General features: G+C 45.8%; 2 protein-coding genes across 3 annotated transcripts; both read left to right on the plus strand.

Moving 5' to 3' along the window:
• Positions 1-24,487: 24,487 nt before the first annotated feature.
• On the plus strand, positions 24,488-27,893 carry NKX2-6 (NK2 homeobox 6). The gene is made up of 2 exons (XM_069484894.1): positions 24,488-24,773; positions 27,274-27,893. Exons 1-2 carry the CDS (start codon positions 24,488-24,490, stop codon positions 27,891-27,893), a joined length of 906 nt encoding a protein of 301 aa, XP_069340995.1.
• A 12,559-nt stretch (positions 27,894-40,452) lies between these two features.
• NKX3-1 (NK3 homeobox 1) lies at positions 40,453-42,943 on the plus strand. 2 transcript variants are annotated; one of them, XM_069485131.1, is made up of 3 exons: positions 40,453-40,485; positions 40,699-40,726; positions 41,782-42,943. In XM_069485131.1, the coding sequence occupies exons 1-3, from the start codon at positions 40,453-40,455 to the stop codon at positions 42,198-42,200; spliced, it is 480 nt and encodes a 159-aa protein (XP_069341232.1). In that variant the 3' UTR covers positions 42,201-42,943. The 2 variants fall into 2 exon arrangements, with proteins under 2 accessions (XP_069341232.1, XP_069341231.1); XM_069485130.1 differs by having other exon boundaries at positions 40,453-40,726.
• The last annotated feature ends 28,830 nt before the right edge of the window (positions 42,944-71,773 follow it).

A 71,773-nucleotide genomic window follows, 5' to 3' on the forward strand; every position in this document is an offset into this window, starting at 1 on the left:
AACTTTTGAGGCTGGAGGTTCTACCCTAAGATCACTGCCAAAATTTAAAGGGCAAAGTCGAAATTGCTTGGTCAGTGACTTCTGGTCACTAGGATGTTTTCCTTTCATGGACAAGCCCTGGAGAGTCTGCATTTTGTCTTACTAATGAGGTGCTATTTCTATAGAGCTGACTCGGAGGCAGGTTGGAGAACTACTAACTTCTTTGAGGCCTGAGGATTCACTACCAGGGAAGGGAGGATGAGGCAGGTGGTGAGTGGGTGGGCAGTGGGACACCTCCCCGGGGGCTCCATGAGGGAGGACCTCTGGAAGGGAGGCACCATAGACTCCTTTTGCCTTCTGTGACATCTTCTCCAGGGCTGACCGCACCTGCTGTTAATATGAGTTTAGAATCCAAGAATAGCTCATTGGAAGTTTAACAGTGAAGTCAAAGTTAACTCATTTACTACTTGGTAAGCTAAAAACACAAAGCCTCTTCTTTAAAATCTGGGGGACATCCAGTCTATCCCTGCCCTATCTTCTGGGCTAACTAGTGTGCCCTGGCTAGGAAAATGTCTGGGTTATCATTTGCAGTGAGGACATAACCAGAGCACATCCTGCCCCAGGTACAACTGCAAATTGGCTGAAGCAGCAGGTGGAGGAGCACCAAGCAACGGGTCCCTGATTGGTGGGATATCGGCTCCAAGGGAGGCAGATGGGGCAGATTTTTTTTTTTTTTTTTTTTTTTTTTTGACACAGAGTCTCACTCTGTTGCCCAGGCTAGAGTGAGTGCCGTGGCGTCAGCCTAGCTCACAGCAACCTCAAACTCCTGAGCTCAAGCGATCCTCCTGTCTCAGCCTCCCGAGCAGCTGGGACTACAGGCATGCACCACCATGCCCGGCTAATTTTTTCTATATATATTTTTAGCTGTCCATATAATTTCTTTCTATTTTTTTTAGTAGAGATGGGGTCTCGCTCTTGCTCAGGCTGGTCTCGAACTCCTGAGCTCAAACGATCCGCCCACCTCGGCCTCCCAGAGTGCTAGGATTACAGGCGTGAGCCACCGCGCCCGGCCTGATGGGGCAGATTTTGAAATGAGAGAAAAGGATCTTCACATAGGCCAATGGTCTCCAAATTTTGAATGTGAAGTCACCTGAGGATCTTTAATAAATACTGATGACTACACTTACTCTCAGACTTTCTAGTTTAATTGATTGGTCTGGGTTGTGATGGGCCATTGGGACTTCTCAAATCTTCCTGGGTGGTTGGATTTGTTTCCTGTAGCTGCTGTAACAAATTGTCGCAAACTTTGTGATTTAAGATAAAAGAAATTTACTTTTTCACAGTTCTGGAGGCCAGGAGTCCAAAATCAGTATCAGGAGGCAGAAATTAAGGTGTTGGGAGAGCTGAGCGCCCCCTGCAGGCTCCAGAGGAGAATCCAGTTCTTGCCTCTTCCAGTTTCGGTGGCTCCTGACTGTCCTTGATGCGTGGCTGCATCACTCCACTCTCTGCCTCTGCTTCCACGTCCCCTCCTCCGTGTGTGTGTGGGGCGGGGGGGGAGCGTCTAACCTCCCTCCACCTCTGTTTTATAAGGACACTTATGATGACATTTGAGGCCCCACCTGGATAATGCAGGATCACCTCCTATCTCAAATCCTTAACTAACTTTAATCACATCTACAGGAACCCTGTATTCAAAGAAGGTAACACTGGCAGGTTCTAAAATTAGTACCTGATGTGTCTGGAGGCCATTTTCAACCTGCTACAGTGGTTCTAATGTGTAGCAAACGTTGGAACCGTTGCCAGAGGCAGCTGTTCCCCATATGGTCCCTGCCCAGCCCTGGGACACCTGCTCTCAGCTCCCTCTCACCTCTTGCAAGCCTGGAACCCTCCCTGCTCTGCGTCTCCGGTCCCCTAGTACGTGGGCACCAAATCCCAAGGACAAGCACCTCCTACACCTCACTCTGGGTTCCCCCAAACACCATCTGTCCCATATCCAATATTCTGCCCCACCTGCCCCATCAAAATAAATCCCCTCCAACATCTGCATTGCAAAAAGAGCCCTGCTCATAGATATATTATAAAATACCTGGTAATTATGAAGGCGTCCAGAAACGAGGTTTGGGAAGTATTTGAACACTTTATATTTTGATACTCATTGAGGGTGTAAAATCACTTTGTTACTTCAGAAATATACTGAACATAAATTAGTTTTCACATAAAATACTCATTCTTGGGGGAGTTAATTTCTGATGCAAAGACAGAAGAGAAAACAGGGAAGAAATTTTTGATTTCTTAAGAAAAATGTTTTAAAACTTTGAAAACAGAAAATATTTTTATGTTGTGGGGTTTTTTTTTTTTTAGTGCTTTCATTTTTTTATGTCCTTCCCTATCTCCAGAGAGTTTTCTCGTGCTTAAACAGATATTTGTATCCCCAGAGCATCTCTGAAATGTACTGGGCTCATAATGGCATTGCTGCCTTGGCCCATCAAGGCCCCAGGTGTGACTTATACCTCCTAACCACGCTCCATGTTGCCATCTTGCATTAGAAAAATAAAAGCAAATATGCATCAGGTGCAGGGCACCAGGCCTAGGTGTTTTACATCAATTATCTCATTGGCCCTTATAACCGCCCGGTGCGGAGGGACCTCACTGCTGAGACCCGAGGCAAACCAAGCCGGTGCATGTCATAACATTTCCACCAGAGGGCAGTGTTGGCTCAAAGTTTCCCCACGTAGCGCTCTGGCTTTCCCTCCTGACCCAAACAGCATTGTTTCTGGAAGACACCCGAAATTACCCATAGTCCCATCACTTGTTTCAATTAGATAAAGTAATCTCACCTTGCAAAGTTAGTGGCTGTTATCATTTGATTTGTATCCTTTCTAACTTGTTCCTAATGATTTTTTTGTGGCAGTTGCGGTTATACAATTGGTTTATTTTTCCAATTACAAGTATTTTGAGACAGGAATTTTTTTTGCAGTCAATAAACCACAAAAGAGTATTGTTTAAAATACACTACACATCTATTTCATCATTTAAAAATGCGTTTGTGTTGTCTTTTGTGTCTTACACAGGCATAAAAAATAATGCATATTTATATCTCCTTTTTTTTTTTTTTAAGATAGTCTTGCTTGTTGCCTGGGCTGGAGTGCCGTGGCGTCAGCCTAGCTCACAGCAACCTCAAACTCCTGGGCTCAAGCAATCCTCCTGCTTCAGCCTCCCAAATAGCTGGGACTACAGACTCATGCCACCACACCCAGCTAATCTTTTCTTTTAGTTGTCTGGCTAATGTTTTCTTTTCTTTTTTTTTTTTTTTTTTTTTTTTAGTAGAGACAGGGTCTCGCTCTTGCTCAGGCTGGTCTTGAACTCCTGACCTCAAGAGATCCTCCCACCTGGTCTCCCCGAGCACTAGGATTACAGGCGTGACCCACCACACCTGGCCATAATCATATGTCTGTTACACTCCTTATAGACAAAATCAGAGAAGCAAATAAACAGATCCCTAGTTGCACCATGGTGCTGGGATTATATCTGTTAAAAATTGCAAGACAAAGACTTTATCCTTCTTTTGGAGGCCTAGCCTTTTTGGCTCCCTCCCAGCCCCTCTGTTCTCATTGGGAGCAAAGGGATAATTTGGTTAAACTGCACCCATTTCTCATACCACACTTGGAAGCCGAGATCAGGTGGTAACCAAGTGATAGACTTTAGTGAGTTTCCAATTTGAGACAAAAGAAACTGGATGTGTGAACAAAAGGGATGGGGACCCTCTGTTTAAAAAGCTGTTTGGGAGATTTTCTTCAAAAAGCCTTTGGGAGTGTGATGCCATGATCTCAAGGGCAAACAGGTGAGAGACCAAAAAAGGGACGGGGAATGCAGGACGTTGAGAATTGAAAACCCTCAGTGCCCTCCCTCTGAACTTCCAGCGCTAGGGGGAGGCATCGCAAATCGAAAGCAGAATTTGGGTGCACAATTTGGAGAGGAAAACAAAGCCTGAAGAAGTGCTTACGAAATATTGTTCAGCATCTAAGCAGATTCAAAATTACACAAAAATAAAAGATGATACCGGGTTTTGCAAAATCAAAGATTGAGTGGTGGGTGGCAGGAAGCCTCGTAGGCAGTAGAAACTGGTTTGGCCTCTTTCTAAAAGTCTGGATTTGAGGTTTTCCTGGAGAAAACCACAACCATTTTCTCTAACTCTTCAGCTACTGGAGCTGCAAGTATTACTATTTCCTACCTCATAACTCAGTCCCACACTGCTCAACCCTGCAGCTATGATATATGGCTTCAGCTGGCTCACCGAAACCTCAATTCAGGACCTTTGATGTTAGTTACAAAAGAAAATTTTAAAAATACAGTACACAAGAAGGAGACAATTTAGATGACACCTTAATCAGTTTTGTCACGATTGTGCTAGAAAAGTTAATTTTAACTTAATTTCTCTTGCATATAAATTTTTTAAAAGGCAAGAGTATTGGGTCGACTAGAAACAGATGGCTGCCACTGCAGGAAAAGAATAATGTGAGATTAAAACCAAAGCTCAAAAGCTGAAGATGCAACAGGAAGGGAGTGTAAATTGGCTGCTATGAGGCAGGTAAGGGTGAGGGCTGGGATAAAGGTGACTCTTCCAAACAGCCTACTAAAGGACAGGCATGACTCCCCTCCCAGAAGAGTGAAGAATGGTTATCCATGTCTGGGTGTGAGAGACAGTTATGCTGGCCATCTGTCTAAATTATGCCCAAAGGAGAATGATGGGAGAATCAGTGTTGCTTGATTGACTGCGTCTTTGGGAGGCAAGTGGTCTTCGAGCCAGCAAAAGGCCTAATGGGGTAGTCAGTGTCTCTACTGGCTGGGCTGAGAATTTTTTAAGCAGCCCCATAAACTCCTTTCACTGCCTCCCAGAATGGTCTGTCTGGATGACAAGGTATCAAGATATGTAATAATCTGCAGATAGAAGGTACTTTATGAGCAGGAAGGACACAATGCCTGGATTTGTTTTTTTAATTCAAAATGAATTCATCTGAAGGTAAAACGACCCATTCCACACACTTCTCCAAAACGTCTACACATCTCTGAAGGCAGTGTGGCTTTCCTCATTAATATAATAAGAAGAACTTTTTAAGGTACAAGATAGCAAAATCGTGGTCTAGGGACATTCTCAGCAAATGTCATGCTTGAAGGTGCCAGGGATCCTGCACACACACTTTGCAAGACCTGGATATGAAGGCCCCAGGGTAAATCACACAGCAGTTAGGGTGCTTTGAGGCTTGATGAGTGAGCAGGAAAAGCCCCATCTGCTATGGGCTGTGTAGTGTCACTCAAAAAAGATACGTTAAAGCCCTAATACTCAGAACCTCGGAATGTGACTCTATTTAAATAGGGTTGGTACGGATGTAGTTAAGTTAAAATGGGGTCATACTGGAGTACGGGTAAGTCACCGATATGACTGGTGTTATTCCATGAAGACAGAGACATACAGGAAGAACGCCACGTGAAGATGGAGGCAGAAGTTGGACAGGTGCATCTGCAAGCCGAGGAGCACTGTGCATTGACAGCTGTCACTGGAAGACAGGAGAGAGGCATGGAACAGCTTCTCCCTGGGAGCCCCTGTGAAGGAATCAACTGCAGGCACCTTGATTATGGACTTCTGTCCTCTAAAACTGTGAAAACAATAAATTTCTCTTGTTTTAAGCCACCCAGTTTGCAGTACTTTGTTGATAGCACCCCTAGGAAACTAATACACTACTCAAAAAATTATAACATGCATACCCAACTTTTCAAAGTCAATAATTAATTATTATCATTACTGCCCTCCTGAACAACTTAGGGACCATGGGATATTTTAACCAGGGTTATCTTTCCTCTTAATATGCTATTTTTGTTCTTTTCTACTTTGGTTTTTTTTCCTCCAATCCCCATAAAACATTACTTTTATGATTGTTATATACATTCATGATTTTGTTTAGTTTCAACTCCAATTTTACCACCTTCTTGGTTTACCATTCTTTTTTTGTATCTCAAACCTCCTTTCTGGGATTACTTTCCTTGCGTCTAAAGGGCATTGATTAAGATTTGCTGGTGAAAATGCTCTTTGTTAGTCTGATACTATCTTTCTTGGATACACGGTTCTAGGTTGTCATGTTTCCAATTGGCACACTGAAGATGTTATTCCACCTTCTGGCTTCCGTGGTTGCGTTGAGAACTCCATTGATAAGTCAGCCATCCTCTAACCATTGCTCCTTTGGGGTAATATGTCTTTCCTTTCTGTCTGCTTTAAGATTTTCTCTGCATTTCGCAGCTTCCTCTGATGTATCTAAGTTGTGGATTTCTATCTATATTTCATGATTGGGATTTGTTGGAACTCTGGAGTCTGAGAATTGATGTCTTTATCATTCAGGGAAGACTGTCAGCCCAATCTCCTCAAATATTACCTTGGGTTCATTCTTACTCTGCTTGCTTTGAGGACCTTCTGGAACTCAGGTGAGATATATGTTACAGTTTTTGCTCTATCCTACGCTCCATAGCTTCTATCTCTTTTGTCATTCTTTGTACATAATCAGTAAGTTCTTTAGATGTTTCATCTAGCTCACTAATTTTCTCTCGAGTGCCCAAAAGCTGCTGTTACATGTGTCCAATCAGTTTCTAATTTTATATTTTTTATTTCTGGAAGTACTATTTGGTTATTTTTTAAAATAGGCTTGATTGTTATATTGTCAGTGCTCCCCAAAGACCAACCAGGAACACACCTGTAGTTGAACAAGCTGAGTTTATAACTCATTGCATCACGGGAAAATGCACCCACTGTCGCCTCAGTAAGCGTGTGGTAGAAAGGGCCTATTGTAAGATTTGAACTTCGGCTGGGTGATTTGAGAGAGGGTTTAAGAAAGCGGGGCTTTGCTTTGTGTTGGAGGCTGTCAGGAATCAGGAATAATTCTATGATTTGATATCAATATATCTTACCTGGAAGGAAGAAAGACCAGAACAAGACTAAAGCTACAATTGCAGTCACTCGTATTAGCCAAGGTAGGGGACTATTTGGTCATGTTGCTGTTGGGACAATGCTCACGTTTTGCCAGACATGACAATGCAGTGGTCTCGTTTTCACCTAGATGGTGACCATTAATGGTCACAGGCTGGCCTTGTCTGGGGTTGAAGTTCTGTGAAATCATCCGTGTTCAACAGGAGAACAACATCGCCTAGCACCGCGGCTCCGGTCATCTCTCAGATGCCAGGGGCTGCTTTTTACTTTCTCAACAGTCTTTTACTTTTTCAAATGTTCAGGCCCTTTTTTTTTTTTTTTTATATCTTTAGACACATGAAAATGTCCCTTTACATTCTGAGTCTGATCGTTTCAATATCTGAAATTTCTGTGGACCTAATTTTGCTACCCGATGTTTCCACTGGCCCTCGTCGACGGTGCTTCGTGCGTCCCTGTGTGTTTTGACTTCTGCCTTTGGTTTCGTGTTCCGTGAGGTTCTCCCTGTGTGAATGCTGAGGCCAGGGAACATCTGTGTGTGTCTCCACCAGGACCCGGAGGGCACTACCAGTCTAGAAGCGTGTTTAACTAAATTACCAGCTTGATGTTAGACCCTCCTGATAAGGTCAATGTGGGTGGATGCCAGCTGTACGCCTGAGCTTTCAGGTTATATGTTTTTGACTTTCTGCTGTAATTGTCAAATTAACCTGCTGTATCCGCTTTTCTAACTCACCCTTGCACAAAGCATGTCACAGCATGGGGTCCCAGCTTTGGGTAGAAAGTCTTCTGTTAGCTTATTCCTGGTCACCCTGAGGCTTTACCTCCTGTCTGTGGTGCCAGCAAAACTGAAACTCGAGTTCACAAGGATTTAGCAATAACTTTTGGGTGAAAGTTGCCTTCAACGTTCTGATTACCTCTCTGGATTCCAACTTTCACTTGTTTGGGTTATTTTGTTGTTGCTGGTTTGCTTCATTTTTTTGTTTGTTTACTGCTGAGAATTCTGTATTTTCATCACAGATGGCCAGTCTATTTAAATTTTTTAAATATTTTATCCAGATGTACCAAATTGAGTTCCCTCTGAGAGAGCAACTGGTCTCAGAAATGCATGATAAAATCCTCACTTATATCCCCATGTGGGATGAGGCTCCTTTGAAAGCATGTTTTAGTTCAAAACCAACATCATTCCACTATATCTTTTCCTTGACACCAGGGAGTCTTAGACCTTTAGAGTCAGAAGGGCCTTAGAGCTCAGCTACCCTCCTCTTCTATCAGAACAGGAAACTGAGGCCCAAAGAGTCAGTGTGGGTTATCTCTAGCAGAGATCAAGGTTTAGGCTCTTCCCTAAGACAGCATACAGCCCACTCACACGTGACAATTGGGAAATGATATTTGGAAAACCAAGTGCAGGGTCCTTTCAATCTTACAAACTCCTGAACAAATGTAAGTATTATGTTTGGTTTTCATTTTGTTTGGATTCTGGGATATTCCAGTAAGAAGTAAATGCCAACTGCGGTTTTTTTTCTTCCCCCTTTCTGAACTTAGGATCTCCCGTGAAGGAGGGACCCACATAGTAGCTTTGAGGCGTGGATCTCTTGAAGCCTCAGCTGGTCCTTCTGCCTGGAGGCTCAGGCTGGCTTGCAGGAGCTAAGAAAGCAGGGGCAGTAAAGACTGGGAAAGATGGACTAACTCAGCTTTAATAATAATATTAAACAGAATGAAACCTGTTATTTTATAAAATATCCCTCAATTTGTGTTTGTCCAATGTCAGATTTGTTTTTTAATATTTCCCCTTTTTAAACATGGGCTTAAACTCAAACGTCTTTAAAATACAGTGCGGACCAGGCGATTTTTTGTTTTGTTTTGTTTAGATACAACATCATAGCACAATCCATAAAAGAAAAACTGATAAATTGAACTTCAATAAAATTACAAACTGCTCTATGAAAGATACTGTTAAGAAAATGAAAAGACAAACCACAGATTGAGAGAAAATATTCATAAAATATATATATCTGATAAAATATACAAAGTACCCTTAACTCTCAATAAGAAAATAAACAACCCAATTTAAAAATGGGAAAAAGATCTGAACAGACAACTCATCAAAGAAGATATGCAGGTGGAAAATAAGCAAATGAAAAGATGCTCATTTGTCATTATCAAAATTGTAAATTAAAGCAATAATGAGATACCACTCGAATGGTTCATTGACTAGAATGAGATATTATTAGAATGGCTAATATGCAAAACTCTGACAACACCAGATGTTGGTGAGGATGTGGAGCAACAGGAGCTCTCACTCATTACTGGTGGGACTGCAAAATGTACAGCTACTTTGCAAGACAGTTTGGCAGTTTCTGACAAAACTAAACATGTTCTTACCATACAGTCTGGCAACTGAGCTCCTATTTACACAGATGAGTTGAACACTTACGTACACACAAAAACCTGCACACTAATATTTATAGCACATTATTCAAAACTGCCAAAGACTGGAAGCAATCAAGATGACATTTAATGAGTGAATGGATACACAACAACCTGTGGTACACTCAAGTAATGGAATATTAGTGATAAAAAAATGAGCTATTAGGTCATGAAATGCCATGGGAGAAGCTTAAATGCATATTGCTAAAGTGAGAGAAGCCAATCTGAAAAGGCTACATACTGTATGATTCCAATTACATGACATTCTAGAAAAGGTAAAACTATAGAGACAGTAAAAAGATAAGTGGTTGCCAGGGATTCAGGGAGGAAGGAGGGAGGGATGAAAGGGTGGAACACAGGGGGATTTTTAGGGCAGTGAAACCATTCTGTATGATATTGCAATTTTGGATACATGTCATTATACATGTGTCCAAACCCATACAATGTACAACAAAAAGAGTGAGCCCTAAAGTAAACTATGGACTTCAGTGAATAATAATGTATCGAATATTGGTTCATCAGTTATAACAAATGTACCACACTGATGCAAGATGTTAATACTATAACAGGGGAAACTGTGTAGGAGGGGTATGTGGGAACTGTGTACTTGCTGCTTAATTTCTCTGTAAATCTAAAATGCTCTAAAAACTTAAGTCTGTTAATTAAACAAACTGAGAAAAAATAACAACAGTGTGAGCCAAACCCACCATCTCTGCAGGACCAACAGTTAGTAACCCTTGCTAAAGATAAATGAAGCAACCATTAATATACAAAGGAACTCTGTTTTCAGAAAAAGAAACACAAGAATATGCGGCCATTAACAACTACAGTAGTTAGTTAATGACTCAGTCAGGACCAGAATTTAGGCCTCTTGTCCAAGAGCAAGTTCCCACCAAGCCACCTTGCTGCAACACTAGGGTCCTCATCCTATCTAAGGATAGCCTCAGGTAAAACTTGTCTTTGTTCCTTTTCAGTTTGTTCAGGAGAAAGTTCACTGAGTAAAATAATGATCGTCACTTCAAAAAATGACTTGGGATGAGTCCTAATGAGGTACCAAGGACTGTGGTCAGTGTGATCAAGAATGTCTTCCAGTGCCTAGATGCAGAGAGATCCCACCCCAATGCACATGGCCCTCCGAAGGCTGATGTGAGAGACAGCAATCAATGCCCTCACAAACCATCCTTTTTCTTTCTGGACCTTTCTTTAAGAATCTTGACAACTCATAAACATGAACCATGATCCTTAAGTCATTTCAGAGAGAAGAATGTAGTTTTTGCTTTTGAATAAAATACCTCTGTGTGTATGAGTATGTATTTAATGTTCTTTTTATTCATGTAATTAGTTATAGCAATCTTCCTTTTGAGAAATTCCTGCAAATCCATGGAGAATAAAATATTAAATCTTTATAGATAGTTAACGCTTTACGTCTTGAAAAAGCATATTCACATGGAGTCCCCTTCCCCATAATCCTTGCATAAACCCAGTGACAGAAGTTACTACGCCCATTTTTCAGATGAAGAAACTAAGGGTCAGAGAAGCTACGTGACTTACTCACGTTCATGCAGTAAATGATGGAAGCCAGACTTACAGCTTGGCCTCCAAGACTCCTGTTCTTCATCGCATACCTCATTGCCTTTCTAATCAATTCATAAGCGAAAGGCCTGCCTCAGGCAAAAGGAAGATGATGGAAACTGACAGATGTGGGGAAGAGCAACTGCCCTAAAATTCCTGTCCCTTGAGCCAGCCCCAAAATCTGAATCCCTTAGACCTTTGCTGTTCAAAGTGTGGTCTGAAGACCAGCAGCTTGGAGGAAATGAAGAATCTCAGGCCCCACGCTAGTGAATCAGAACCTGCATTTCTGACAAGGGCCCAGGTAATTTATAGGCACTTTAAAGTCTGAGAAGTCCTGGTACAGACACGCAGCCCTTTGGGATGAGACATGGTCTCCAGCCAGAACTGCTGCTCATCAAGTGATCATGGGAAATTGAGAAGCAGATTGAGCCAGACACCCATTGCCATCAAACTTGCTGGTTAGGTTGGGGTTTTGTTTGTTTGTTTGGGTTGGTTGGTTGGTTGGTTTAGTTTTTTGTGGTGGTGGTGATTGGGTTTTTTTGTTTGGTTGGTTAGTTGGTTTGGTTTTTCCAGAGAGGCATGTCATGCCAGGAAGCCTCAATGGGCAGGTGAAGCTAGGTACATGCAGGCATGTTCCAGCAAGGCAGCTCCAGGGGACAGCTCTAGTGGAAAAGCTCTTGAATGGCCCAGAGGCAGGGGAGTGGGGTGGAGCACCATGATAGAGCAAGGAATTGCTTCCTTCCTAAGTTTATCTAGAAAACCTTTTTCGCTATCCGGCTGGTGTAGGCAGATGGCGGGTAGGCGGTCTCCCTTCCCAGGCTGATGGAGCAGTAGATGCTCCGTTAGGGCCCCTGGACTAGGAAGCCAACGTTGAAAATCTTCTCCAGCCACATCAGGACCAACACATCACCTCACCAAGGATCTACGCGGGAAGATCACGTGCAGCCTGGTGCAGGGCAGGTACTCTAGGAAAGGTACCTACGCACCTCATCTCTCTCGTCTGTAAATTGGGGCTGTTGGAGGTTAGGGGGATGAACTAGGATAAAACCACCTCTCTCAGAGCATAGTGCTCAGCTCACAGGTGATGTGAAAGATAAGGAGAGGAGACAGACATTTTTGCAACTTACGTTACAATGCAATGAATGTGTATTGGCATTATATTAAGAATTAACACATACAACCCTTCAAACCTGTGCTTTAACTGATACTATTATCTAGATTCAAGTTAAAACAAATATTTACATTTTCTAAAAATGAGTCAAATCAACATACAGTATTAAGTAAATAACAGCATGGAGGAAGTGCGGTGCGGGAGGAACCTCGGCCAGCGCGCGGTTAATTGCCCAGAAAGGGCGCCCGATCCCCATCGGCTGGCCCCTTCGGAGTCCAGAAAGGAGGGACAGGGGACCTGGTCGTGTGAGGGCTGGAAGTCTCCACTCCGAGAGGCGCAGCTCGGTTTGGGCTCCACGCGCCGCCCCCCCCCCCCCCGCCCCCCGCCAGCCTGAGTCCCCCCGGCCCGCGCCGCGCTCGGCGACCTGCCCTGGCGCCGGCGGCCCAGCACCGTCAACAGCGCGAGGTGTCCGGTTGCAGACAGTGTTTGGGCAACACCAGTAGGCTGTTTGAATGACAATGACGTCCCCGGGGCCAAACGAAAACAACCCCACCCCCTGCGGCGCCACGCGGCGGGGAGCGGAGCGAGACAGACAGCGGAGGCGGGGGCGGGCCCGCGGAGCAGGGACAGGGACCGCCACCCGGTCCGGGAGAGAGAGTCCAAAAGTAACGCCGAGCGAAGTGGCCAAGATTTCAAAGCTGTCCCTGAATTTGTTTTATGAATCATTCCAAATAGTGTCTTAAATAATAGTGTCCAAATAGTGTTCGCCTTGTCGCAGTAGTTCTGCCATCACGCCGTGGGCACCCGCTCCTCTGCAGGTCTGTGGCCACATCTGGGTCACCCTAACTGCTCTGAGTCTATTTAGAAATCTGCGGAGTCTTGGATGCAGCCCGGGGCGCGGCAGCTGACAGGTGCCCTGCGGTGTTCAGAACTCAGCCTCTGAAACCGGCCGCTCGACTGGCACGAGTCAGCGTGGTACTTACGTCCCGGCTGTCATGTGGGGTCCCCAGCTCAAACTGTCGGGGCGAGGATTAAATGAGTCCACACCTACAAAAACCTGTAACAGTGCCTGGCACCTATTATCAAGGGTTAAAGTACAGGTTCTCGGCAGGCGCGGCGCGGCGGCTTCGCACCTATAATCCTAGCGCTCTGGGGGGCAGAGGCAGGGGGATCTCTGGAGCCCAGAAGCTGCCCATTCACTAATCGTGTCTACAAGCCAATTAGATCTACAACCAAATTCGATGCAATTTTATGTCTTCTGACAATAGCAATGTTGCTTCTAAAAGGGAAAATTTGGAAGAAAACTAAACATCCCACAAAAGAACTCTAGCTTTTAAAATGCTATCGATCCATAGGATAAAATATCATACAGTGACTCAAAATGGATGAATTTTTGATGACATGCACAATTTTTCATAATATATCGTTAAGGAAAAATAGCTGGTTGGAAAACCATTTTTTCCAATCCTTTTTCCTTTGAGAGGAATCAATGATACATATCTGCAAAAAAAAAAAAAAAAAAAAAAGAATAAGTGGGTACTAAAATGTTTTTTCTAGGCAGTAGGATTAGGAGGCTTTAATTTGGTGTTTTTCTGTGTTTTCCCTTGTTTTCAATGAATGTATGCTACTTTAAGAATCTAGTGACTTTTGAATAAAAGAGAAGGGGAGAGAGAAGAAAAAAGAAAGATTGGATTGAGATTGATTCGTGACATTTCTAACACTGTTTCGGCTCCTTGGGGTGAGGGCAGATCTGTCATCAAGGCTGGTTTCTGCATTCCCAACTCTGAGACCAGGTCTACATTCCTAGAAAACTCAGAGTGGAGGCAACCACTGAGGTAATTCAAGGTGGTGGGGGAAACCCTGCTGTTTGTTGCTTTGAGAAGACTGGAATTTGCTTTTCTAACCCTACTTGTCCAAGCCTCACCACAAGGCTATCGCTCTCAATCCACATTTAGCTGGTGCTGCCCAACAGGGGTAAAAATGAAGGAATAAAATAAATGCATTCCTTATCGTAGTTAGTTTGTGTTTCCTGTGCGTCCTTCTCCATTGGAATAAATCCACTTCCTGCCAAATAGGTCAAGCCCAGCGTTTACTGTACTCAGAGGTTGTGTGAGCTGCCCAGAGCACTGCCAGAGACAATGCCAATCTGTGCAGCCAAGCTGGAGAGCGCCCCCTCCCACCCCAGGGCAGCTGCCCAGTGTTACTCACCACTACTGTTCCCGCACAAAGATGAGTGAGGCCCGCCTCCCCCCCCCACACACACACACACACTCTTATACAGGCTTCTGGAAGCCCAGTCTCTAGGTCAGCATGCCCATCCTTTGGTCTTAGCCACAGAGGACACTGTCACCCACCACTCTGCTCAATTGCTCTGCCAAGGTCACCACTGACTCTGTTTTTAAATCCAAGATTCACTTCTCAGTCATCTCATTTGACCTATTTTACACTGGTGTTATTCCTTCCTGTTTTAGAGGCTTTCCTTACTTAGTTTCCAGGCCACCCAGTACCCTCTCCAGTTTTCTGCTCCTTTCTGGAATCTTCTTCACCATTCCTCCTCTTCCCCCAAACTTTTCCTCTGACTGCTTTATTTTGAAATTTTCAAACTATAAAAAAATTGAAAGAACAGTATAATGAACACTTGTATATCCTTCATCTAACTATTCACCTAACCATTCACCAACTATCGCCATTTTGCCACATTTGTTCTCTCTCCACATATATTTGTCAAACCATTTAAAAGTTGCATATACATCATGACTCTCAGTCCTCAGACACTTTCAACAAAACCACTCTACTCCTATCACATCTAAGAAAATTAACATTGATACTATTATATCATCTTACATCCATTCAAATTTAAATTTCCCCAATTGTTCCAAAAGTGTCTCTTATAGCTTCTTTTTTTAGCCAGTATCCAACCCAGGTTCACAAAATGTATTTGGTGGCAATGTCTCTTAGGTTGCTTTTAATCTAGACCAGCTAAGCACTTTTTTTTTATGACATTGAACTTTTTGCAGAGTTCAGACCAGTTGCTTTGTGAATGTCTCCTATTCTGAATCCTTCATCGCTTATCCTGTGGGCTGCCTTGGAATTTGGTTTTGGACTTCTTTGGACACACTCTCTTGGTGATCTCATCTGGGATCATGGCTTTAAATATCATTGAGAATGGCCACCCACTCTCAAATATATATTCTCAGCCTTAGCCTGCCTCTTAAACACCTGACTCCAAATGCTTAATGGTGATCTCTACCTGGTGTTTCATAAACAGCGTAAATTTTGAAACTAAACTTTTGGAATTCTCTTCAAAACTTCTGCCTGTTGTCTTTCCCTTCTCAATTGATGGCAACTCCACCTTTCCATTTGCTCAAGCCAAAAAAACTTGAAATAATCCTTGACTCAATCATTTTTGTCTTACCTCCAGGTCCCATCTGTCTGGACATCCTGCTCCCTCTCCCTTCAGAAGACGTGCAGAATCTTGCCACTTTTCCCCACTCCATTGCTTCCACCCTGGCTCTGCTGCCTAGATTGTTGCCGTAGCCTCCAGAGAAGTCTCCCTTCCCCATCTCTGCTCTCCTGCAATTATTCTAACACAGAAACCAGGTAGGCCTTTCACAAATGTAAGTCACCTTGTATATTACATACTCCTCTATTCAAAACCTTCCCATGTTCTCAGTTTCCCCCACAACTAAAAACCAAAGACCTTCTCTAGCTCCCAAGGCCCCTTACCCCTCTGACCTCACCTCCTCCTGGGCCTCTCCTCCCCCACCCCCCCATCGCTCCACTGCCTCTATTCTCAATACTCTGATTCACAAACATGCCACCTTGGGGCCTTTACAGTGTCCACACTCCCTCCAGACACCCACAGGACTCATTCCCCCACCTCCCTTGGGTCCTTGCTCAAGTGGCATCTTCTCAAAGACCCCTGACCTAACCTCCCTTCTTAAAATTGCAATTGCCCACCTACATGCACACACACATGCAGGCAGGCACACACCTGCCTGACCCCTTTACCCCTTACTCCCTATCCTGTGTCACATGCTGTGCAGTTTACCTACCTGTTATATTTACTGTTTATTTTCTGCCTCTCCCCCACCCCATGTAAGCTCCCTGAGGGCAGAAATCAAGGTGACCAGCAAAGACCTGAAGGCACCATGGGGGCATCTGGAAGAAGGAGACAATGCTACAAGTAATGAATTGTACAAACACATGAGAAAAGTCCATGGAAAGCACAGCGCCTGCTAAGTGCTGAATAAGTGTTGCCTACTATTAATAGTTAGCTCACTGCTTTATTCAAAGTGGAAAGGCAATGCTCTGAATTGTAATGAATAGTTTGTTATTAAACCAACTATATTTATTAAAAGCTATCAGGCTGGGAGGCACTAGATAAGGCAGGAAATGCCAAAAAGCTGATACCCTAGGGACAAGTAACTCCTGCCTAGGAGTCCCAGCGAGGAATCTGGCATCCCCAGCCACGCAGAACCCCTCTGTGTCTAAGGATGTGCTCTCAGCCACATTATTCGATTTCTCTAGGGCTGTCTGCAAAATGAGGGGGTCAGTTGATAAAAAATAATGCCTAAAGTTGCGTAAATTAATAGCCAAATATGAGCTTTTGATACAGGGACCCACCTGGGAATTAGACAGAAGGTAACAATTATCGTTAGGACTGGCAGCTTCGTTCTCTGCGTAAACTGGGTTTGACACTCTCTCCTGTGTATTTAAACCAGCACAGTTTCAGCTCCTCCCTTCCTGTCTCTGTTCCCAGTCCCTCAGAGAGATCAAAAGGAAATATAAGGTGAAATTTTGAAGATTCAGATATTGGCAGTCAACATGAGTCAAAAATTTTGTACCCTTTTCTTACACTTCTTGTTCTGTAGTCTCTCCAGATTGCCAGGATTTGGGGAAGGAGAATGGATTAACAGCTTCTCTTGCAGTAAATTTGTTTCCCTCCCGCCCCCTATGATGGCCCAATCATGCCCTGGGCCCTCTGGCCACAGGTCTACCCCAAGCCCGGTCCAGGCAAGCCGGGCAGCCTGTGGCATGCAGGCCCTGGAGAGAAACCCACGTGACAGTGACAGTGCAAGCCTGAAGAAGTCCTGCCCAAGGAAGCTGGATGAGATGAGAAGCTCTCTGGCACAGCGAGGGCCTTCTGGGCCTAATCCTCCTACGTAAAGTGGACCTGCTCAAAACATGAGACCTTCCCTGGATCGGCTTCTAAATAAGCCATCCTACTCTCTAATGTTTCCAGCCAGCGTCAGACTGTCTGGGGAAGAGGTGGCAGGGGAAACGCATTTGGTTATCGGGATAATTTATCTACATGGCACCAGATATCAACATGCTGGCTGTGCCTGTCTGCTCCATCTTTGTCCATGAAGTTGCTCCCCACCCCCACCCCCTGTTCCCCCCATTGCCGCTGCCACATATGTATAGAGACTGGCTGCTGGGGAAAGAGCAGCTGCCCCAGCCCTGGGCTCTCCCCCAACGTACTAACCATGTGCCCTTCGTGTATTGGGGGAAGCATCCACAAGTTCCCTGGCGGGGGTGGGGGGGGGATCTCAGAAGAGTTTCCACTTTCCCTAGTATCCTTCCAGGGTTAAGAAGCATGGAAGCCTGTGACAATAACAAATTAAATTCTTTCTACTCAAGCCACCCTCCAGGGATGGGTGGTCCCACAGATGGATGTGGATCTCGTTGTTGCCTCGGAGGGCAGTGGACCAACTCTGAGTGCCCCAGGACTCAACAGTGCCATGTAGAGGCAAAACACTCTGAATGGTGGCGTGGTACCCCACTCACACTTCCAACATCAGGAGCCCCTGAAGCTGGGATGGATGGTATCTAACTACGAAGCTCATGAACTTCACAGTTGCTTCCAACACTTACTGCTTCTACTCTCTCCTGATCGGCCTCAACTTAGCAGATTTCTAGTTTTCCTAAAGGATGTGCTTAAATTGTCTTTTAAAAATTAAACTCACAAAACACAATGAACTTATCTGTATTATACCAAAAAAGTTTTTAGTTAGAGAAACAAATTCAGAAGCCTGGGATGGCTCTAGTAGGCCATAGAAGGCCCCTGAGTGGTCAGTTCAGGAACAATTTTGGGGCAACTTGCAATTATGTTAAAGAAGGAAATTAAAGAGGTTTTTGATGTTTTTTGTTAAGGTGGCTTTTTTTTTGTAGAAAGATTCCATCTAGAATGTTATCCACTGTGGACACCCCTCACATACAGCCAGTTAAGACGTGGCCTATATCCAATCTGTGGACAGAAATATGTTGGTGTCTTTTACATTGGTGGAGAATGAAAATAGTGACACTAGAAATTCATTAATAGCAATTTGCAGGTTGGTAACCTCTTAAGGAAAGTGCAGCTTGGAGCCAGGCACTCAGCCCCAGAAGCCGTGAGCAGCAGACCTGTCGTTTCCCCCTCCCCAGGCACATGGCTATAAACAAGTTAGGGACCCCTCTGCACCTCAACTCCCATCTCTGGAATGGAGAGAATGACATCAGCCCCACTTATCTCCTAGGGACATCAGTGAGATCACAGAAGCCCAAGCTGAGCGATACATCAGATACTATTATACAAACAGCCAAGAAAGGGTCTGTCTGACCCTCAAGGTCAGGGAATGTGTGTGTGAAACTCCCCTTGAGAGCTCTGAGGACCCAGTGATATGCTTGATCACATCCCAGGCTTGGGGGACATTGGTGGGGCTCAGCAAGACCGCCAACAGCCAGTTAATTAAAAGAGAAGCTACCATCTCAGTGATGCGGGAGGGAGAACTATAGCCCAGAGCAGACCTGGAGGGGGTGGGCTGCTCTTCAGCTACCGGACCCTGCAGGAACCCGCGACCCTCTGCTTGGTATCTCTGGGCGGCTCTGTTTATTTGATCTGGGTCTCTGCGCGCACGCGCGCGCGCGCGCACACACACACACACACACACACACACACACAGAGCTGCTGGGGCTTTGAGTTTATTTTTCCAGGGGTTGGTTAGGATTCTGCAGGTTGGTGGCCGGGGCGCTATCAGAAACGAGGCGGCAGGGCGCTGGAATGTTAATTGAGGCGGAGCTGGGCTCAAGGCTCAGATAAGTGTCGCCTGGCAGCGTCCCCGCCCACCCGGTCCTCCCGCAGCTCCCCAAACACCGGGCAGGGAAGGCTCCGCAGAGGGAAGCCCCGGTTGTCGCCCCAGCCGCTGACATTGTCTCTCCCACTCTGCGCTCTGGAGGCGTGGAGCGCGCACGGGAGGCGGCTGGGGCGCCGCGCGTGGCCCCTGGTCTGTCCCGAAGACTAAGCTGTCTCCACCACCCAAAGCCCAGAAGCCAGGGAGAGGTTGTGGGGAGGCGACGTCGAGAAACTGAGAAGCCCACCAAGCGGTAAAGTACAAGCAGATATTTTTCTTTAATTGGTTGGGTTTTTTTTTTAAAGAAAACAAAACAATTAATAAAAGAAATCTCTTCGCCCCGCCCTACTCTCCACTCCATCCACCCTCCTCCCCTGAGAAATTTGCACTGATTTTCCGAGATTCCCAGAAAGCGCCTCTGAAAGTGACTGTGGACAAGCCGATAAAATAGCCCCAGCATAGACATTTGGGAAAAGATAATATGAGATCCTTAACTCACACCATACACTCGAATGCGCTCGAATGGAAAGGAAGAAACCATACAAATACCAGAAGAAAATATGGGTGAATTTCTTCTTAACCTCAGTGTAGGGAAAGGTTGTTTCTACTCAAAGCTGGAGGCAAGAGAAGAAAAGAAAAATATAAGTGACTACATAAAAAAATGCATGGCAAAAAGCACTATAAAAGAAAACAAAAGACAACTAGCAAACAGGAAGAAAATATTTGCAACATATAGTACACATCAAAATTATTGATACAGAGAAAACTTAAAAATTGATTGAAAAACGGTGGAAAGAGACAATTTACCTTAGTGTATTTATGTGTATATATTTTTGTTAATTTATATGTATATTGTACATGTATGTGTATAGATACATACACATATGTATATATGCCTTAAACATACAAAAAGATGTTCTGCCTCACTCATAATTAGAGAAATGCAAATACAAAACACCACCAAGATACTGATTCTCACCTATTAGATTGGTAAAAATTAAGAGGCATGATCACACATTGTGTTGTCCAGGCTGCCTGGGAGCCAAACGTTCCCATATAATGCTGGTGGGATGCAAACCTGTACAACCATTCTGGAGGAGACAACACCTAAAAACATTACACACGCATTTACTTTTGACCCACAGTCCCACTTCTAAGAATATACTCTGAAGATACACGTCTAACAACACAAAAACACAATCTCACTATTGTTTGCTATTGTAAAATACTGCAAAAATCTAAATGCTCCTTCATAAGCCAGTGGTTGAATAAACTATGATAGAGTCACGCAGTGGAGCACTAGGCAACAGTAGACAAGAATGAGGACTATCTCTTTGAACCACCGTGGTGTGATTTCCAGGCTGTGCTGTTTTAAAGTGAAAAAAGTAAATTGCAAAAGAGTATCTGCAGGAATGAATGGGGCTGGGAGCAGCTGGTGTTCTGGGGAGGGGCCTGTGCTAGGGAGCAGCTTGAGGTGTGTGAGCAACAGCAGCTGTACTTGCCTTGCGGCAGCAGAAAAAGGATGCACCAGTGGTCAGCTGGCTCTTAAATGTGATAACTAGATTCACATCATAGATTTTGATGATAAAATTATCATTATACATAAAAATGTTATCTTTCTTCAAATGGGTGAAATTAGGCACATTAATGCCAGTGCAGCAAGATAAAAGTGTGTGGGTGACATTCTAACATAGAAGTTCAGATATCTTCCCTCCCACCCACGCCCACTGAACTGGATACTCCTGGAGGGTCCCCATGTGTGCTATTTATCTTTGTGCCTTCTATATAGGGTGGCCATATGTCCTGGTTTGCCTGGGACAGTTTTGGTTTATGCCTGGCATCCCATCCAATTAGTGTTGCCTTTCCTCCTACAAGTGTCCCAGATGGTATAACATTATATGATTACCCTTTCCTTGTGTACTAGGCACTCAGAAAATATGCTGGGGACTATCCCCAACCAAACAAAGCAAATACCTTCCTCCAGCAAGTATTTGTTGAAGACCTGCTACATGCCAGTTACTAGTCTAGGCCCTGGGGACACAGCTGTGACAACAGATTCAGAGCCCAAGTCTAGTCTATTCTAGTCTAATAGAAATCCTGCACTCCAGTTAAAGATGGCTGATTTCCTGTAAGCTCAGGGGGCCCACTAAGTGCCAGACTTAGTGCCCATGATTGCCTGTTGTATATAGAACTTTAAAGAGGGAATCCCTTCATTTGAGGGAAGTTTGAAAGAAATAGGAGATAAGGACTTTTGTTACCCACTGACCAGAAGAGGTTTAATAAATATGTACAAATTCCATATGATTGTGCAAGGTATCACACTGCATGGGAATCATTTAAGTCTGTCTTCTGTGCAAGAACGCAAGTTTGGATAAAAGGCCTGAGACCCCTCATTTCCTCAGTATCCCGAGAGCTTGGGTGGAGCTGGCCCATGGCAGGCACTTAAAACACTCAGTGGACCTAAGTGAAGCAAGGCAGATGCAATCACACCCCTAGAACGGCCGGCTCCATCTCATTTTAAGAACAGAGGTGACAATGTCTCCACTCAGGAGCAAAGGAGACACACACACACACACACACACACACTTCCCCACACCACACCGTTAGGGCTGCCCTGACCCCTCCCTAAGAGTCTCGGGACTCCGGGGCTTTGCTTACCCCTCGCCCCTTCCCAGCGCCATGGCGCTTGGGCAGATGACCAAGTCGCTCGCGCCCCCTTGTGCTGCGGGGCAGCGGCTAATGTGCCCCCAATTGACCCGGAATGGACGAGATTAGAGTTATTGGTTCCACTCTCCCACGGGTGGCTCTCAATGCTCCCTGGCGTTGGAGAGAGAGGAAGAAGGGACGCCAGGCCCCTCGGAGAGGTGACTTGGAGATGGTGAGACCCAAGACAACCGCACCCAGAACACTCGGCGCTGTGCGAACAAGGACAGTCTCTCTTTCTGCAGGAGTTGGGTGGGTGTGATAGGGACACCTCTTCCCAGGTTTGCGCAGAGTGTGCCTGACCCTGAGCCGAGGCAGCTGGTTCCATAACAAGGTTTCCTGTTTGCACGGCTCATGATGGGCTTTGATCGTCTCAGCAAACCTGGAAGGCTAGGGTTTGAACTCAGGGCTTTGGACTCCAGGTCCTGCTCAAGACGTCCTTTCTTCCACGACTTGCTAGAGCCCGACTGTCCGCCCAGGGAATTCTACCGTATAAAGCTCTGGCAGTTTCACGGCTTTAGGTTTTTATCTGGGTGGGTCGCCCCACCTCCTGTCCCCAGCACTTGGAAGGCGGGAACCTAGAGGAGCCTGTTTTGCCTCCACTGGAGTGAAGGGGCGGAGCTCCCGCCTGCAGTCCTCTGAAGGGAAATAGTCTTAAGTTCACAGTCGCCGGTGGTGGCTGTACCTACCTATCAACCAGACACTCGCCTGCACCTGTTGGGAAAGGATAAGATAATACTGGTTTTCTAGCGAGTCGTGGGATGGTATGTTTTAAGAGCATTAAAATATTTGATTCATTAATGTTTCTTCTACATATGTATCCTGAGGAAATAATCTAAAATACTGACAAGGGTGCAGACACAAAGATTAAAGGCATAAAAATAAAGCCTTATTTACAGTGATGAAAAAATTAGATATTATGTAAAACCATAAACCGTCTGCTGTGGCCCATCCATAACATGAAATATTAGATTGTTATTTTAAATTATCTTTGTTCAAAAAAAAACCTCAAAAGTACTGGACATGCTTATGATGTAAATTTAAACATATACCAACCAGCATATACTCTATGAGCTCAAATATGCAAAAAGAGAGAAGGAAGTGCATTAAAATGTTATCTCTGGCTGAATGTTACATTTTCTTTGAACTTTTCTCCATTTTTTCCACGGTGTGCATGTGACTTTTATAATCAGAAAAATAAAATAATATTCAAAGAAAGTATGAGTTATCGCAAGAGTTTGAGATCTCTGAGGGCAAAGGATGTCTATTTCAAAAAAAAAAGAAAGAAAGAAAAAATTTTGCTGTTTTGCCAGACGCTAGTCTGTCTGGGTGTGCTCTCCTATGAAGGAACTGGACCACCTCAGAAATTGCTTAGCCTCTCTGATCTGGACTCCTCACTGAAAAAAGCAGCAGGGAATATTCGGGGTATAGCTTTGATGTAAAGATTAAATGATACTATGTATAAGAAATAATTACTTGGTGGCTAAATGATCAATTTTGCTGAAACTTTGCAAGAGTTTTTGCAGGCAACTCTTTGCCCACTAGCCTGGGGGGATGAGTTCAGTTTAACTGGATTTCAGGAGATGACATCCAAAAAGATGTTGTAACGTCGAATTCCCATTAAGAATGTTTAAGAAACATTTGATCTGAAGTCCCAAAAGGAACTCTAGCAAGATCCCGGTTTTTTTTTTTTATTCCTCCAATCTGACTGAAATTTTCTTTTTTTTTTTATTTCATCTTATTATTATGGGGGATACAGAATTTCAGGTTACATACGTTGCCCATGTACCGCCTGCCCCCCCAAGTCAAAGCTCCAGGCGTGTCACCCATCATGTAGGTATATATCCCTCCCCTCCCCAACCCCCCTTCCCGAGTCAGCACCTTCAAGCGTGACCATTCCCCAAACGGTGCGCTATGCACTCATTATGTAGGCATACACCCATCCCCTCCCCCCACCCCCCAAAAGATCCCGTTTTGATTAAAAAAAAAAAAAGTAAAACCCCTTCGATTCTGTGCTGGGACTGATGACACTAAGTCACGTTTTCTTGATCCATGTAACCTGGGTAATACCAGCAGTGGACATTCGTTGATAGTTTCAGCCCCATTATTTCACTTAATTCTCGCAATCATCCTCTGATGGGCATGTGAAGCTTAGCGAGCTTAATACTTTGCCCCCAAACCCTCAGTTATGTTCCGAGCAAGGGCTGGATCTGTTGACTCTATGTTCCTCACCACTGTGCAACACTGCCACGAGCCGAGCGCAGCACCATCTTTCCACGTTTGCTTTGCTTTTGAGAACCGTCCATACGAACCAAACCTCCCAGGGGAGTGACTGGGCGGTGGGGAGGGCGCGGGAAGAAAGCGTTTGGGGAGGAAGGTGCAGGGTTAGCACGTGGTTTTTGCGGGAACCAATGGGGCGCGGCGGTCTCGTCACCCGGCCTTGGTCCCCCGGCCCGCGGGGATGGCCCAGAGGAAGGCGCGGTTCAGGACGCCGGGTGTCTGTCCCAGAGCTTGGGTCTGTCTGCTGGGCGGGCAGCGACAAGACGGGAAGTTCAGGGCTCCGCGCTCGGCGGGGACCGGGAACTCCTCGGCCCCGCCCCCTCCGCCTTCGGGATGCTGCTGGGTCGGGTCACCTCCACCCCCTTCTCTGTCAACGACATCCTGCGGCTGCAGCGGGAGCAGAGCGGCCCCGCGGCTTCGCCACACCGTGGGGTGCGGGGGAGCCCGGAAAAATCTCCGTACCCGCGAATGGACTCGGAGCCCCGAGGGTCAGAGATTCACAACGCCGGTGATGGTGACAGCGGCGGCGGCAGCGACAGAAGACAAGACGGATCGGAGCCACGTGGGGCTTCCTGTGAGGCGGTCGTGGAGATGGACGCGGAAAGGGTGGCGGAGCCACGTGAGTAAGCGCTCAGGTCTTGCCTTCTACGGGGGATATTGAGCGGGATTACAGGTGCGTGGGGGAAAACGCATCTCCCAGTGTCCGGGGGTCCCAGGTCCTCTCCCCATTTCCCTCATTTGTGGAGTCCAAAAACAGGCCTCTGAGCCCCCACTCCCACCCCCTTCCGACACCTAGTGTGCTTCCCGCGTCCCTTAGGAAAATGAGGCCCTGAATCTTAGGGTTCGCTCCGCCGGCACCCGCCCCTCTCATTCCCCGCAAGCACCGCCCGGATTCCCAGAACCTCCAGCTCCGCGTCTCCACCGCGAAACAGTGTGTTCACTGTGCGCCACCACCACCGCCCTTCCCTGCCCCCTCCTAGTCTCTCCCTACTCTAACCCATCTAAAAAAGAGGAGCCAGCAAAGCAGGGAGCCCTCCTCGGCCTGCTGCCCATCCCGGCCGGGCCCTTTCTCTGGGCTGTCTGAGCGCCCTGGCCAGCTACCCGGTCCCTCCGCACAGGTTCCTCCTCTGGAACACGGGAGATGGGGACGGGGTACTTTTGAGTCCCCAGAAGTGGAAGGCCCTGCGCGCGCTGGCGCCAGATTCTCGCGTCGGGGAGCGTGTTAAAGGCAGCCGGGGTTGTCGCTGCCCGGGGAGGCGGCTCCGGCCGCGTCCTGGCGCCTGGTCTCCAAGGCCCGGCACCTGCGTCCAGCCCGCAGGACTGGAAGGGGCCGCCGGGGAGTCGTCCGCTCCGCGAACCTGGGAGGCTTCGGCAAGAGAGGCTGGATATTCCAAGGAATGAAGAAGCCACCTTCCTCTCGCCAAACCTCTGCACCTGGGTGGGCAATCTCAAGCGCAGGGCAGGCCGCCTCTGCTAGGCAGCGCCACGGTGCCTCCATGCCAGGCACAAACTAACCAAATAAAATAGAAACCATATCGGAGTTATTCGCTGACTTGCAGGCTGGTTAGTCACTAACTCCAGAAGCCTGGAGAACATACACTTTGCTGTGTTCGCGAAGAAGTTGGTGGGTTTTCTGTAGCGGACTCTAAACACTAACGTCCCTCAGCGCTGCTCGGCCAACTCGGCAAACATTTTAGATTTGCTAACAAAGGGTCTCATTCCTCCGATCACCACTGTAGCCTGTCAGCCAAAGGACCGCGCGGCGCGTCCCTCCTCCGCTGGAAACCAAGACTCGGGGGCGGTGTCTCTTCCGCTGCTTCTGGAAGCCGAGGAGGGACCGAGCCCGGCTCCAGGAACCCAGCCCAGGACCGCAGTGGCGCTCAGCCGGGGAAAGGGACCTTCCTGGTGGGCTTCAAGCGCCTCATCCGTCAAGCCCTAGTCAGTATTTTTCGTTTTTCGAGAGGAGATGGCCTTGGTTTCTCAGCGCAGGCATCTTTGAAGGAAGTTTTTCTTTCCTCAAATTTTACATACCAAACAGCTGAACCGCCCCCAGGAGATTGTGCCAGAGTCGCTGGGGATTAGAAGTCGGGTCCCAGTGCGCACTGGCTCTAGGTAGGAGAGTCCTGCCCCGCCTTGCTGAGAACTTGCTGCCCCTCCAGTCTCCTGGTTTTCTCCTGGGGTGAGTTTCCCAAAAAATTCAGCGTTTCCTCTCTACCCACCCTTGGGGTAAAACAGAGCTTAAGCCCAGACCAAGAGAGGTGAGAAGGGAAGAAAAAGCTACATCTTGGCGTCTTGCGGTTGTGAGTTGCCTGGGGGAAAGAGGACTTCAGGATGAAGCCTGCCAGAAAGACCCCCAAGGAGGGGGTGGCTGCTTTTTAAAAAGCCAGTATGGACCTCAACTTCATACATCTCTTGGTTTCCAAGCTAAGAGTCAGGAGCCAGGAAATATTTTTTATCATATTTTGTTAATTTGGATTACGAAGCTGGGCCGCTGGTGCTGGCAGACTTGATGACCACAAAGTCAAGGGTGTGTGCAAAAGTTGGGTGAAGGTAGGAGACACTCAAGATTCCCCCTCCTGGACTTGGAGCCAGTTCCATGCGATGCCCGCAGAGATATCACAGATCAGGAGGCAGAGAGAAGCCTCCTGAGAGCAAGTCACTGAGTTCCAGCTTTCTTGAGACCTGGGCTTCTCTTCTTCCTCTTCCTCCTCCTCCTCTTCCTCCCTTCACTTCCAAAGATGACCCAAAGTCCGCCCCAGTCGGATAGGCCTACACACTCACACCTGATCCTCATGGCAAACTTTCCCCCAAACTGAACCACCATACACACACACTCTAAGAAGAAAATGGAGCTACCTTAGACTCTTCATCTACCTTTTGGGAAAATGATGTGTACAGAGTGTCACAATTTATTTATGTTACAGCAGGTACAAAAGCGATGAGCTTGGAGAAAAGGAACATTCAGACAGGCCTGGGACGGAGTTGAGGGGTAGCAGGAGGGAGAAGGGGGTGCCGAGCAAAGGCTGCCAGGCAGAGAGGCGGCTTCTTGAAAACAATGTAAGCATCGCTCAGGTGAGCCTTAGGCTGCGCGCTGATGGTGTCCCTTCCTGTGATTCTAGAGCTTGGCCTGAGCGCGGCCTCGCCCCTCGGCGGCCGGACCAGGGAGCGCGGTGTTGGCGACACCGGCGACGGCGGGCGCGGTGGCGGCGCGGAGCAGCCCAAGGCGCGGCAGCGGCGGAAGCCGCGCGTGCTCTTCTCGCAGGCGCAGGTGCTGGCCCTGGAGCGGCGCTTCAAGCAGCAGCGGTACCTGTCCGCGCCCGAGCGCGAGCACCTGGCCAGCGCACTGCAGCTCACGTCCACGCAGGTCAAGATCTGGTTCCAGAACCGGCGCTACAAGTGCAAGAGGCAGCGCCAGGACAAGTCGCTGGAACTGGCCGGCCACCCTCTAGCGCCGCGCCGGGTGGCGGTGCCCGTGCTGGTGCGCGATGGCAAGCCCTGCCTGGGCCCCGGCGCGCCAGCCTTCCCCGGCCCCTACAGCGCCCCCGCATCGCCCTATTCCTGCTGCGGCGGCTACACCGGTGCCCCCTACGGCGCAGGCTACGGCGGCAGCTATGCCGGCGCGCCCTCGGGCCCCGCGGCACCCACACCACTGGCCAGCTCCGGCCTCGGCCCCGGCGGCCCTAACGCCACCCCACAGGGCCACCTGGCCGCCACGCTGCAGGGCGTCAGGGCCTGGTGAGGCACCTCGGCTCCGCTACGCCCACCAGGGCCAGGTGCTCCGTCCCTCCCGTCCGCCTGCGGGTCCCTGCCAGGATGAGGGATCGCGGCGGTGCAGGGAAGTGGCGACCCAACGGCACTTCTTCCCGGAGCCATCTCTGGGACTGCGAACTGCACCCGAGGGGCCATCCAGCTGAAGTCCCTGGGGATGTTCTTCCCCCAGGAGACGTAACAGGGGACGTCCGCCAGCTGCCCACGAAGCGGCACCGGGAGGGAAGAAAACCAGGGGCGGCTGGCGGTTTTGGATGTCGCAGCAGTACTGCCACAGGTGGCTTTTCGGGCCTCAACCCCAGGGGCCTGAGAGGCTCTTTAATTCGTATGCGGCAGCCGGGGGGCACTAGGGGGGGAGGGGTGAATGGAAGGTCTACGGGGCCTCCATCCTCTGAGTAAAGGCAACTGGTGGGGGTTGAAGAAAGAGGAGAGGAAAGGAGTGCAGGAAGGAGACCAAGAGCAGGGAAGAGAGGAGAGGACCGCGAGGGTCAGGAAGAGGGACTATTGCTTGGGGTCCCCTCCTATGGGGTCTCAGCATCCCTCCAACCGCCGCGTTCCTGGGGACTCTACAATGGGTGGAGTGCTCTTTCCAGGGGGACGTAGCCTGGACATTCCGGTTCTCCACTCCCTGTCACTGCATGTCTCTTACGTACAGCACTCCATCTCGCATAAATACGCTAAATGAGTTTGTCTGTGTGCGAGCGCGTGTGGCGTGTGTAGGCTGTTAGAACCTATTCTCTCGGTTACCTCTGAACAATTTCGAATTCAAACAAAAATGAAGCCCAGAAGTTCGAAGGAGACAAAACTCATTCAACGCTGGAGGCAGCTTACCTAATTTTTTCTCTCCGCTCCCCGCCCCCTTCTTCTTTGTAGGTTTTCTTTCTATCATCAGCTTCTAAATTCCACATCAGGAAAGGAGGCCCCTAGGTGACCATAAGTCCTAAAAATATGGGTAAAAAGCCTAAACTTTAGGCTTCCTAAAATTATGAAATTTTGACACCTCCACCCCCAATACATCTGAGGTCATGTAAGTTGAAGAGTGAAAACAAACTCATTTTATTAATAAAGACATTGGATCAAATAAAAAAATTGTGGCAGGACAAATTTAGTAGGAAAATCTGTCTATTTTCCTCTTGGATTACATTTTTTAGATAATCAAAACTCTAGTTCTTCACCCCACCCCCACATATCAAAGGTTAAATTATCTTATTTAATAAATTCTCATATTTAATCAAATGTACTCCTGAATTTTCTCATTTCTGAATATGTCCCGGTTGTTTTTGTTAAAGTGGGAAACAGAGACTCCTTGAGTCTATGTAAACTATACCTGACTATTGATAGCTTACATCCCTTAAAGTTTACATGTTTAAACTTTAAAAAAAAAAGTTATTGTTCTTTTTTTTCTTACTATTTCCTTACATTTTCTTTCCTTTTGATTTTCATTGCTTCTCCCTTTTATTTCTCAATTTTCACTGCCAATAAAAGTGGATTTAGAAACAGCTCACGGTGTCTTTCAATTATAGTTAGTGTTGTACCTCTGGGATTAAAACATGAATATGTGTACTTTAAATTTGGAAATCTCCATATGTATTCCTGGGTCAACAACACTACGGAAAAAATAGAGATTACAGTTAAAATCTTCATCATAAAAGAATTGTCATACAGTGTTACCATTCTTCTTTCACTTTGGAAGTTATTCCTTACAAGAGGAGAAGTTGGACACTGGTCTTAGATTCCTGGCAGGTGGTTTCAGTCTAGCCCTTAGTTCTTAAGTGAGTTGTATTCAATTTTTCTAATATCAGCTTCTAAAAGACTATATGTTAATTAAAAAAAAAATCTTTTGGGTAAGATCCTTACCCCAGAAATGTAGGTGGGCAAAGTCATTGGCATGAAGTAAGAAATTAATAAACGTTCTTTGCTTCACCCTCTCACCTGCCTCTAACACAGAAAAGTAAGAGAAGTTACCAGACCTGTGATGTTCTGAATAGGTCTTGCCTCCTGAGTGAGGGAGAGTGAGTGACTCCCACACCCTCTCCACACCTTTGTGACCACAGGGAGATGCACGGGAAGATCAGTGACAGTTGTGGGCAAGGGTCCAAGTGACTAGAGAAGAAAGAGACTCAATCGCCAGTAACTCAGTCATCACTGAAGGGACACAAGAGACTATAAGATTCGGCTGCTGCCCCTAAGGAATTTATTATCTAATTGGGATAGCAAAGACCAAAGTGAGAAAGGTATCTAAAAATATAAGGTGGTATATGCTGCATGTCAAATAGGACAGGCATTAAGTTCTCTCTAGAGAGAAAGAAAATCCTGTGCACGCTGGGTGCTTAGAAAAGGCTGCATAGAGTAGGGTGGTGGGGAAGTAAGCATGGTGATTAGCGTGGGAATGACGCTTTGCTGGGAGAGGCTCCAGGAAAGCTCTTCAACTTTGCAATGGAGAAAAGTAAATGGGTACATGCCAAAAACAGAGCCGTATTTTATAGTAGTTTGAGATTCAATTCAAACCAGCTTCTGGGAATTTGCAAACTGCATTGGGTGGACTGAAAGGGGGTGGGAGGTGGGAGGGAGTGTGGCTTACATGCACACCCAAGATCCCTTAGATGTTCCATTTGCCTGCTACATTGTCAGGCTGCCCACATTGCTGTGGTATTCATATTGGACTGGCCTTAAATATGTATATATAACAAAAACTTTGTCCGTGTGCCATCCATGTGGCATTTTCTTCAGAGCACAGTGAGGACATTTGAGATTCAGACAACACCAAAGATTTCTTTCCCAAAGGAAAGGAGAGTGAAGGAAAATTCTCCTCCCCCATCTCCCCACTCTCAGCCTGTCAGGATCAATTTAGAACAAATCCCTCTCCCAGCTCATCAAGCCCACCCCCAGCTGCCTGTCTTCCATCTCAGTAATCTCGCCTTTGCACTGAAAGCTGCCCCCTTTTGTGTGTCCCTTCCCGACAACGGCTTATCCTCGGCAGGGCTTTTACCAGGGAGCCGCTCTGTAAGCAATCAACCTCTTATCTGCATCGTTCGGTCCCATCACTCCAGTCACCTCTTAATGTTCACAAGTTCCCCAAATGGGAAGTAATTGACCTCTAAACAAAACAAAAAAGCTCTCAGAGAGATAGCAGAGGTGCCTTTCCTGACTGTCCCAGGGCTAAGGGTCTCACCTAGGCCAGGTGGATAAGTCAATAAAATTGCAGACTTCCTGACTCCCTGTCCTTCCTCTCCTGGCCCAGCCCTGCTCCAAGCCAGCTCCATCCCGATACCATCTGCAAATCAAATAGAGCACAAGTCTAACTCCAGATCGAAGACTTGCCAGAGATTTCTGGTACTTATTTTTTTCTAATGTTATCATTGTTATCATTACCATAATCATCATTTTCAGGGGGGCATATTGAAATCTTTTAAAATTTCATTTGAAAAGTGTTTAAAATCATCAGTACTTATAGCAGCTTTTTATTATTATGTCAGATCATGAATGGGTCCTTTTTCTTTTTCACAAAAGGAGGGAACTCCCAGGCTTAAAAGCTATGCCCCTCCCTTCCCTTCCCCTAAGGAAGAGGCCTTGCCAGAGACATGGAGGTGGTGGAGCCCTGAGTTAGGAATTGTCTTGTTCTAGTCCCAGTTAGACTAAGAACATGCTCTGTGACATTGAGTAAGGCTCCTAACCTCTCTGGGCTTCAGTCTCTGCATCTATAAAAACAAAAAGATGGATTTCTGAGGCTACTATGCTAATTTGGGGTAGCTCCTTCTTGGTGTCAGATTCTTTTAATTCTTAAAATTATGAGATAGATCATATATATAGAAGACTACATAAAACATATATGCACAATTTAAAGAATTCCTGTAAAGTGAACAAAGATGGGACTCCCACTCAGTGTAAGAAACATGGGGTGCCAAGCCCTCAGCAGCCATCTCCCCATGCCCCTCCCAGAACGCAAACCTATCTTCCGGTCTTCACCCAAAGGAGGTACCAGCTATTCTGACTTCTGTGATATAATCTACAGGCTTCTTTTTATGGATTTACCTCTATGGACACATCTGTTAACAATATGGTTTAATTTTGCCAGATTTTGAACATTCTGCAAGTAGAATCATACTGTATGCATTATTTTGTGACTTGCTTCTTTTATTCAAGTTGATGTTTCTGAGATGTGTCCATGCTGTCGTGTGTAGCTTTAGTTTGCTCGTTTTCATTGTTATATTGTGTCTGGCACCCAATGCCAGACTGCGTGAGGGGCGGAAGGGAGAGATACAAGTGCATCTTCTGATGCCTGTGGGCAAACAGAATATTTGAAGACTCTGGATTCTGCATTCCCCTTGCCCGTTTTTGTCTGTGGTTTCCTCTGCACTTTGAAACCCTCCCCCACACTGATTCATGCTTTCAAAACTCCAACTCTTGAGAGTGAGGACATTCAGCCCCTGAGCCATTTCCCCCCCCCCAACTTCTACCTCCCCCTCCCCAGTAGCAGGAAGAGAGAGAGCTTCGTGGGAAGTCGCTCTGCCTTCCTTGCTGACTCTCCGATTAAACTCATCCAGCAACCTCCCCTCTTCAACCCAAAAGAAAGATGTGGTCTTATTGACATAGTCCAGATTCCACTGTAAGAAAAGCAAAGATATGCCCAGCAGCCGTGAGCCCGACCACAAACCTCAGAGCACTTTCTAACTCAGTCCCCACGGGGCTGTCCTCATAAGCTGGTCTCAGTCAAACTTCCCTCCTCCCCATCTGTGCCTCAATGACTCCTGCCTCCTCCTGTCACCAGCCCTGTTTAATTGCCTGAAACCCTAGGGCCCAGGATCAGAATCCTAAGTGAGGAATTCCATGGCCCACGGGGGAACCTTTCCCTTCATGGCTCCTGTCTCCAGTCCACCCCAAGCCCCCTGGTGCCTCGCCTGGACTCTCGCCATGGGAAGCCTGTCTTGACAAGCAGATTGGGTCAGAACGCCCTGGCATGTGCTCCTGGAGCACCTTGGAGGTCCCCATCGTAATGCAGTGACTCTCCTTGTCTGTTATCCTTTCTAAACACTCAGCCTCCTGTCCATCCCGTGTATTTCCAATGTACCTTGTGCCTGTCATAGAGTAGGGGCCACATACCATCTCTTGATGTATCAAACGATCAAACAAGTGAGTGGTTGCTGTTTGGCTTCCTGGCATGACCCACACAGTCTGCATTAAAGACCCAGGCTCTGAGCTGGCTCCTCGGTAGTCAGATCCTCTGGAAGAAACCCCTTTTCTGTGTGGACAGGATCTAGCTCCTGGCTGGGGCTGCCTAAGCCCCAATAACAGGGACCCTAAGGATCTCTGTTGGCCAGGGGTTACGGCTACAGAGGAAAAGGAAGTTCCCTGTTTGATTCCTCCAGCCATTCTCCTGTAGGTAGACCTAACTTAAATTGGCAAATATTAAGGAATGTTAGGCTGAGCATTGTGAGGAGATATAATACCAGTATCATTAAAATTATTTATGAGAGACCTACTACTAAGGGTAAAGCACTCTTATATGCACTGGGAAAAGGAAGAGAAACACGTGGATGCACAAAACAGAGTTCCTATTCTCAGGAAGATTATAAACTAGCAGGTGAGACAGCCTCTACAGCCAATTATATTAGGAAAAACTAGAAAAGGTGCATTATGAACATATCACATGGGAGCATATAGAAGGGAACAATGTATTCTGGCCACGGTCAACCACTCATTCAATTACTTGAATACCTACCTTATGATTCCTACCCAGGAGATGCTTAGAATGGGAGACCTGTGGCAGAAACATCTAGCTATCATCCAATATCTGTTTCCCCCTTTCACTTAGGAGTTGAATCCTAGAATTTTAGTTAAACACACGATCTCCCAGCTAAAGGTTGTATTTCCCAGACTCCCCTGCAGCTAGGGTGGCCAAGTAATGAAGTTCGGGCCAAAGGATGTAAGCAAAAACGATATATATATATATATATATATATATATATATGCCAGGCATGGTGGCTCATACCTGTAATCCCGGCACTTTGGGATTCCCACTAGGAGTATTTGAAAGCTCTGGTCGCTCTATCTTCTCACCACCCCTTGTCAGCTGTCTTTTTTACCTCTCCCTTTGTCCACTTACTTGCTTAGAACAGGGCAATACAGATAGGCAGTGAGAATTCCATGAATATCTGTATCATGGTATAGTTGGGTTGAACCATCAGAGAAGCAGAGGGAAATGAGATCGCAGAGGTGCCCAGTCAGTGGGTAGAGAAAAACAATGTTTATTAAGCCCATGCTTAGTGCTTGGTTCTTGCCATGCATTATATTATTTAATTGCCATAATCACTCTCTAAATGCTAAGATCCAATAGGGCACAGTAAGTTCCCAGATTAGGAAACTGAGGCTCAGAGAGATTAAGAAGCGTATGCAGAGTCACCCGCACTAAGGGTAGACGTAGAAGTTGAGCCTCCAAAGTCCATTTGCTTTTCATTATATTCTGCTGCCTTTTCCTAATCAGTACAGCTGCTGCTCCTCACTGTTATTTAACTACCTAAACATGCAGCTATATCTGCTAATGATTCAGCCCCCAACATCTGCTTTCAGGAATTCGTCTGGCCCAAAAAGCACCTTCAGATGGTTAAGATCTAAGAGACGCCCATGGGCTCTGATCTCCACCCAGGGACATCCACATTCAAAATCAGTCCTGTGAATTCATGACATAGAAGTACGACATAATGCCAAGAACATTAGTGCTGGAGATAATAGCTCCTATGGAGCAACCAGCAGCCACTGCTTGCAGATCTTAAAGGTCCCACCAGGGGACACCATTGCTTCCAGTTTCCTGCCCGGGAAAGGGAATTCCCCCAGATTGCTTGGCATTCCACCAAAGCCTTTGCATTTGACGTTGAGCAGTATTTCAGGTTCTTTTGCAGGTCAAACCCTTTACCTTCCCGTCTGGATATTGACAGTTGGAAATGAACAGAGGACACTGAATCATTAGACTAAGGCTCCATAGATATGAGCTCGTGTTGGCAACTGGTGATGCTGGTCACTACGAGATCAGTGGGGTGCTTTACAATGCACAAATGTCCTTTATAAATACTGTCTCATTTAATTGCCATATGGGAAAATATTATTACTACACAGCTGAAGAAACTAGGGAAACTGAGGGACTTACCCTAGGTCACCCAGTTTGTAAATCAGAGTCAGAATAGAAATCCACTAATCCTGTTTGTACATCCTCTGTCCAGGGTTGAACTTGTGTATTTAAAATATAGCTGTGTTTAGATACCAGCTCTGAAGGGCTGGTAAAACAAATATTGCTAATAGATTAGCCTGCGACTCTGCCCTCCTTTTCACCTCTATCCAGGCTCTCAAACACCTAGAGGGGAAAGTGATCTGGTTGGCCCCCTTCACGTTGAACTGTTCTTGACCCAGAGCAGAGGCTCCTAACTGATCCAGAGCTGAGGACCTCAGTGAATCTGTTGGATTCTGGCTTAGCTCCACCCCTGACCAGCTTCGCCAGGGAGGGCAAGTTACTTCATCTCTTCTGACTTCAACTTCATTGTGGATAAAATGGTATTAGTTAAACCAGCTGTTATCAATGAGACTTTCTGGCTGTAAGTAACAGGAATCCAACTCACACCAGCATGAGCAAAAAATTCAAGGCAGTTTCTTGGCCCACGCAGCTAAATAGCAGCGAGGCTTAAGGTGGAGGGGACTTAGGATGACTGAAACCAGAGCATAGCAGCATCTCTTATCCACTGAAGAAGGGAGGCAGTGCAGCTTCGGGGCCTCTGTGCTTCCTCCCCTATGGAGTAAAATCCTCCTGACCTAAAAATTGCCTTATCTATAGGGCAGGCCAGGCCAGGCTGGGATGCAGTTGTTGGCTTGCTCCCAGGACTGCAAGCTGTGGCAATTGGGCAGTGACACAGAGGGGCAGTAAGAGGAGAAGGACTTGGCTCTACCCAGAAAGGTCAAAATAGTCAGAGGTTGATGTGCATGAAACCCAGTCCATAACTACCAGCCCCTGCACACACACACCACTGTCCCGAGGGCAGCACCAGCCTCACACCAGCCTCCAGCTTGCAGTAGTCCCCTGACAACTGCTTTAGCAGAGAGAATCAATATTGATATTGATATAATCAATTGATATGATACTATCAATTAGTACAAGTACAGTGCTTTGAACAGCACATTCTAAGCATGAGGTAAGTATTAGCTACTATTATTTTAGTGCCAAGCTGAGGATTTCAGTATCACTGAATTTTATTAGTTTAGAAAGACCTATTTCATGAAGTCTGAATGCAATGCTAGGTCAGGTTACCCTAAAACAGGTGGACATAAAATGGGCCAGCCTCCCCCACCGGGGCGCTGAGCCCTCTCTAGAGGGGTGCGGAAGTCTGTCCATGGAGAACAGGTGTCTCACCTGCCTGCTCCTTTCTCCTGCTCACTCCTTTCCTCCTGCTCAGATCTCAGATGGCACCAAATAGCTTCTATCCCTACGTGAGGGGAGGGAGCCATCAGGAATGTGCGGGGTCCACTGTGCCCTTGGGGCCTGGTTTCTCAGGGGCCTTAAGCCAAGCTCAGCAGTCGGAGTCTGGGCCCCCATCCCCAGCCTCATCCCCAAGACCACCTGCTTGGGCCGGACCCCTCCCTGCCACCTGCTCTCTCCGGCTTTCTCCAGCCCTCTCCAGCCGGCCTGATTCTGTCCAGAGTTCTGGGGTCGGGTGCGGGGTGGGTGGGGGGGTAGCGCTGCCATGCTGGACTGGCCTGTCAGTTTCCCTGTGTACTGATCAGCTGACTGCCAGCTTTGACGGGAGGATATATTTGAAACATTTTGTAGTTAAAAAAAAAAAAAAAAAAGGAGACAAAAATCAAACTGGCCTACACATTGATAGACATGGGCCAAAGTTCTGACTTGGTCACTAACATGTAATTTTAAATGAACCATTTAGGGTCTCTGAACTTTAGTTTTTCTCACTCCTAAAATGATGCCTAAGGCCTCGTACCATCCGATTCTGTGAATTGTTAAGTGGGAATGCCGCAACGTCTCCTGTTTCCAGCCATTGCCCTCTCTCCATCGTACCTTGTTTCCACACCTTCCAGTCTGTTCTCTGTCTGCCTTCTTTCCTCCCCCTGAGTCCCTTCAGAGGGTAAGGGAGCCTGCAGAAGTGTATGACCGGATGAAAGGCTTGTCCCTGCCCAAAGCACTACAGGCGGCAGGGCCCCACTGCAGGGTGGTCCAGAGGGTCTGCCCTCCCTCCTCGCTTGTGAGCTGTGCAAACACCACGAGGGCCCTGCCTGCCTGGGAGCCACACGGGCAGGACCTGCCTCAGGCCAAATATAAACTCCTGGCTGAGCTGACTTACTGCCCCCCAAGTGGTTCAGGGCTGCGCTCTCCCAAACAACTTTCAGGACAGTGTCCATCAGAGGAGCCCTAGTCAGTAGTCCTGGGAGAAAGCAGTTTCTTTGTGAACCAGCCTCTCTGGGTCCCCAGGCCCTGTCTAGTCTCAGGGGTCAGGAGAACCCTCCAGAGGAGCAGGCAGAGTCCTAGCGCCCCGCCCATCACCCCACAGGGGTCTGCACCCACCCTGTGCCTGGAAATTGGCTCTGTCACCTTCTCAGATGATCATCCACCCTGGTTATCACCATCGTGGGGCACCATGAGCCTACAACGACCCGCTCAGCTTTATGGCAGGCTCTGAGAGCTGGAGAGAGCAGCGGACGGAAGGTCTCAAATGGTTTCTGGCATTCAGTGCAGGGTGGGAAGGTCAGAGCCTCTTCCCCTAGACAAACAGCCCCCAGTGTGTCTCCCAGGCGAGGGCTTCTGTTAAGCTGTTGAGCAGACCAGGCTCTGAAGGACAGCGGCCACCCAGTTAGAGGGCAAGGAAACTTCTGCAGATGCAGCCTTGCGCCTGGGGTGCTCCAGAAATTGGCAACTGTGGAGGGGTGGAGGGGAGGTGACCAGGGCATCGTTAGCAAAACACTCTTGAGTTCCTATTGTCCAATAAATCTCCCCTGATGGCTTTCCTTGGGCGATAAGCACTGGTGAGGGGCTGAAGGAGGTTGAGTTATATCATCTGCTGCCGAAGTTTCCCAAGCCCTGAGCTCCCTGGCCTCGCAGAAAGGCCTGCAGGGAAAGCTGGCATGCACAGCTTGGGTGGGGGAGTCAGACCTTTTTAAAGGGTCTTGGGATGGAGGGAGAGAGGTCTGTTGGCAGGGATGGGATATAAAGCCTGAAGGGGCTGCTCACCAGCCCAGAGTGTCATATTGGGCTAATATATCAAGGTATTGGCAGAGCTGTGTTCCTTCCTGAGGCTCTAGGAGAGAATCCATTTCTTTTCTCTTCCTGCTTCTAGAGACAGCCGTGTTCCTTGGCTTGTGGTCTCCTTCCTTTATCAAAGCCAGCATGGCTCGGCGGGGTCTTTCTCACGTCTCATCACTCTGTGCTTCAGGGTCACATCCCTTCTGACTCTCCTGCCTCCTCCGTCTACTTTTCAGAACACTTGTGACAATACCAGGTTCACTTGGATGACCCAGAATCATCTTCCCATCTCAAGGTCAGCTGACTAGGGCCTTTAATTCCACCCGCGACCTTAACGTTTCCTTGCCATCTGCATAGCATATTCACAGAATATGGGGATTAGGAGGTGGCCGTCACTGGGAGGCCATTATTCTGCCTGCCACAGCCCCTTTGTGACTTCCTAATTGCCCTTGCACATTTTCGCCCGTGTAAGCTGCATAAACACAGCAAGGGGAGGAAGACAAACCTTCCACTGTAATTTTCCGTGGGACTCCTTGGCCGCTTGTGGATAATTCTGCCGGCCAGTGAGATGTCTCATAGTAACTGAGGCTGGATATTCCGCTAGCAAACACAGTCCCTCCTCAGGGAGCTCACTGTGTAATAAAGGAGGTGACCTATCCACATGGCCCAAATACAAAGCACAAAGGGAGGCAATGTGCAGTCAGGTGAGGCAAAGCGTCCCGGGCTGTGTTCACAGTCTGCAGGGAGATATAAAGCCAAGGAGGTCATGATGGGGTAGGGGAGCCCAGGCTCAGCTCTAGCTCTACATTTTTAATCTTTTAAAATTATAAATGAATACAAGGAAATTCACCTGTTTCCCTCTCCTCCTTTCCTTCTCCCAATCTGCCATCTCCATCTCACTAAGCAGAAGTAACTCCTCTATTGAATATATATATATGTATATTTTCTTCCCCATATATTCTAGATGTCAAAGTGTTCAAATGTAAAATACCATATAGATAACATGTAGATTCTTTTTTCCCCTACACAATGGGTTCATTCCATAACACATTTTGCAACTTAAGCCAGTCTCTGACCAAGCTGAAGGAATGTCCCCAAGACAGTAGATTGTGTATTTCTGGGACAAGTTTCTAAACATGGAATAGTTGTGTCAAAGAATACGGGGGACACTGGAAGTATTAGTTTTGCAATTTCCTATAAATTTATAACTATTTCAAAAGAAAACATTTAAAAGTTTTGTTTATTTTTAATGTGAAGAGACCTAGGAAAGATGAGAGAAGAAACCAGCTTTGCCAAAGACCTTCCCACTGCACAGGGTGGTTTTTGGTGGTTGCTTTATCTACAATAACCTATTAACCTTCCCTCCTTCCCAGACAGACAACATATCATCCTCTTGAACGAGGTTTAATGGAAGGCATCTTACACCAGGACAGACACAAAAGTTGCATAAAAATAGCTCAAAAGAACATCAGCATATACTTTTTCCAGATTACCAATGAACACTCAACCCATTTGCTTTATTCTGTGGGATCTAGCTATCAATCTAATATCATTGTTTCTATATCATTCTTGGGGGTAAGTTACACACATCACATGTCTTTGCCCTTACATAGGTGTTTGTGTCCGGAGCATATTCTCATACACAACCACAGTGCGATGTTTAACCAGTGATTTAACATTGACTCAATCCTTTCATTGTCTCTGTTCCACTGTTGTCACCTGTCCCAGTAATGTCCAGTACAGAACCCAGCCGGGGGTCAGGCCCTGCACCTAGTGGTCATGCCTCTGAAGGCCTCAGGTTTAGAAGCTCTGACTGTGCCACCCACCTCTCCTCATCCCGGGCACCCAGAAGTCTCATCTGTAAGGCACGGTGTTAGCGATTGTCCCGCTTCTCTGTGAGTAAAGGCTCTCGGAGAGTCCTTAAGAGCTAAATGGAGTATTTCTCTTAGGCATCATTATTCCGGAGAAGCGTCTCGACTTCTCCCTCAGGTGGGTTGGGGCACAGGAGATCCGCTGCGGTTTCCGCTCCCGGACTGGGAAAACGCTTAGCGCGCAGGGAGGCGAGCCGGAGCAGGAGGAGGACTCGGGGAAGGCATCCTCCCGAGGAGAGCGGCGCGGACACTGCCAAGGACGCGCCTTGGCCGCCGGGTCACCTGGAGCGCGGGGCGGCCAATCCGCGGCGCGGGCCGGGTCCCCGCGGCCAATGGGAAGGCGGCGCGGCGCGCTCCCCCGGGGCTATAAGTGGCGCTGGGCGGCGGAAAGTGAAAGTGGTGCGGCCGCGGCCCGCACAGCCGTCGGGATGCTCAGGGTGCCCGAGCAGCGGCCCGGGGAGGCGGAGGCGGCCGGCAGCAGCCCCGGGGCCGCGCCACCGCCCCAGCCCAAGCCGCTCACCTCCTTCCTCATCCAGGACATCCTGCGGGACCCGCGGCCCCCGCGCCAGCCGGATCCCAGGCGCCACCCAGAGCCCGAGTCCGGAGAAGGAGGAGGCCGCGCCGGGACGCCAAGGGACGAGCCGAGCTCCGGGCCCTGCGCGGCGCCCGGGGAGGCCGACATGCTGGCCGAGACCGAGCCAGGTGAGCCGGGGAGGCCGGACCGGGCTGGGTCCCGCGGGAGGGGCAGATGGGCCCGAGGGTGGCACGGGCGCGATGGCCGGTCCCTGCTGGGCCTCCCAGAGCCGGGGATGCAGGGACGCGGGGCCCCGAGGCGGCGCGGCGACAGGCGGAGGGACCTCCCCGCCCCCGCAGCCACCGGAGCGCCTCAGGGATTCACCAGCGCCCCGGCGTCAGGGCGGCGCAGGATGTGACACCGGCGTGACCCGCCCGGCTCGGTGCGCTCTGCTCCGCGTGGCTCCCACGCCGGCGCGCAGCCAGGGCGCTCACTGCGCCGAGATGAAAATCCCGACCCCGCGCCACCCTCCATCGCAACAGCCCACGTCACCTGTCCGCGGTCGCCAGGACTGACAACAGCCCATTAATATGAACAAATTACTTTGACCAGCAAAGACTCCCTTTGCTTCCCAGTCCCATGGACAGTAAAACAGTGAATCTGGGTGTTCCCCTCGGTGTTGGGGAGATATGACACCGTAGGAACATTTACAGTAGACTTATTTTCTTTCCTGTCACTTCTTATGAGGCGACCTAACTTACCCCTCGTTTAGAGAAAGGGGGATTAAAGCCGGGCATGAACTTGGCTTTGCCTCTCCCATGGCACAAGCCTCCTCTTGCCTACCCGGTTGCTAACACCGGATGCCTTTGCCAGGTACCTCGTTCCTCGTTCCTCAGTGTCTTCCCTGCCGCCCCTCTGCCACCTCTCCTCGGTACGCTCAGCACACATGTCTACAATTTCCATTTAATTCTACTGGGTAATACGGCAGAAAGCGCGACCACTGAACGCTTCTAACTTTGGGTTCTTGCTGATTATTAGAAAAATGAATACATCATATACACATTTACGCCTAGCTCACTCCAGAGAGTCCCTTAGTCATGTGAAAAAAGGGAAATGTATCCAAGATGACAGTGGGCTGTTTGTTCACTCTCTGAAGAGATAAGGGTGGATTGAATTCTGTTCTCTTCCCCACTAACTTGTAACTTTTTTCTTCCCATCCCTCCTTCTCCCCTCTCCTTTCCAGATAGGCACTTTGGGACTTATCTGTTGGACTGTGAAGACACTCCAGGCGCCTTACCAAGCCTTCCCCAGACCCCCAAGCAGCCGCAGAAGCGCTCCCGAGCCGCCTTCTCCCACACTCAGGTGATCGAGTTAGAGAGGAAGTTCAGCCATCAGAAGTACCTGTCAGCCCCCGAAAGGGCTCACCTGGCCAAGAACCTCAAGCTCACTGAGACCCAAGTGAAAATATGGTTCCAAAATAGACGCTATAAGACCAAGCGAAAGCAGCTCACCTCGGACCTGGGAGACTTGGAGCAGCACTCCTCCTTGCCAGCCCTGAAAGAGGAGAGCTTCTCCCGAACCTCCCTGGTCTCCGTGTACAACAGCTACCCCTATTACCCCTACCTGTACTGCGTGGGCAGCTGGAGCCCGGCTTTCTGGTAATGCCAGCTCAGATGACAACCACGTATGATCAAAAATTGCCTTGCCCAGGGGGGTCTCTCTGCAAAGCAAAAGGGGCTGAGGTCAGGGAGCAACGGGGAGCCAGAGGTGTGCAGACCAAAGCTGTTGGAGGTTTGCGTGGAAATCCCAGCGTCCTCACTGGTGGGCCAATGACAGATCTGGGACAGTGAATGTTTTAATATCCAAATAGTTCCCCCGATGTGTACCGTAGGTCATTTTTGCTTTCAGCTACCTGTCTGAAGGGAGAGAAAATCAAGTGCTGTCTCCAGCACTCTGTGTGATTCGGGATGAGTGGTCCAACGGCTCCTGAGGATCCTGTTTCTGCAGCTCCATCCTCTTGGGGACCTGGGCAGCAACTCTGAGAGGGCAAACCTAGAGGGAGAAAGGACAGCCAAGACTCGGATGTCACCTGCTGAGTTAAACTTAAGTTTTTATTGGCCTTGGAATATGGCCAAGGTTTCTCTCTGTCCCTGTAAAAGAGGGGAAATGGAGGGTCTCAAAGAGGAAGCCCTCATGCTCGGCACAGATTGGCATAGGAGATAGAGCAGGGTGGGAGGAGACGAAAATATCAGCTTCCTATTATTCCTTTTAAAATAATATGCCAATTTAAGTATTTACAGGGTGGCCTGAATAGAACAAGATGCACTCACTGTGGTTTTAAGACAAGCTGTATAAACAGAGCTCTATCGCAACAGGAGGGGCCATGCCAGAAGAATCTCTGCACATCCGAGACAGGGGCCTAACTAGAGTCTCCACAGTGCTGCTGGGGGCCACTGCATTTTTAATTAGCAAAAGGTGGAATGGCCTCTTCTGAACTGTTGTGTCCTAGGCTGCAGAATTTAGAATCAAAAGTTTCCTGGAGTTTTCAGGGTATAATTCATACTCTGTCATGACAGATGACATAATTCTTTACCATAGGTTCTTCCTTCCCTCCCCCTTTTATTTTTATTTGTAATTTATTATTTTTTCCTTTAGCAATCACCCACTAAAGGGCTTCATTTCAGTCCAGACTTTTAGTCTGGCCACACCTAACATTCGCCTTCCTTATTTAGCCTGAGATCTGGTCTCCCCCCCCCCCCCCCCGCCCTTCCCTCCCCCCCCCCCAAAGCTTTATCTGTTCTAGGTTAAAAAAGAAAAAAAAAGTAAGGGGGCAGATTCTGAATTGGCTAAAAGACACACATTTTTTCAAACTAGTAACTCTTATTTCTTTCCTTTAAAAATATACAGCATTAAATCTCAAATCCTATTTAAAGACCTGACAGCTCCAGAAGGTCACTGCCGCTTTTGTAGGACTTTCTGGTGGCTCTGTTGTTACATTCAAAGTCTGGCAGCCCTTGGGAATCTTTGCAGGCAGGCAGAGGAGGCAGGAGGTGTTGGGTTTTCGCACGGAAGGGAGAACACAGTGCAACATGAAGGGCTGGCATCCCTGAGCTGTCTCTAGTGGAAATAGAGGGCTTGGGGTGGGGCAGCCCAGGCCGGGGGGGGGGGGGGGCGCCACTGACCAAGTGAAGGGGCTGACAGCACTTTGCAGGAAGAGGCTCAGGAAAAGGAAACCATTTTCAAAACACAACATTACCGTGGCTTCCATCAGAAAATAAAGCAAGAAACTGTCTAAACGTTTCGGGAACTGTGTTTAATGCCCATCATGGGTCCCCAATCAGAATGAGCAGAGAGCAAAGGAGACATCTGGCTGTCCTTCCATATCCATCCTATTATCTCAGGTGACCCGGTCGAGGGGAGACAACAGCAACAAAGAAAATTACTAATGAGATAGCCCAAGGCCTGGAAGTCTCTTGATCCTACTGCTTATTTCTGTTAAGTGAGAAACTTTCCAATTTTCTCCTATTAAAAGGGCCAATTTACTGTTGATGGCAAAACTGCCAAAGTAAGTAGATAGAAAGTTGGTGGTTTTTCACCCCATTCTTCTATGGTTTGGGCTCCTTGTTAATTATTGTTCAGTGCCACATGCTGCTGACACCCACCACAGTACCAGATAGCACAAAAGGCAGAGTCTCCTAAATTGCTTTCTCCTATTTACACATCTTTTAAAATAAATGTTTAGTGCTCGGTCTCTACTCAGAACTTTTTCTGTCTCCACTTCTGAATTTAATGCAATCTGCAATTCTGTAAGGATTAAACATTTTACTATGATGTAGATTGTGTTGCAAAAAAAAAAAAAAAAGGTCTTTGTTTAAAATTATTTCGTTTGTGAATCCACCTTATCCACCTTGCTTTTCCCCCATTGGAACATTGACCTATATGTGAACTATAGCAAACCTGTATCTGAATCTATATCAAAAACCACCTGAAGAACTAGTCTGTATCTGACAGGTGAACTGGACAGTGAGCTGTACCATTGCACCCAGACAGCCTGTTTCTGTCCTGATAAAATAATCTGGGTTCTCCACATGCATAACCAACCCTGCTTGGATCTGTACATAAAAGCCTGTGACTTGAAGTTTAGTAAAGTGCCCCCACCAAACTTTATTTTTCTATGTATTTTTTGCAACATATGAGTGTTTTGAAAATAAAGTATCTATGTCTTTATCAGACCTGAGTGTGATGTTCAGTTTCCTAAAAATGCATATTCATTAACTTACATATTTCTGGTTACCATGTCCCTCACCCTCAATCCACCTGAAAACCTATGATGACCAAATGATCAAAAGCAGCAGTTTTGCCAGTAGCCAGTGATGGTCACTCTTTTATAAATGCAGAGTCCTTCATTCCTGGTAAAATGTGGGGAAGGGAAAAGACTTTTCTTCTGTCTTCAGTTTAATAATCACCTACTCCATCCCAGGGATACCTTTCTTTCTTTCTTTCCTTTTTCTTTTCTATCCTTTCTTTCTCTCTTTCTCTTTCTTTCTTCTCTGTAGAGATATGGTCTTGCTCTGTCACCCAGACCGGAGTACAGTGGCACAATCATAGCTCACTGCAACCTCGAACTCCTGTGCTCATGCAATCCTCCCACCTCAGCCTCCCGAGTAGCTGGGACAAGTGTGTGCCACCACACCCAGCCTAATTTTATTTATTTTGGGGGGGGGCGATAGAGATGGTGTCTCACTACGTTACTCAGAGTGGTCTCAAACTCCTGGCCTCAAGCGATCCTCCTACCTCAGCCTCCCAAAGTGCTAGGATTACAGATGTGAACTAGTGCGCCTGATTTTGTTTACATTTCTTGAAGGGAACACAGAGACCACGGTAATACTTCTTTAAAAATTCCCCTTTCATGTCCCACTAGCCCCTCATACTACAACTTTCCTTGGCCCTCTGGCTTCTGCATCTCCCCCAAAATGTCACCTTCATCCAGAACAATAGACCTTTGCAAGTGACATCTTTGAATTGGAATCAGAAGTATGGAAAATAGGTTTTATTAATGTGTTAAAATAAAATGTATAAACAGCACATCCTTCATCCCCCTGCACTTAAACCTTCATTAAATCCCACAAGCAGAGTGTCTCATGCACCTGATTACCTAGGAGAATTGATGATTTTCTTCCCCCCTCCTTCAAGGAAATAGAAGCTTAAAGAGTAAGGTGCTTAGTCTAGATAAAACATATCATAATTTCAAAGTTTGCTCTAATCCTTTAAGCACATTGTACACACGGGTGGGGCTTCTCATAGCATGCTCGCATCATGAGATTTAACTCTTTGCACCAACCTGCAGCCACCCTCCCCTCCCCTGGAAAGCCACCAGCTCTCAAATTACAAAGGCTCTTGCAGTAAATTAACAGATGTAGATTCTTTTGGTAAACTGTTTAAAAGTAACTAATCCAGGAAATTAAACAAAAATCTCTCCTCTCTTAAGAAAGTCATCCTCTTTTTGTCCCACTTCCAACTTTCCCTCAATATCCCTGCTAATCTCACACCCATCTTCTTCCAGCAGCCCCCCTTAGCATGCTACATGTTTGTGGTATGTGGAATTACTCTTCAATCTTCGCTGAAGTTACTTCCCATGTAAGTTTCTAGAGCCACCGTAGCTTTGTCCTTGGTGGTCCGTCCCACTGGTCCTCCCCAGGCTGCCTTGGGAAGATCGTAGTCGCCAGGAGGGGAAATAAACGTCAGAGACTTACACCTAACAAAAATGCTTTCATTCTAACCACAAAGCAAATCGCTTTTCTAGGGTGATGTTAACATTATGCATCTCAAAGCTGACCTTGAAGAGAGCAGTGGCCATGAAGAGAAAGTCACCTAGGTTAGGTGCCCCGGAAACAGCCCCTGTGATGTGGAGTTAGTTATATTTGAAGCTTTCTAGAGATTGCACTCAGGGGATGCACATGGAAGGAAGTGAGGAAGGGAGGGTGGAGGACAGGGAGAAGTTGACCCACACCACAGCTGCAACTGAGGCCTTGCCCAATACTTCAAGAGGCTCCAAAGCCATCATGTTCCAAAACTGAGGAAAGTAGGCTGGGCATTTGCATCCCAGCATCAGCTGCCACCAGAAAGTGGAAGTAACCTTGGGCAATGCAGTTCCTTTCTGTGTAAGCTGATGGCCATCGGTGCACCAATATTCCCAGCAGTTGGTGGCGGGTGCATCAACTCTGCACAGGGGGACACGATGGAGCACATGGAATCCACTGTAAGACAAAGGGTCCTTTCCTTGGTCACATTCAGGGCCACGGGCACCAACATGTTCCACAATCAGGGAATGAATCTATGTCGAGAGGGTCAGACTAGGCGTGCAGCTCCGAGTTCTGCACCCAGACATCCAGACTCTGCTCCTCCCATGGCCATGATGAACGTGTCACCAGGGCATGTTTTTCAAAGCCAAGAGTTATTTACTGCTCAAGAAAAAGAGCAAGAACGGTAGCCCTGGGACATGAAGAGCTCCTAGTTTAGCCTAGACTTGGCCTCCATGCAGACTTTCCCAGACAGACTACCCCGAGAAAAGGGTTATCTAAAGTCTGCAAGGGACAGGAGAAAAATCCCAGTTTCCCTAGAATGTTCTCCCTTCACCTCTGCAAAGGCTTCAGACACAGCCTTATTTCCTGAGCTTGGGCTGGGTCCGATACGGGGTTTGGGGTAGATTTAGGGTAGAGATTTAGGACAGACCCCCAGCATGGTCTCTTCTCCCTGGGCAAGCTCCACCTGTTTCCAGCCAGTTCAGTCCTGGGGGAGCTTATGTTGGGGGAAGGGGTGACACACAGAGAGGAGTCCCATTTCTCATTGACATGACTGTGGGATACTGGCAGGATTTTTTTTTTTTTTTTTTTTTTGAAGCCTAGAAATCCATGGTGGTGCATGGAAAATAAACACTGATTTTGCTCTCTTAAAGGTGGAGGTCCAGCAGTATTTAGTCTCAAATTCCAATTGTGCCCACATTCTCTGTTGGTTTGCGGGATGCCCAAGTCCCCAAGTTGTCAGCATTGGTTGCACATTAGAATCCCCTGGGGGGTCTTCAGAAAAGCGTACGGAGGCCCGGCCCCATTTAACACCAACTCTACTACAATCTCGGGAAGTAGGGCTCAGGCATCAGCACTTTTCAAATATACCAAGGCCCAAGGTTGTGAACCACTTGCTTAGCCTCTTTTCAACTGGTTTGTCTACTCAGCCTCTCAGCCTCACCAGCGCCAGGATGAAAGACACACGGAGGTGCCCGCCAGGAAGGGAGGGGTTGGGGTGGGTTTTCTTTGTTTTGTTTTGACTTGCTCTTTCTTTTTACAGAGAACAGATGTTCAACTTTTCCTACTTTCTTCCCAAGCCTCCTCCTGTTGGAATTTCTGACATCACTGAATACCCTGTGTAAGCTGGGGAAGCCCAGGTCATTCTGGTTAATCTCCCATTGAAGTTTAAGGGACCCAAACTGTGTTGGTGCCTTTGCTGACCCCGTAATCCAGAAGCATTTATAGTATGACCCATCTCCAACCCAGGCTGATACAGACTGACCACACATTCTTCGACTGCTCCCATGGAAGACTGAAAAGACAGTCCCATCCTCGACTGTTGCTGAGTTTTCACCTACCTGGAACCACAGAGTCCTGTTTGTGCATCGCTGGGAACAACAGGTGCCATTTAACATCTGTCAATTAGTGTCACGCTGCTCTGACAACTCATCTATCAGGATTAAATGGTTTAAGGTTGACATAACATTTATACTTCCTTCTGCCAAATCAGTAATATTACACTTTTTTTAAAAAAAGTGCCTGTGTACAGAGACAGATGAAAGTGGAGGGTGGCTCAAGGCGGGAAGTGATATGCCTTGTGGCGACACAGTTTTTACTAAAATTTGTATGCAATAAGTGCACCGTTGGCATTAGAACTCCAGCCCAAAGCCAGAAAAGCTTAAACTTGACCCTAACAACATCTGAAAACAGGAGTGGTGGAAATGAGTTAGCTCTGCCCAGGTCTTTTATTGAGAAGAATGCAAGGAATATTCACCACACGAACTTGAGGGTGGGGAGGAGATGGCATTGTCTCATGGAAAAGTTTGGAATCTCTCCTTCACTCCGTGCTGGGAGCTGGTTTATCCTTGGATTCTCGATGATGTTCTTTCCCTTGAAGGAAGCTCCAACTCATCAAAAGCTAATACTGGAAGGTTCTTGTGCCTGGCTAAGACTTGGACGGGGAGTGAGTGCGTGGAGAGGGTATGGAGGATTGCCATGAGTAGACAATCAGAGAGGGTGCTTATTTTGCTTTAGCAGAGCTCTAGGTGCTCCAAATATCCTTTCCATGAAAGACACAATGGAGATAGCAGCATGAGAGAGTTTGGCATTAGAGACATTTCCTGAGGCTGCGCACTTTAATTTCCCCCGTAGCGAAATGCATAAAGTGGCGTTTGATGATGGACACTGAGGACAGAGGTCCCAGGGTCCTCAGTGTGACTCCCACAAATGATTTCTTTGGGTTTTTAATTTTCTTTATCTGTAAAGGGGGTAGACAAGCCTTCTGTAAATGTGAAAACTGTGTCACAAAATTCCGGTGGAAGCAATTTTTTAAATAGAGAAAAGAAGTAAACGGGGTGAAGGGTGGTGGCACGAGCGAGGAAGGACACATTACAGACATCAGCAGTATAGACTAGAGAGTTCTGCAGCCTCCGATCTCCAGAATCTGACTCCAGAATGTCTTTTAGGCCCTGACATTCATTGTGTACCCTCTGCGTAAATTCGACCGCAGGGGAGCAGTAAAGGAGGGGGAGGAGGGACCACAGAGTCCAAAGCGAGTGGGAAGAACGGGATGGGTAGTTTTCCACCAGCTGTAGAAGCATCTTTGTACACATGTGAGCTCATGACCCCCCTCATTGGTGCCCGATTGACCCCTGAGCAGAGAAATGGCCCCACATCCTGGAGCTTAGGTTTTATTACAGAGACAGACCGGGGGCATGTCAACTTTGGCATCAGGAAGGAACAAAAGCTGGACCAGGATCTGAGGAAAGGTATTTTGTAAAATCCTGTGCAGGCACACACCCCAGAGTAGCAGGATGGATTTGCACACACATAGGGCCAACTTCGCACACAGAGAAGCAGCTTGGTGGAAACTGAGGCACATGCCCCATCAGGAGGCCACGGGAAAGACTCCAGAGAGCTAGCTGACCGTAAACCCATAGAAACCAGAACTCATTTCATCTTGGATAGTGTTAGGCAGGGAGCAAATCTGCAGGTGGGAGACACAAGCCAGGAGGGTGGTTCCTAGGGGTGGAGAAGGAGGGGTGGCAGGGGGAGGGACTGCAGGAAAGCACAGCTAACAACTGCAAACAGCAGGAACTTGAGGGTTTGGGGCACACACACCTGCGGAGCTGCAACTGCTATGAGAACACCTGTCAATCATATATACCAATCATCTGGTAACATCCCGCACCTCCCATAAGCCCGCCCCCGGACCACGCCAATAAAAGGAAACCACCCGAGAGTCCTCAATGTCCTTCACCACTCGTGGAGATTGATCCATTCCCCTCTGGAATGTACTCTCGCTTTGTATATAGCTCCTTGTTTTTCTGCAATAAAAGCTATTTGTGTGGAATTGCTTTCTGCCTGTCACTCCATCACACCGGCCGTGCTTGTAAATTTTTCAAGCAAGGAACCAAAGAACCAGGACAACAGTCCATCAAGAGGCTGGAGGACCTGACAGACAGCAACCAAAAGCATATGGTATCTTGAGCAATGGAGCTAAGCATTCCCTCCCTCCTCGGCACTGATCAGACAGAAGTTTGACACTGATTGAATACATGTCTGCTGAATGAATGAGTAAATAAAGGGATGAGTCCAGACCTCACCTGGAGTACTAGGTTTGGTTCTAAGCATTATACTTGAGGAAAACTATAGCAAGTTCACAAGAGCCTAATTGGGATGATTTGGGGTATAAAAGTGTCACATGAAGAAGAGTTTAAGAAACTAGGAATGTTTAACCTGAAAAAAGGAAATCAGAGCTTGGGGAGGGGTGGTTGGCCAAGGAAGAGAGGAAGATTAGACTTTTTGTGTGTCATCATAGGTAGGACCTCAAAAGGACACAGCGCTGAGATCAGCAGTGTCTGAAAAGTCATTGGGCTGATGAGGGTTCTCTGTCCCTGGGGAGGTGCCTTGAGACTGACAACTATCTGGTGAGGTCCTAAGAAGGATGGATATGCATGGCACAGCTCCACGACCCTCGCCAGCTGTAGAACCTTGAGTTCTATGGTTCTAGAGAGAAGTGTTGGGTTTCGATCCATTTACCACCTACTGACAGTGAGATGAGAACAAATCAGCCCAACTCCTCTGAGTTTTAGCTACTTCTTCATTTAGTTAAATGAAGAAATTGATTATTCTGGTGGTTCCTTGAATCCAATCAGCTCTACAGGTCCCATCTTTGATTCATAAGGGAAACAACAGTGTGATTTCAGGCACAATGGAGATCTACTGATTGGTATCTGTTGATTGATTTCTGAGATTCCACCCTTAGAATTCCACCCTGAACCTTGAGAATTTATCTCCCATTAAGATATGAATATTCCTGGGAGCAGCAATGAATTAAACATAATGAATTCTTTACCCTAATGTGAATAAGTTTATTAATTTCAACAGGGGCAGCATGTGATACAGAAAATATATCAGTATAGAAGAGAGGGCAAAGCATGCTGAAGGCTTGAGAAGAAAAAAAAATACATTTCTATTTCTATTTCTAAATTTCCTCTAAGTTTATCCCTGCCTATAAGTCAGATAATTCTGAGTGTTTTATTGCTTAGTCTTACATTGTGAGCTTAAACTATTGCCTTCTTTTCTTGGAATCCTTTTGACTTTAGACCTTAAAACATATATATTGTCGCCCAGAAAATGGACCTCCACAGAGAGGTAACACAACATTGTTCTAGAAGCAAAAAGAAAGGCAGGGATAATGGTTTCTCTCTATTCATGTTTCCTTTCCTCCAACCCAGAAATTATTAATTCAGTGAATATGGAGGGGACAAAAATATCTTTATTTTATTTTTAACCCCAAATCCTATCATCCTAAGCCCTTTACCTAAGTCAATAATTGCTTAGGTTTCTCTAACTGTAGCACAGCATAACAGGAAGAACATAGATTCTAGCTTCAGGACCAACCTGGAGCCCTCATTGTACCTTTATATTAGCTGTGCAACCTTAGACAAGTCATGTGATCTTGACTGGGTCTGAAGACCCAGATTCTTCATCTTCAAATGGAGGTAACAGTGCTTTATTTTACAGGGTTGTTCTAAGGATTAAATGAGATAAATCCAGCATATATTAGGTCATCAAGAATTGCCAGCACACTTTCCTCTTTGTGAGAAAATGTCTAAACTATCCAAATGCATGCATAAATTTTGCATACTATAGTTACATATATGGAATAGTCACTTAATGTATTTTATAGATGCTTTTCCATGAAGCTACACAGCAAATAGTATTTGCATTTGCATTTTTTGTGGCCATTTAATATGCCAGGGAGTTAATATTCCATAATATATAACCACATTATTGGACATGGAAGTCATAGGTAGAAAGGTAGATATATAAATATTAATAGATTTCAAGACAGACTCAGAGGGAAATGCATAAAATGCAGAAAGAGCTGCCACAAAGGGAACTGAAGATGAGTCTCTAAGATGCGGTAATTTCTCCTGGGCTGAGCTGTAACTCCATAGGGTTCCATATGGGGCCTTTCCAATAGGAGAGGGATTGTGTCCCATGAGTTTATATCACTGGAGGTGAAGGACCAGAGACCAGGGCTGCTTGCTTCCATGCCCAAAGCTGGACTGCACAAATACAAAGAAAATAAATCAACAAAAATAGCTATGAGATATTCTAAACATGTCCAGCTGCAAAAATTTATGGCTATTAGCTCTTGGAAAAAGGTCATTTCAGATAAGACAACTATTTATACAGAAAGCAAAAATGAAACATATATTGATTGGTTTTCAGTTGACTATTCTAATCCTGAGAGGAAACTTAAATGCATACTGATAAGTACAAAGTGCAGTTTGGAAAAGGGGGGAAAGGGAGAAACTTTATGGTGGAGAAATGTGACAAACGCTACTTTGTCTGCATGATCAAGGTCACTATCAACAGTCATAAATCACATTGATAGCATGTACCCTGGATATAACATGGTGAAAATGGCACTTTGCCTTTCTAATCTCTCTTCCTCAAACCCACAATTCCAGTCTAATCATGAGAAAAACATCAAATTTTAATAGTGGGCATCTTACAATATACCTAACCAACACTCATCAAAGCTGTCAGGGTCATTGAAAACAAGAAACATCTGAAAAATTCACAGCCAAGAGGGACCTAAAGAGACATGACTAAGTATTATATAATGTGGTATCCTGGATAGGACCCTCAAACAGAAAAAAGACATTAGGTAAATACTAAGAAAATCCGTGGCGGGGAGGTATAGACTTCAGTTAGTAATGACGTATCAATATTGGTTCATTAATTGTAACAAACATGCCATTGTAACGTAAGATGTTAATGGTAGGGGAAACTAGGTGTTGGGGTATATGGACACCCTCTGGGGCATATACACAGTGTCCCCAAAGTCACCATACATGGAGTAGTCCTATAAAAGGAAAAATTTTGTAAAATTTTGTAATAAATATTTTGTAAATTTAGATACAATATCCCATTTTCCCTATGTATAGGAACTTTTGGGACACCTTGTAGTACCCTCTATACTATCTTTGTGATGTTCCTGAAACTCTAAAACCATTCTTAAAATTAAGGTCTACTTAAAAATATACAGTATGCTCACTACAAAAAAAAAAAATCACAACTACGTGAGGTGATGAATTTGTTCATTAGCCTGATTTAATTATTCCACAATGTAAATACATATCGAAACATCACATTGTACCCCATAAATATAATACGTATAATTATTTCAATTAAAAACAAAATTAAATTTAAAAATAAATAAACACAGTATGACATACAACACATACATACTGAATGATACATGACGGATTATTTGACATCAAGGAAGTTGTGTTCTGCATGGAAAGAACATCACATGAAAATACCAGTAATATGAGGTTGTCTGAACTGAGTGTCAAATAATTGGTAAGAACAAGTAACGTCTGTTAAATGTTTACTCTGTGTTTAATAATACTTCGCATGTATTATGGGATTTGATGCTCATAATAGCCTCTTGAGGAGGTGCTGCTTTTATTGCAATTATTTCCATTTTATAGATATAGAAGCCAAGGCTCAGAGAGGTTAAGTAACCTGCCAAGTCATACCGATGACAAATGGCACAGTCGGGATTTGAACTCAGCCTCTCTGATGACAAAGGAGAACAATTACAGTTGAGAGAAATCTGTGAGCAGGGGCCAAGGCCTCCAGAGTGCAGAGGGCGGGCCTCACCCTCAGTCCATGTCCCACACCTCTCCCCAACCCTGCTGGGTCTTCTCGAATGGGAGCTGGGGTGTTTCTGCCACTGCTCCATCCAGCTGCTTTGGGAGTCACGCCCACACCTTTCTAGCGCACCAGTGTGGACGGACAGGCATCCCCCCCAAAACCCCACAAATAGTTACTTCCAAGAAACCAAGGTAAACAAAACACAGCCACAGGAATTCCTGAAAGGGCTGCATCCAGGAAGGTGGCACCACAAGGTCTGCCCTGGCGGGGGCTTTCCAAGGAGTGCACCCACGCAGCAGGAAGACTGGCACTTCCAGCCTGGGTGACTGGAGTGCGCACTGCACTCAAATGGCATCCTCAGTCCTCAGCCCTACCGGAACCTGACTCCTGCTCTACTGGGTTAGAGCCACCAAGAGCCCCTCGAGTCCTTGCCTTGCCTTTCAGAGTCTAACCCTGCATTCTGTCTCTCTGCAAAAGAAACAGTTTCCTATATGTGTCCCAAAGACCACTCCTCTGCAATTTAGAGAGTCAAGTGTTCTTACCTATTCATTAGATCCATCTAAAGGATCTTTCCCTGGAAAAAGTCTTCGCTTAGTTTGTGTTGCTCTATAAAGTCGATTCATCTACAAAGTCAGATGGCCTTTCCTCCACGACTCATCTGAAACGTCATTCGACTACACACCCATTGCTCCTCCTCAGTCCCAGGCCTAAGTGGAAGCAGAGGAGTTTGTCTTTAACTCTCTCCTCACTAACAAGTTGAGATATAGCCCCAAGCCACCCCAAGCCACCCCAAGTTTGCTGCAGGCCCGCAAGGACCTTCTCAGCAGCAGCCCCAGAGCACAGGCCTTCTGGAAGCACCAAGGTATCCACATTGCTTGCTGTGGGCTTCCTTCCCGGGGGGAGGAGGGACTGCTCTGGGTGAATTCTTCCCTGGATTATAGGCTTCCTACTCAATACCCTGTAATCGTGACAGCCTCTGTACCCAGCGTGGTGTTTGCACAGGGAGACCATTCGGGAACAGCCACCGTCAGAGATGAGGATGCTGAGCACTACCATTTGAGTTCCCGTTAACTACCAGGCAGGGCCCCGGGTGCTGGGAAAGCATAAAAACATAAATAAAATGCGATCCTTGCCCTTCAATTGAGAAAAGTTAAGTAGCAACTATAAATAGTCAAGTGAGACTCAGAATTGGGTTTTTCTCTGACAAATAATACTGTAAAGGGATGCAGTGGAGAGTCTCTAAACTCATTTTGTCATTCTGTGATTCTTAAATGATTTGCATTTGTTCATTCATGGAGCAAACACAGATTAAATACCTACTATGAGTTGTATCCTGTGTGGGGCATTAATTTACCCATGGCGTTTTACCAGAGTGGAGGTAGGGATGCAGCCCGTGACCATGAAACTGAACAAAGCTAACGGGCCCATTTGAAAAAAAAGGACCTACACTTTTGCCTTTGTCAATGTATGCTTCCAACCAGCTGAGCCAACCAGGCAGAGTGAGGAGGTTCTAGAAACATTTTAGACACATACACTTTTTGAAGAGTCCTCACCAGTCCCTGAGTGTTGGAGAAAGGAAATCTAGCCACCATCTCCAGCTTGGTCCCTAAACCAAGCCAAAGTAGCAATAGAACCTTGGCACTTTGGGCTCCCAAGCAAACATTACACTTATGAGGCTCTATACATCCCATGGCCCCAGACACTGCCAAACCACCATCGGAGTTAAGCAGCAAAGTGCAGACAATGCAATCTGTCACCCCTGGCAAAGGACTCAGGGATGCGCTCTGCTTTTAACACATTCGTGTCCCCTTTTATTAATAATTATGGCGCCTGTGGAGAGCACTCAGCTCCCATACACCCAGGTCCTTATAACGCTGAACTGTTCTCCAGCTGCCCTGGGCAGCAACAGAGTAGCAAACACAGCTGCTAACCTCAGCTCCTCAGGGGAGGGAGGGTTCCAGCTGACACGACCAATTCAGCAACAGTTACTGTCTTGCTCTTTTCCAAACCAGGGCCTGCTGCATGGGCCAAGGAGATGGACACTCTGCTGTCCTCTTCTTCCCAAAGAAGTCATTTTCCAGGGCAGGAAAAGGCTCCCATGAAACTTCTTTCTGCCCTGGAAGAGCAGAGCAGTTCTCAGGAAGAACTTCAGATCTAATTTCAGACAGTATCCAAACCAAACTACAGGACCTGAAAGGGGAAACCAGGTGAATTCTGCAATGATGTTCAATCCTGCCTGGGAGATTTTAGCTCCAGTGTTCCCACGACTCCACAGAGACACAGCTAAGGTCTACGCTGGATGAGAACCTGTGACACTGAGACAGCATAAGAAATATATATTTGGTCTCTGCCCCCTGGTTCCTAACACAGATCTCTTAAAACCTTTGGAATTTCCTGAGGGATGGGGAGAAAGGAGTACCTCGTCATAAGCCCCTTTCAACCAGACCTGAGTTTATGCTAATGAGGTGATTCCTGGAGGATGGGGGCTGGATGCCAAAGGAGCCAGTCACGTGATTACGGGGTCCGAACTTTCACCCCCACCCTGGACCTCTGGAGAGGGGAGAAGGTGGGAGATCAAGTTCAATCACCAGTGGCCAGGAATTTAATCAATAATGCTTACATAATGTAGCCTCCAAAAAACTCTAAACTAGGGGATTCGGGGAGCTTCTGGGTTGGTGAACACACGGAGGTGAACCCAGAGCGGGCACAGAAGCCCTGTGCCCCTTCCCCACACCTCGCCCCCCTGCCTCTCTTCCATTTGGCCTCTCTAAGTCGTATCTTTTATAATAAACTAGTAATAGTAACCAAATAGTAACCATGTTTCCCCGAGTTCTCTGAGCCATTATAGCAAATTATTGAACCTGAGGAGGGATTGTGGGCACTCTCGACTTATACCAACTCAGAGAGAAATACAGGTGTTAGCCTGGGACTTGGGATTGGCATCTGAAGTGGGGGCAGTCATGCTGGAACGAGCCTTTGACCTGTGGGGTCTGCAGTAACTCCAGATAGATGGTGTCAGAATTGAACTGAATTACTGTACATCCAGTTTTTGTCCTCAGAGACTCAGAGAATTGCTTGGTGTGGGAAAATCCATATATTTGGTGTCAAAAGTGCTCTGTATGCATGTAAAATTGTTTTTCTTTTTTTAGAGCCCACGAGGATTCAGATTTGGGAATCTTTTGAATAGAAGTAAAGGGGAACTGGAAAAACAAACGTCTTGGAGGCTTATAGTCTGTTTGCTGAAAACACACATATTGCAATAACTCTCACTTTTCCTGCAGAGAAGCTGCCAACACATGAAAGCCCTCAGATCTAGAAGAACAAGAAAATTGCAAAGCCTCAGACTCTTGGAGGAGAGGGTTCCACCTCCGCTCCTTATCAGCTTCTTGGGAAGGTCAGTACAGAGATAAATAATCTCTAAAGTCACTAGCCAGAAAGCTGGTCTTCAAAACCACTCTCTGTTAGCGTCAGGTTGTTATTTATAATCCTCCCTCAAGACTTTACATGCAGCAGCCAAAGTAATGTTGCCAGTGTGAGTGTTTTGTGGAGATGGTGTCTCTTTAGAGCATTGCCACATATTGGGAGTGAAGAATACATAATCCAAATTTCAGAGATGAACTCTACCCTGGAATGGAGTTTTGGGTCTTGCATCCACTCTATACAACTCTCTTACCCTTAAGCTCTTCATCTAACACCTGAGCAACTGGCTTAGTTCAGTTTCAAGTCCAACCCAAGTTAACTACTGAACTTTCCATCTACACCAACAGACAAAATCCCTGAGCTCTGTTTTTCTGAACTTTTAAGGAACTAACATAAATATTGAGTGCCTACTCTTTTGAAGGCATTAATTCTTATTACTTGAGCTACAAATAATACCAAAGTAGTCTGATGATAATAATTGGAATTTATAAAATAATGCTATATTTTTAATTATCTTTATATAAACTATCTTTGTGAGCTTTTCAATATCTGTGAAGACGCTAGGACAGATAATATCAATACGCTATCATTATTATTATTGCCATTTACCACAGAAGGTCACTGAGGCTAGAAATTGGCCATGTTTACACAGCTGGCAAGTCAGGATGGAAACTCTGGGCTCTTCACCCTTAGTCTAACAAATAACTAAAAACAGAAAATCCAGTCTGTGTCTTTGTGAAAAATGACACTGAAACTTTATGAGTGTCCCTGCTCCTTTTCTGAAAGGCCTGCTTTAATTCCCAAGAGTGAATTCCAAGTTCATGACCACCTATTGTGGATACCGTGGAGGGGATTCCTGCATCGGGCAGAAGACTAGACCTTAAACAATTAAGCCTCGTCTACTGCTAGGATTCTGTAACACCATGGAAAGTGACATAAGAGCCCATCTCACAGCGTAAAGCAGTGAGCACTGCATGTTGTTACGCGGGCGGCAAGTTGCTAGACCAATGGTTCTGAACTTGGGGTGTCCAGTATCATTTCAGAATAATCAAGAATCCCATTACAAATCAAGCAATCTGAAGAATGAATGAATAATGTTTCCTGAGCATGCAGGTGTCATTGTATTAATTAACAACACAATTTTCTTGAAGTGAGTGAAAAACAAAACTTATATAATCAGCTCAATAAGTGTAGAAAAAGCATTTGACAAAAGTCTATGCTCTTTCATGATTTAAAAAAAAAAAACACTAAATAAATAGGAATAGAAGGAAATTCTCAACCCAGTAAAAGGCATCTATGAAAAATCCACAGCTAACACCATTCTTAATGATGAAAGACTTAATGGATAAGGAAGAAGATAAGATGAGGAAGAAGACAAGGATATCTGTTCTAGACAGGGAAATTATAACAGACAAGAAAAAGCAATAAAAGGCATCAGATTGGAAAGGAAGTACGACTACCTCTATTTGCAGATGACATGATCCTATACATAGACAATCTGAAAGAATCCACTAAAAAAAACGATTAGAACTAATAAACAAGGTCAGCATATTTGGAGGATACAAGATCAATGTACAAAAATCAACTGTATTTCCATATACTTGCGGTGAACAGTTTGAAAATGAAATTAATAACATTTCCATTTCTGATAGCATCAAAAAGAATAAAATACTTATGAATAATTAACAAAAGATGTGCAAAATTATACTCTAAAAACTATGAAACACTGTTGAAAAAAATTAAAGACAACACAAATAAATGGATAAAAATCCCATGTTCATGAAGTGGAAGACTTAACGTGTTAAGATGTCAATACTTCCTAAATTGATCTACAGATTCAACACAATCCCTATCAAAATCCCAGCTGAGTTCTTTGTAAAAATTCACAGAATGATTCTAAAATTTGTATAGAGGCTAGAGGTGGGGGCAGGATTGATTGGGAAGAAACATGAAGGAGCTTTATGGGGTGATAGAAATGTCCTATATCTTGTTTGTAGAGGTGGTTACATGACTGTATGATTATTAATACTTACTGAACTGCATATTTAAAATGGGTACATTGTATACAAAGTACATCTCAATGCAGTTGACTTTTAAAGTGTTTCTCTTACTCAAAAATACTGACTTCCATTACCTTAGACCAGAGTTCAACAAACTGTGGACCACAGGGCAAACCCAGCCTGCCCATGTATGGTCTGCGAGCTAAGAATGGTTTTGACATTTTTAAATGGCAGAAAAATATCAAAAGAAGAATACTATTTTCATGATACATATAATGGACGTGAAGTTCAATTAATAAAGTTTTGTTGGAACACAGCCACACTCACGGCTTCAGGCTCTAACAGCATGAGCCTAGATGGCCCTCAAAGCCTAAAATATTAACTATCTGGCCCTTTCCAGAAAAAGTCTCCTTATCCCTGCTCCAAATAGTAATTTCTTCTCCATGACACCATCCCTTTGCAGGCTACGAGGAAGAAAGGACTGTTCATGTTCGTACTTTTGAAACAAAAAAGAGGAAATATTTAGTGAGAAGAGCAACCAAGGCAAACCAATAGGGAATTTTTTTTTTGCCAAGGGCTTGGCTATTGGAAATTATGGGTGTTCTCTGGAGTTCTTTCACCTTTGTGAGAAAGCGTGGACAGGCTTTGAGCTGAGTTTCACAGACGACACATTCCTCTGGCCCCTAGGCGACATCAGCCTGATGACGCAGCCAGCTGCTGGCCTGCGGGAATGAAGACTATGGAAGTTTTTATGGCTCCTCTCCAGGTCCAAAAGTTTCCCTGACACATTTTTTTTTTAAGAGATGGGATCTTGCTATATTGCCCAGGCTGGTCCCAAACTCCTGGGGGGTGGGGTGGGGGGGCTCAAGCGATCCTCCTGCCTCAGCCTCCTGAGTAGCTGGGACTACAGGCATGTGCCACCACACTCAGCTAATTTTTTTTTATTTTTTGTAGAAATGGGGTCTCGCTATGTTGGTCAGGCTGGTCTCAAACTCCTGGGCTCAAGGGATCCTCCTGCCTCAGCCTCCCAAGTAACCACGACTACAGGTACAAGCCACCATGCCCGCTCAGCACGTCCCTCTTCCTCTGGACTACTATTCTCATGACTCAAATACTCACTTCAGAAACAACCAGCCACAAGACATCTTAGCATAAGTCTTCTATGTCAGCACCTACCTTCAGAAGAGACTCCACCTTTCCCCATTGGCTCTGATAACCCCAGGGGCAGGGAGCCAGCGCAGATATCTGCCTGGATATCCATCCCAAGAGACTCCAGGGTCGGAAGTGAATCGTGTCCTACTGTCTGATTCTCCATGACATTTTTATTTAAGAGAAACCATGTTCCATGAGCTTCCAGAGACGTTTCAAGGGAAAAAATAATCAAACAGCTCAAGAGGAGTCTGTGGAAATGGGAAAAGACAGAACAGACCCTTCACTTTACCTCGTCGGTACATTTGGTTGGTTACAAGTTCGTTATCTACATCGGAGCCTGATATATATATTTTTTTCCTCTTGGTGGTGACTTTGTCACCTCAGCAGCTACCTGTGTGTGTCAGGGTCAAAGGCATTTTACTCCATAGGAGAGCACGTCTGTAAGTTTACCCAGTTTTAAAGCCCGAGAAATGCTGCCTTGCTCTGGTTGACAAGGCTAAAACCAGAAGCCCCAGCCTAGAAATGTTCTTGTTAAGCAAACGCCACATCTTCTCCTGCTAACAACGTTCTGCCTCCCACAAACCCACATGAGGAACAACTCGGTGAGGTGAGTGGGTCATTTCCTTTGGCAAAGGAGGAGAAATGACAAAAGGCTGAACGTCTTTGTATTTATTCTGATGAAAAGGTGACTTATTGCTTTATTTACCTAATAAAATCTTTCTCCAGGTGAACACACTGCGATGGAGTGTCTTATTTGCACAGCAGTCCCAGGGCATTGAAAGCACAGCCACTGTGCACATAAACCCCTTTTCAAAGGAACACAGGAGAGGAGGACTTTAAGTAGAATGAAAACAAACCCAAACTGAGAGATAATAATGAATAGTGTGTTATTGGCTGGCACCGTGACTTTGAACCCATAAACTGCAATAAAAACTGCTCTTGTTATTTCTTAAGGGGCACACCCTCCCCTGAGCACTTCATTTTCCAGAAGAGGATGAGAATGGTACCTGTCTCTGGGTCTCGGAAGACCTACCCGAGCAGACTCATGATCTGAGGGGAGTTCCCGCTCCATCTGGAAACTCGGTCTGTCTAGCTTGCGTGAAGATGACAATGGAAGATCAGATTTGTGTGAATCACTGTCATCTTTCTGACTTTCTTCCAACACGCTGAAGTACAGGGGAACAAGTAGGCCATGCACAATATCAACGTACAAATTTGCTCACTTAAGACGCTGCCTACAACAAACGTTTGAGGCTGTGATCCCCTTAGAATCCAAATCAGCTCAGGGCTTTATGGCTTAGTCCCTCCATTGGTTGGGACTGCCTCATACTGATTTAAAGAAAATCAGTGTGACCAGGTGGGATGTGCCTTAGCCCAGGAGTCAGACGACCCACCCCATGGGAGCTCTGTTCCCTCACTGTGCAGTGTCCTACCCTTCTCTCTGGGGCTTGGGAGGACCAGTCGAAAAAGAGGATAAAAACATTTCATAGATGATCAAGGCAGAATTAGTCTGTTCAAGCTTATGAGGACACAGATCCAAAATTGAGAAGGGAAGCAAATCCAGCTTTGGGCTCCTACCATATTAGTGGAAAGAATTCGCCCTTACTGCAGATTATGTAAGGGATTTGAGCAAAAGAATGATACATTAGTTTCCTATTGCTGCTATAACTTAGCAGCTTTAAAAAATATATACAGATTTATTATCCTACAGTTCTAGAGATCAGATATCCAAAATCAGTCTCTCTGGGCTAAAGTTAATTTGTCAGAGGTGGCTCCTCCTGGAGGCTGGAGAGGAGGATCTATTTCCTTGTCTTTTCTACCTCTCAGGGGCAGTCCCCATTCCTTGGTCCTTCCTCCATCTTCAAAGCCAGCTGTGCAGCATCTTTAGATGAGTCTTCTCTGAGTCTCTCTCTACTGTCTCCCTCTTAAAAGGACCCCTTGTGATCACAGTGGGCCCATGGAGACACATCCCCATCTGGAGATCACATCTGAAAAGTCCCTTTTGCCATGTAAGGAACATATTCACAGGTTCCAGGGATTAGGATGTAGACTTTTTTGAGGGGTCATTATTCAGCCTATCACAAGGCATATAACTGAATTTTTTTATAAGGGATTTTTGTGAGGGTAGAAGTAAGAAAAGCAATTAGGGTGTTATTCTAACCATTCAGTTGCGTTTATGGTGACTCACACCAGGCCCGTAGCAGTGGGGTGGTAAGAAGGGTAAGACATTGGATACATTTCTTAGATGGTGCCAACATCTCATTATGGGTAGGATGTGGGCTATGAGGGAAGGAGAGAAGTCAAGGATAAATCTAAGGTTTTTCTCCTGAGCAACCAGAAAGCTCAAATTCCCATCAATTCAGATGGGGAAGACCATGGACTGAGCAAATTTTTAGGGGGAAAGATAGGAGTTCAGTTTTATACATTGAAGAAGATCTCAAAAAAAAAAAAAAAAAGTCACATTTTTTTCCCCCATCCCTATATCCATGCCTCTTTGCAGTGTGACTTTGCTGCTCAGGCCATCAAGAGGTGAAGGCTATTTCTCCATCTTTTGGATCTGGAAGAGCCTCGTGACTTGCTTTGACCAACAGAATGCAGCATAGGAGACACTGTGGACTTTCAAGCCTAAGTCTCCTGAGACCTTCAGCTTCTAATCCCACCCCCTTGGAACAGGTGCCATTCAAAGAATCTAGTCTGACCTACTCAAGGATGAGAGACCCCATGGAGCAGAGATGAGTCTTCCCAGGGAGACCCTCCAGACCAACCAGCCAACAGCCAGCAACGACCACCAGATACATGAACGATCCATCTTAAACCACCCACCCCCAGCTGGGTTTCCAGTGGGATCACAGTGTCCGTCCCCTTTTGCAATCTCTCTTTCCCTCATTCGAAATCATGTTTTTAAGACATATCTGTAAATAACAGGATCTACTTTGCTGATTTTAACTACCCTATAGAATCCTACTATGTTGCATATTCACTCTGCCAAAGGGATGCCCAACCCCACATATGTGCACATTTGTGAGTTTCTTAGAGATTCCAAGAGATGTCATTGCTGAGTCAGAGGAAATGCTCATGAGTCATCTTTATCAGGTGTTGCCAAATTGTTCTCCAAAGTGGTTCTTTCGGTTTACCCACTCACCAGCAAGGAATACAAGCTCCTTTTTCCATACACCCTCCTTTAGTGCTTTATCAGACTTTCAAAATCTTTTCATCTTATAGCTATAAATAGATCTCACTGTTATTTTAATTTTCTCTTTCCAGATTATTGTAAGGTTGAGAATAATTTTGTAAGTTTGTTAGCCATTAGAGTTTCCTCTTCTGAGAATTGCCTCTCAGTATCATTTGTCCATTTTTCTATTCAATTTTTTTTTTTTGCTGTGCCTTATTGAGTTTTAGAAGATCTCTTTATATCCTAGTGATATGGATTAACAAATTTCCTCTCCTATCTGTGGATTTTCTTAGTACTTTATGCTGTCTTTTGTTGAATAGACATTTTAAATTTTAATATAGCCTAATTTATTAATTTCATCATTATAATTGTTTTTATTTATTCAATATTTACCTATCTGAAGTTAAAGATATTCTTCTCTATTTTCTTCTACATCGTTCACAGTTTTGCTTTTCACATTTAAATATTTAATCCATACAGAGTTGTCTTTTGTGTGTGATTTAAGGATCTAATTTTATAGACCCATTTATAACCAATGTTTCAGCACCATTGACTAATTCATCCTTTTCTGTTAATTTTAACACCTCCTCTGTCATATTTCAAATGCCTACATATTCGTAAGTCTGTTTTCTAGGTCATTCATCCTAGAAACCATGTCAACACCAATATCCCTGTATCAACATCAAAACTGCTTCAGTAACCATAGCTTTACAGCAAGTCTTGACATTCAGTAGAGCAAACACTCCTCTTCCTCCCTCTTGTTTATTTTTGGTCTTTTATTCCCCAATAGGATTTTATGATCAGCTTGTCAAGCTTACAGAAAACAGAGTTGGAACCTAGGACTGCCGTAACAAAAGTATTACAAACTGGGTGACTTAAAACGACAGAAATTTGTTCTCTCACATGTCAGGAGGCTGCAGCCAGCTCTTGGCAACCCAGCAGAGAGGGGGCCAGGGAAAGTAATACCCCAACCTTGTGTTCCTCTGTCCCTCCACACTTCAAACTCTCGAGAGTCACAATTATGCCAGAAAGAGTTCTTTGAATCATAACCCTCTTTCCTCCCCAAGTCCCCATTGAAAGGTCAGAAAATACATTTTTGAAAGACCAACACAATGACAGTGCTGGAAAAATTTTCAAATGGGATCATATGGGTCAGAGAAAGCAGAGTAGGAAAGTCATGGAACAAAACGCCGGAAGCAAGTGCAAGCCTTTCCCAGAGAGTATCAGAGAAGCTCCCAGCTTGGGGCAAACAGGAAGAGACATTGTGAGCCATTGGGGCAGTTACTGGGGTCCATAATGAAAGAGAATTAACTGTTTTTTTATTTCAATTGACCCAGAAAGCTCACAGGTTCCTTGTAATGTATTTCCCCTTATTTCCATCAATGATATATATTTTTCTTGCTAAAATCTCTGCTCTCCTTTGAATAGCAAATCTAGCTCTGGAATTCTTTCTGGAATAACTGTGCCAGTTAAGCTCTTCCCACTGACAGCCCCACGTCCATCACCTCTGGGCATCCTCTGTGTCTAGGATGTAATTGTCCTCTAAAAGTAGTGGAGGGAGAGACTACGGGAGTAGCAGGGTGGCATTTCAAGGGGTTCTAGTCTATACCACCCATCACACCAAAACGAAAGGTCTCCTTTGAAGATGGAAATGTACAAATGTCCATCACACCAGAGAACAGCCTTCCTCATTTTGCCTGCATTGCACCTACACTGGGAAGAAAACAATGGCAGATGACATGTGCCACTCTCAGCAAGAAGCCCAGAGAGAAGACAGATGTATGTAACTGAAGGGAAAAAACCCATGCCAAGTATTTATATTAATACAAACCAAACAGTGATGTGCTACACACACCATTCTGTACCTTGCTTTTTTTACACTATATTTCACCCTAACCCTAAAAACTTTTTCATCTGAGTACATAGAACATTTGTATTCTTCAGGTGTTTTTTGGTTTCTTTTTTGTTTTTGTTTATATCTGTATATTATTTCATTTTACTGATGTACCATAATTTTAATTTAAACAGTTCCTATTGATAGATAATTTAGGTTGTGTTATCAAACTTTCTGATCCTGGCTAACCTTATAGGTGATAAATGGTGATTCAGGATAGTTTTATTTTGCATTTATCTGATAAGTGAAATCAAACATCTCATGTGTTCAAGAACCATTTGTATGTGTATTTCTGTGAGCAGTATGTTTACATCCTATTTCTATTGGGTTCTTGGTCTTTTTATTACAGGAATCCAACATCTAAATTTGGGGACCAAATGGCAACAGAATTAAGACTTGGTAAAGTCCCAAACCCATTGTTTCTGAACTAAAATACAATGTAATTAACTTTTACAAAGATGCCCTGAGTTAAATAAATTAGATTACAAAGTTCATTGTTTTAACATGAAGGTTTTTTTTTTTTTATTTAACTCCATAAACTTGGCTTAATGGAAAAGAAAATACATTGTTAAAGCCACCAAATTTCACAGAGTCCTACAATTTTAAAGCTGGAAGGAATTCCCCAAATTATTTAATGCTATTGCTTCATTGTATCGCTGTAACTGAGAGAAATCAAGGCAGGTAGCCTTAGTTAATAGACCCTAAATGTTCAGATTACTAGCACAGCGATCTGCCTATGATACTTTGTTCCTCCTTTTAATCTGCTACTTAGAGAAACCAGAATTTTCTGTCCTTGGCCGAAGGTTTCTTTTCAGGAGATATGCGAACAGCCAGCACCAAACCCTTCGAAGAAAGCCCAGGATAGCTGACCTCAAAGTTTTGCTGTGGGTGCTTGTCCTAACTGGGTCCGTTGTTCTCCAAACCTTGACCTTAAGCTCCTATAAAGGAAAGAATTCAGCAACACTGGGTAGACAAACAAATGTTTTGGATTTCTCCCCAGTGATAGGACAGAACAGGGCAGCCCGGAGAAGAGGTGTGGCTAAGAAAACTTTTCAGAGTCGGACACTGTGCTGAACGCTGCCATCCAAGGTAAACACACAGCTTAGCGAAATTTTGGGCACTTGGCTATTTTGCCTTTATGTCTGATCCCCTATAAAGGAGGAGTCATATTTGATGAGAAGCAAAAGATCTGAGAAACCCACATAATAATCACGCACTGAGACTAGATACAGGAGCTTAATTGTTTAGATTAATAAATTGTTAATAATTGTTGGATTAATAAATGTGAGGTGTAAAACTCCAAAGGAAGGACTCCAGGAAAAGAGCGGAGAGGAAAAGCCAGGCAGCCCCTTCATAGAGCTCAAGGCTGGGAAGGGGGACGTTGGAGGGTGAGGAACGCAGGGCCAAGCTCTCTTCTTTAAGTAAAGAAGAAATGAGCTCACACCTACATGTCATTCTGGCAGTTTCAGAAAGATAAATTAATAAACAAATAAAATGGGGGGAAAAAAAACCCAGGTATTCCTATGGAAGAAGGAAAGTTAGAAAGAATGCCTTCATGGGCTTGGTTGAGTTGTGCAGTGAGGGAGGGAGAGTAGCAGAACATCTCTGATGGATCAGAAACAAGGCTGTCTTAGCAATAGCCCAGGAGACAGCTGCCTATGTGATCAGGACTGTCCTGTACAGTTGGGCAGCTTGTGCACTGCTCAGAGGCACTGTCTGAAGGTGTGCAGGGGCCAAGATTCATCCTGCACATCACTAGCCAAACTGTGTGGGGAACGAATTTCTTTTACAGAGGATCCTACAGGGCTGCACCTGGGGGTAGGGGTAGGGAGCCTTTTTCTAATTCAGGCAAAGGTGTTATGTAGGCTACTGGCAGCCTAGGATCTTATTACAAATGCAGATTCTCAAGGCCCATCCCAGGATTACTGAATCAGAATCTCCCCATTAACAACATCCCAGATGACTTATATGCCCATTACAGTTTGAGAAGCTCTGGCTGAAAGCACAGGAGAATATGTTGCACTTTGCAGAAGGGGAAACTGATACACGAAAGTGCTTTGCTTAGAGAAGAGGTGGGGGTTGCACTTAGGCCTCCTGAGGTCCAGCCCTTTACTGGCTTTTCCAGACAAATAACCTTTTATTGCCACTAATCTATTTGATCATAGTAGCACAAGGACACATACCTTAACTCCTGTATTGCTTTTGGAGTCCTAAGCCTCCTGGAATCCTCAAGATTTGTGACATAGTTTTTCAAGACTCCCTGTTCACTTCTGAGTGGGGATCCTTGGATTATAGCTGACCCAGAGCAGTGGAGTTGCCCCTGCCCTGAGTTCTAGTCCTCAGATTCTAGCTGAACCCCAGGTGTAGGACTCTTACAGAAGCCTGGAGAGAGTGTGTGTGTGTGTGTGTGTGTGTGTGTGTGTGTGTCACAGGGACTGCACACACATGAGGAGAGGCCAGGTATGTAGGGCAGACAGAAATATACCGCATTCGAGTCTCGTGTTTCTTCTTCCTGTCTTTTCACTTAGGGTTTTAGCACTCTTCTCAGAGCCCAGACCACCAGCTCAGCTTGTCATAAAGTCCCAAAGAATCTGTCCCCAAATTTTCCTTGCATTCCTCATTTATGCAAACAGATTGTACTTCTAGACTTGGAGTGCTTTTCAACTTAAGTTGTTCCACTAATGTCGATACCATCTCTCTCCCTCTCTCTCAAATTAAATCATTAAATCACCTTAATGGTCACTGCTAGGTAACGCTCAGCCTGTAGGAATAGAGAGAAAGTCTAGAGACTCTCACGGAGAGAATTCAGAGTCCCAGAGAGCCTGGTTACAATGCATCCGTCTGCAGTAGCAGGTGTTGCCTCACACTGTAACTGTCAGCTTATCACTGTTCACACGAAACTGCTAAGTTTTCCTCCTTAGTATTATCTCTCTTTCATTCTGTGCATTCTCTCTCTCTCTCCACGCCCCCATCTCAATCTCCCTCTGGCTCCTCCCTCTTCCACGGGGGGGGGGGGGGCCTCTTTTATCTTCTCCAAACTAATTATGATATTCCAAGCTCTTCTTTATGAGTCTCAGGAAAGAAAGGAAGATAGTGGAAACAAACCGTACAAAAGCAATTCATGTAACCAAAACATTTGTAGCCCTGTAATATTCTGAAATTAAAAAAATAAGAGTGTCGTTCAACAATTTTTTAAAAAGATAGTGGAAAGAGATATTCACAGCACGTCGCAGTATGAGAGCCTCTTCTCAAACCGGGGCTCCTCCTCCTGCCACCTTCCTGCTCAAAGCAGGCTGCCTCTGTCCCCCCACCCCACCCCCCGCCCCCCGGGGCTGGGGACCCTCAGGGCTTGTGCGTGAGGAGGCTTCACAATCTCTCCAGCTGATGCAGCCCTGGTCAGGTGGCCACTGACTTCTGTCCCTGCTCACACTCATCCCCTTCCCCTCCCCTCCCTTCTGTCAGTAGGTAGAAGGGTGCTGAAAGAGTCTTTACCAGATACCTTTTATGGCAACAAAAAGCAAAGTAGAAGCAGCCATCTTCTTAGACCGGGGGAGTAGGTGATGGGGCTGGACGCTTAAGAAAAGTCAAGGTTTTCCATTGTTCCACTGGAGGAACTGACCAAGGGAAAGGGAGGACCATGTGGTTTTGTGACTTTCTTCCCACCTGCTCGTGCTCCTAGGAAACGCAGACTTTGCGCTCACACACATTTTCCTCTCTGCCCTCCCATTCACTTTGCCTTGGGAGTGAGGAAGGGTTTTTCTTTTCTTTTCCCAAAAGGACTCTTGGCTCATTAATAAGCAAGTTATAAGGAACGAGGGGAGGATGGAGAAATTTTTCAATCAAAGGCACTGGGACGGGCCCAAGCCACCTGTCTCGGTATTTTGGCATGTCACTTCACCCCTCTGAATCTTAATTCCCTTTGATGTAAAATTAGGCTGATGCCAGCAATCCAATCTACCGCGCAGGGATATGGAAAGAAGCACGGCAGATAATGCACATGAAAGAATTTTAAAAAGTACAAAATTGCTCTGAAAATAGAAGATGCTATTGATATCAAATCACGGTTTCGTGAGAAATAAGCTTGAGTAAGAATTCTTTACCAATCAAAGAGTTTATAATAAAATTAGGGAGGCCAGACATAGAGCACACAATAATAGATGACGAGACGACATATGGTGTGGGCCACATGAGTGGTGTATGCACAGAGGAGTGGCTAGAGACCTACAAACCGTACATAGACCAAAGAGTGACTTGGGAAGGTTGCCCCGAAGAGACAGGAGCTGTTATAGGTTGGATTGTGTCTCCCAAAAAGTCATGTTAGAGACCTAACCCCCAGTACCACAGAATGTGACCTTATTTGGAAATAGGGCCCTTGCAGATGTCGTTAGTTAAGATAAGGCCATACTAGATCAAGGTAGGTGTTTAATCCAATATGACTGGTGTAGGGTAGAGAGAAACACAGGGAAGAGAATGCCACGTGAAGACATGCCCACAGAGAATACGACGTGATGACGGAGGCAGAGACTCCAACGCTACAGCTGCAAGCTGGGGAAAGCCAAGGATTGCTGGCAAACCACCGGAAGTTAGAAGAATTAGGGAAGGAAGCTCCACTCCAGGTTTCAGAGGGAGCATGGATGGCCCTGTGACACCTTGATTCCAGACCCCTGGCCTCCAGAACTGTAAGAGAATAAATTTCTGTTGTTTAAAGCCACCTAGTGTGTGACACTTTGTTATAGCAGCCCCAGGAATCTAACACGGGAGTTGAAAGCTGTGCTGCGGGACTATCCCCCGGGCACAGCAGAGGAGAGGTGACTCTTCAGGTGATGTTCTATCCTCGGGAGAGGTAAGCTTCACCAGTCAAGTTAATCATTTCTCAATATGCCATAATCCAGATAGGATCTGTGTTCTCTCCAGATAGGATCAGTGATTTCTACTTTACTATATAGTCGACCAACATCATCATAACTTTGCTGCCTGGCATATTTGGTTTGGCTGCACAAACTCTTCTTAAATTACTTCTCCTTGCCTATTATCTGTTTATTGCCCATGAAGAATCACGCTGACCCCGTTCTCATTTTTAAAACATCGATGTTTGGCTTTCACGTTTATGGACATTCAGGTCTTAGTGGTACCCACATGTCCTAGTAATTTTTGACTTGGAGTTCTGAGTAGTTTGAAATGATCTCATAAGCAACTCCTAAAGCACTGTGAGCCCTGTTTGATACTCCACAGATTCAGCCACAAGGAAATCCTGTTCTCTGAAGAAGCGGTTATGGTCTATGGGACGGCATCATACTTTAAGAAAGATCTAAGAGCCATGTTTACACGCACAGCTGTCAAAGATCCAAAGTAGCCATTAGTGATGATTAGGTAAATAGAACAATTTCAAATGTTCTTAAATACATATTTGCAGGATAATAGGCAATTGGGTGAGGTGTTTCTCTTCTAAATAGGCCCAGCTTTTAAAAATGCAACTCTAGTTAGGTTATAAGCCCCCTAAATAAATAGCTCTGCCCCCGTTTCTGTGTTGCCAATTAACATATCACGGTTGTATCAGATAAAGTATTAGCATTCTTTGGGCTCTCTAATGAGTGTGTGACATTTGTTCAAGGCAAAGCTCAGGATACTCACCAGTATTCTAGTTTTAGAGCAGAGGCTTCTACTTAGGCGGCCCCAAAGGTAGTAATGAGGTCTGTGTGCTATTTTCATTGTTTCAGAAAGTATAACAGAAATCATTCATTTTTGCACTCGAGTAACCACACGGTCTAATTCAAGTGTCAGTTATGCATTATTAAGGTTAAGAGTCTAGAGTCTGGAGCCAGGCTGTCTGAATTTCAATTTGGCATCACAGCTCACTAGTTGTGAAACCTTGTCCAGTTTACTCAACCTCTCTGAACCTCGGTTTCCTCGTGGGTAAATAGGGATGATAACAGTACCTGCTTCGTAGGATGGTTGTGAGGCTTACCTGATTCAATGCAGGGAAGGCACGTGGGGCAGTGCCTGGCAGACTGAGTTTTAGCCACATTGTATTCTTGGGTGCTGTCCTTTTTCTCCAAACAATTCACTAATCTTTCTCTCTACATAAATGAAATAATCTCTCAAATCCCACAAACTCCCAAAGATTTTTGTGATCG

The sequence above is a fragment of the Eulemur rufifrons genome, chromosome 12 (genome assembly GCF_041146395.1).
Source record: "Eulemur rufifrons isolate Redbay chromosome 12, OSU_ERuf_1, whole genome shotgun sequence".
NCBI classification, from domain to species: domain Eukaryota; kingdom Metazoa; phylum Chordata; class Mammalia; order Primates; family Lemuridae; genus Eulemur; species Eulemur rufifrons.

Excerpts from the sequence above, each read along its gene's own strand:
- NKX2-6 (XM_069484894.1), top strand. The coding sequence starts at position 24,488 with ATGCTGCTGGGTCGGGTCACCTCCACCCCCTTCTCTGTCAACGACATC. Across the intron at positions 24,774-27,273 it reads GGAAAGGGTGGCGGAGCCAC|AGCTTGGCCTGAGCGCGGCC; the intron begins GTGAGTAAGCGC and ends CTGTGATTCTAG.
- NKX3-1 (XM_069485130.1), top strand. The coding sequence starts at position 40,453 with ATGCTCAGGGTGCCCGAGCAGCGGCCCGGGGAGGCGGAGGCGGCCGGC. Across the intron at positions 40,727-41,781 it reads GCTGGCCGAGACCGAGCCAG|ATAGGCACTTTGGGACTTAT; the intron begins GTGAGCCGGGGA and ends TCTCCTTTCCAG.